We start from the raw sequence: 72,089 nt of genomic DNA on the forward strand, positions 1-72,089 counted from the left end.
CTCAACCTTGGAGTTTTTTTGAGCAGCTTGTTCCGAGTGTTATTTGGTTCCAAACCCAATACTATTTTCAACTGCTTATTAGTTTACAAGTCCTGCAATGGAGGGCTCACCTTTTATTTGCCAAGGACACCAAGTGAGGCCAGATGGCTTGCCTGCTGGGACAATGGTTCTCAACCTGGCTGCCTATCAGAATTGCCTTGGTGCTTTAAAAATACGCATGCTCAGGCTTTACCACCTGGAGATCCTTTTTCTGCAGCTTTAGAGTAAATAGAACTTGATAATCTGGTGTGTGTGTGGGTAGGTGGGTGTGATATTTTTCTAAAATTCATTGTCATTTGAGATTTTCCTAAAATTTGTGTTGTACCACAGGCCTTAGATTTTAATTTTTTAAACAGTTTTATTTTGTTTTAACTGAGTTACTCTATTTGTACAGAATTGGCCCAACCAGATTGTAACTCCAGCTACAAAGACCAGGTAAAACTGCTTTAAAAATGCAAACAACGTATTTTACTATCTTAAATTAGGAATAAGTTTGCAGATTACTGACTTCTGTAGGTAATTATCACCAGAAAATAGGATTGCAGACATATTCATTATTCTAAAATATAATTATTCTTCTTTGGAGATTTTTTCTTCTGTTTCACAAATAACTATACCATATAACCCATCTATACATTTAGTTATCTAGCCATACAATGTATTTGGGAGGATAAATACAGAATTAGCATTGCTCATTGTGAACCTTTCATTTTATATGTATACTTAACTAAGAGTTTACAGTGGTTTGGCCAAGGTGACCATGTTTATAACTGCCTTAGAACATTTTAAACCAAAGCTATTTTTATGATGTTACATGATTGAAACAGTAGTACCTTGACTGTAAATTTATTGATACCCTGAATAAGATCCAGAACTCTTTTCTGCAGAAAAGCTCAGCCTTGCTAAGGAGTCCTTATTTAAGGGAGGAGGTAGGATGGCCTTCTACCTAGCCATGTTCTCCTGACAGTAATAGTCCTTAGCTTCAACAAAAGAACATTAATCCTATCCTTAGGATTGATAACTAAGACATAAGGCTTCTTAGACAACAAACTATATAAAGGGACTTCAAAAAGTTCATGGAAAAATGGAATTAAAAGATAAAGATAAAAATATAAATTTTATTTCTCAAAATAAGCTCCATGAAGGTCAAGATACTTTTGTAAGCAATGATGCCAGCCAGTTAGTCCACCCTTAGAGATCTGAGGATCCTTGAAATTTAAACACATCAATGCAGTCTTTTTTATATTATTAGCTGAAACAAAAATGGGTGCCCTTTAGAGATTTTTTAAGATGAGAAAACAAAAAGAAGGAAGAAGGAGCCAAATTAGTACCATAAGGTGGATGCCTATTAATCTCCCATGGAAATGCTCACAAAATTGCCTTTGTTTGGTGAGGGGAAAGAGTAGGAGCATTTTTGTGGTACAGAAGCACTCCAGTGAAGCTTTCCTGGGTGTTTTTCTGCTAAAGCTTTGGCTAACTTTCTCCAAACACTCTCAAAATAAGCAGATGTTATCATTATTTGACCCTCCAGAAAGTAAACTAGAAAATGCCTTGAGCATCCCAAAAAACTTTACATGACCTTTGCTCTTGACCAGTCTGCTTTTACTTTGGACCATTTCCCTCTCTTGGTAGCCATTGCTTTGATTGTACTTTGTCTTCAAGATCATCCTGGTAAAGCCATGCTTCATCTTCTGTTACAGTCCTTTAAATAAATACTTCAGGATCTTGATTCCACTTGTTTAAAATTTCCATTGAAAGCTCTGCTCTTGTCTTCAGGTTATCTAGGCACAATAGTTTTGACACCTATCAAATGGAAAGTTTGCTCAATTTTAATTTTTTAGTCAGAATTGTGGAAACAGAACCAGTTGAGATGTCTGTGGTGTTAGCTATTGTTTCTGCCGTTAACCATTGTTTTCAATGAGGGTACGGAAAAGATTAATTTTTTCCTCACAAATTGATATGTTTTGCCACTGCAGACTTCATCTTCAACGTTGTCTCATCCCTTCTTAAAATGAATTATTCGTTGGTAAACTACTGATTTCTCTGGGACATTGTACCCATAAACTTTTTGTTAAGCATCAGTGATTTACTATTCTTCCACCCAAGCTTCACCATAAATTTTATGTTTGTTCTTGCTTCAATTTTAGCAGAATTCATGTTGTTCTGATGGGGTTCTTTTCAAACTGATGTCTTATATGTCTTAATCCTTCAAACTAGGTCCTGTTCAGACATGTTATAACAAGTTAGGACACGTTTATTTTGGTGCAAAAAAGTCTGAAATCCATACATAGTTTTTTATAATAATATGCATTTTCCATAAACTTTTTAAAGATCCCTCCTATATAGACTGAGATGCGCTGCAGGGAGCTGTCACGAAATACAATCTCCAGTTCACTGCAATTCAATCTTTTATCCAAAATTTCAGTTAGAGAAACAATATTGGATGAAATGGATTAAATGTTCACACATCTAGACAGCCAAAAGTAGATCCCTGGATCAAGACAGACATCTAGAGACATAAATCTTCTCAGAATTCTTTGTGTTAAATCATGACTTAAGGGAATACCAATAGTTTGTTGAGGATTTCTAGAATGAACAACCTTGAAAATGTGTTTCTGTGCCTATTATATGGACATTGCTTATCAAATCAGCAAGACCGTTTTCCTCAAAATACTTTTGTTTTAATAGCATAATCTAGTAATAAAGACAACACATGCTCATTGAGTAAAATTCAAACAATATAAACTATAAAAATAAAATAAAAACACACCTAAATCCCCCCTTCAAAAAAAAAGACTACTAGTGCTGCTGCTACAATTACCACTTAGAGATAATTATTGTTAATATTTGGACAAAAATCCTGAGACATAAACGTGATCTTTATTTCACATGTTATTTTCAGTCTGATTTTTTTCACTTAAAATATCTTAATGAATATTTTGCACATTAACCTTCTCAGTGACTACGCATTACTCTATTGTATGAATGTGCCAACATTTATTTTTAACTTTATTGAGGTATAATTGACAAATAAAAATTGTACATAGGGTACAATATGGTGTTTTGATATATGTATACACTGTCAAATGATTACCACAGTCAAGCTAATGAATATATCCATCACCTCATACAGTCATGAGCTCTACTACGTGCTCTACCATTTGTACCAAAATTTATTAAGCAAATATCCTATCAATGTACTACTAGTTGATTATAATTTTTCACATTAATATAAATGGTGCTATGTTAAACACATTTGTACAAACATCTTTGTACAATTATATAATTATATCCTTATCACAAATTTCTAAAAGTAGTATTCCTGAACCAAAGAATATATACCTATCAATACATATGGCTAAACTGACTCAAAAACATTATCCCAATGTACCCTTTTCTACTAAAAGTCCTGAGAGTGACCATTCTCTCTACCTACTCCCACCAGTTAGTCAAGTTTTTTTTACCTCTTTCATACTAATAAGTGAATACATTTTCAAATGTAGACTGGCCTTTCACATTTCTTCTTATATTAATTGCCTTTTCATGTCCTTAGTCCATTTTTCTACAGAGGAATTTATCCTTCTCTTCATTATTTATAAAACTATCTACATAGTAGAGCTCATAACATTTTGAGTGCCACAAAAATTGCAAGGGTTTTTGTTATCCTTGTTGTTGTTGCTGTTGTTTGTTTGTTGTATTTAATAGCTTGTTATTTGCTAATTGGAAAAGAAGATGGAAAGCATAATGTGCCACTGACTCTGTAAATTTCCACCTTATCTCTCAAGACCCACTTCAATCCCACATCTTTTCCTAAAGCCTTACCTCCTTTGCCATCCTAATGTGATTTCTCCCTCTACCTACCTTTCAACTCATTATACAATTTATTTGGCAATTTATCCCATAGTGCCTGATGACATACCTAAGAATTGTCAGTTACATGCAAGTCCCATCTGTCCACACCAGCAACCAACTCCTTAACAGGAGTGTACCTTTAACTTTTGTATTCACTCCATTCCTTCAAATAGGTGTTCAATAAACAATAAATAAAGGCTTATTTTTAAAATGAATAGAAGGGAAGGTAAGTGACAAAGGTCATCTCAGATTTTCCAGGCTGGAAATATGCTTGGCAGAAGCATTCGGCCAGGCAGGTTCTGGAACTCCATTTTACTGCTTGCCTCAGCATTCTGATCCTAGATAAAACTTATTCCAATGATGTCAAGTCTATTTTATTTATCAAAAGGGCATCCATATATTCCAGTTTACTCAAAGCAGGCTCAGTTTAAGCTTGCCATAATAATTACCATAACTGTGTAATTATTAAAAGTGCCGCCTTTCACTCTCAAAAGTTTCAGATGATAAATTATATTCTCATCCTATTTATTACTGGCTCTGGTTCCTTATTTATTTCCTAGGCCTAAAATTTACCACAGAATTTAACAGACTTGGTAGATGAAGATCAAACTTTCTAAGTATGATATGAGTTTGGGGTTGTTAATTATGCATTGTTAATTAAACCTCTTTTCTTGGTTTAATTAATCAAATTTTTATGATAGCCTAACCTCAAAGAATTAAGGGAAACATTCAATACACAGATAAAGACATTTGCCATTTATGTGATTTTTTAGAAGTAGGTCATGAAGTTTATTGTTATTGTACACATTTTCTTCAACTAGATTGAGAACTTTTTGCAGTACCATTAGTCTTACTTTTGTATCCCTTCCTCATCTCACTTAAAACAGTACTCTGTACTCAGTGAGCATGCAACAAATTCTGCTGTGAAACCACTGGGGGCATGGAGATTTTAATTTGCTTTTTGATTAAGGGTGTCCTTCCCCTTGACTCCTACCATGTCATCACAGACATGTGAGGGGATAATACCGATTAGAGTGCTAAATGGGAAGTGGTATCATGAAAACCCAGTTGAATTTTAAGATTCACTTTTATGTCTTCGGCTCACTTGTCCATGGATACAGCTCATCTAAATTAGATGTGTCTGAAAATTCAATTACCCCAATGGAAACATCTGGATCCTTTTTTCTTCCTTTAATCCTTTGTCCTAGTGACTCTGCCAGACAGTCCATATCCCTTGTTGGTTTGGCAGAAAACCTATAAGGGCATAGTTAGAAGTGGGAGTTGCTGATGGAAATGTTGCCTTGTCTATTTTTTCAGTAGATTTGGTCACTTTCCTTCTCTATATATTAGAATCACAGATTTTTATCAAAATATAGACCTTAGAAGAAAAGTTACTGTAACTTCATATTTTATAGAGGGAGTAATTTGAAGCCCAGCAAAATGAAATGAGCTGTTCACAGATACATATGTGATGATAGCAGGTCTGCACTACAACCCTTTTCTCCTGATCCCCAATCTGGAGCACTTTTCAGTATATCAGATTCTAGATACTGTTCGAATATTAGCTATTGCCCCATTTCAATTTGTAATACTGGTGCTTAGCTGATTTTATCAATAAAAATCTGTTCGTTTAAAATAAATTTCAATGTTATGAGAAACAAGAAAGTTTTTTTGTAAAGTATGATATTTTTAGTAGATACCAAAGGATAAAATTAACTTCCTTTTTGAGTAAAATATTCCAGCCAAACTCAGACAGACATGTTTATGTGTGTTTATAAACTAGGAGAGGATCAGAGAAAATAGAATCTGATAGGGGAGATCAGAGCCTAAATCATAAACCATCATGTGCATCTCATCTCTGCCCCAGAATCCTTTTCACAAAAAAAGAAAAGCTCTGGGAACAAAGAATAAAGGAGAAATAGACATATATTTGACCTGTGATTTTAGTTTTAACTTAGGAAAAGCAGATAATGAAATCTTATTATAATTATATCTGTAGGGGACAGAGACAGCCCATTTAGATAAGGCTGAATACCTAGTTTTCTAAACTGAAAAGAAAGGTTTTGATTCTTTGGGCAAGCTGTGACCTCATGTGGTGGAGAGGCTACAAAATACTACTGACCAAGAGGAGCAATTTTTATATAAGCTACCACATGTCTGAGAATACTGAAGAGACATTTAAAAGTCTGTTTAATCCTATTTTGGACATAATTCTTATCTTTTCTTCTCTCAAAAAATGTTCAAAATGGCCCTTTCTGTTTCTAGAACACTTTAGAAAATTATATGAAAATACATCTCGTTCATGTACAATATTTTTAAGTCTTTATTGATATAACTACTCTTAGGTGTAAGTTGATCTTCTTCCCATCTGCATCTGCCTTAAGGCTGAGATATCATCTTGAGATTGTGAAGGAGGAATATATGATATAAAGAACATAAAACTAGAGTGAAAAGGTGCAGGAAACAAAAGTCCCATCCATCCAGTCAGAGGGAGAGGGCAGGGAGAGTGACTGGTGGCAGGGGCAGTTAGGAGGAGAAAGTCAGGAGAGGAAAAAGGAGGGGGGACACATGAGTCATAGTGTCCTTTCTCCAGCATTTGATCTAGAGGATGGTAGAGAGGGAATATTAGATGAGTGGACGGGAAGGCTGAAAGCAGAGGTGCACCTGCTCTGCTTCCTGTTTTGTTCCCTGGGAGGAATCCACTGAGCAGGGTGCTCTATGACAACATGGGGCAGGCCTAGCCATGTAAAGAGGCCACACAAGTCTGGCCAAAGGAGAGAGCCACCTCTCTAGCTCTCAGGTGGGCAACCCAGAGAAGATTCCACATTCTCCTAGGGAGGGAGGGGTGGGGAGGAGGGCAAATGGATGAGCTGAGATCCAGAAAGGCTGGATAGGGCCTTACCATGGGAAGAGGTGAAGGGAACCTGCAAAGAGCTTTCAGGGCGAACTACCAAGGCCCAGGAACTAGACGGAGGATATGGACACTCAGTAATCTTCACAAAGAACAAAAGTGGGGACAAGGCAGCAGAGAACAGCCACTTGACCCTGCCCAAGCTGGGAAATAAGAAGAAAGGAGCATGTGTGTGTTCATAAGACACAGATTTCCTAGTGGACACATGAAAAACCCTCATGATATTTGCATCTGAGAGCAGAGTAAGTTTAATTTTATAATCACTCAACATATAGTTATTCAGTATTTGGCAGCATAAAATTTACCATCTTAAAAAAATGAAGCTAGTCTAAAAGTCCTACCTGTGGAAAAGTTGCAAGGCCATCATCTACTGGTAATTTGCTCAAATTTCAATGAATATGATTCTTAAAGTCTGCTGACAATTTAAGAAGAAAGCACGAACCACAATTCATACACTGTGACAAATACCATTACAACTTCTCAATATTTACTTGAAATTCCTGTTGGTGTTCAGCTGTAAATTGAGAGTTTCCTAGGAAGTATACAGAAATATAAAACAAAGATTTTACTTCTAATTTTTTTTGTGTTGCACAAATTTCTTCATCTTGGAGATCAGTGAGGTCAGTGGTTGTGAAAACACATGTATAGGGAAGGTTATGCAAATATTTTGAGATTAAAAACTGCAAAGACTTTTTAACATCTATGAATTTTAAGGAAAAATATAACTAAAGAAGTCATATAGTCCAACCTAACATATCCAACAGAAATATAATACAAGTTACATATGTAATTTAAAATTTTCTAGTGTCTACATGTAAAAACAGGTGAAATTTATTTTAATAATATATTTTATTTAACACCATATATTCAAAATATTTATATTCCAACATGTAATCAGTATAAAAATTATTTTCTCATACCAAGTCTTCAAAATCCATGTGTGTTTTACATTTATAGTATATCTCAATGTGGATGCTAAATTTTCAATGGTCATAGTAAAATGTATTCCTACCAAAACGATAAATTTGTCTTAATAGAAAAATGTTACACTACTTCTGTTTCTAAATTTAAAACAATTAGAACTTCAGTTCCTTAGTCATATTAGCCACATTTGAAGTCCACAGTTGCCACACGTGGCCGGTGGCTAGACCGCACAGGTCCCACCTGATACGTAGCAAGGTGCCCAATTAATGTTTATTGAAATGAATGATTGCATAATCTGCCCAAATTCCACAGATTACTGGCTGCCACTTTCATACTTTTCCTTAAATAATTACTTGAGAGGAATTGAATATGGGAGAGGAAAATGAAAAGAGGAGCCAAAGGGTTTGGGAGAATTAAGGCACCCTTGATAGAATCAGTGACACTGGGAAAAAAAAAAACAAAACAAACAAACAAAAAAAAACTTGGTTCAGGAGGAAGAGGAAGATAAAGAACATCAGAGCTCTGAAAGTTCCCTCCCTTGAGGAACAAAGCTCCCTGTGATAATTAATAGCAGCTACAGAATTTTCCATCAGAACAGCTTGTATCTTTTGGCCCACACCATTCAATGGCTGCCCATAAACCTGTCCTATCTGTTCAAAAATCAGAGTCAAACCTCAGCTGTGCTGTGCTGTGCTGTGGTTCTGTTTGCCTGAGCTGTGAATCTTAAGATGTTGGTCTGAACTTTACACACACCTGTTCTCTCATAGCTTCTCTGAACCCTAAGTTTTAACTTGTGTGTACTCTACTTTTACTAGTGCCCTCCTGCCACCCTTGGCCGTGAGCTCTCTCTCTGACCCTGCTCCAGTGTATGCCTCAGAGCCTTGTAATATCCAGCCTAGTCCATCTACTTGGACTTCAGATCACACCTGTATCACTAGTTCTCCTGGATACCTTAGCATCTGAGGTAGGCAGCCTCTAAGATGGCCCCAATGAACTGCCTCCTAGGATCTATACCCTGTGTAATCCTTCCCCTTGAGTGTCAGCTGGAATCTAGCAGCTCACTTCTAACCAACTGAATACAGCAAACATGATAGGACTTAATTTCTGACGTTAGATTACTAAGTGCTGTGGCTTTTATCTCGGGCACCTTTTCTCACTCTCTCACCCACTTATTCTGAGGGAGGCTAGCTGAAATGTTGCTGTCTACCCTATGGAGATGCTCACATGGCAAAAAACTGAGGGAAGTCTCAGCCCAACAATCCCCGAGGATCTGACTTCCACCAACAACCACATGAGTGAATATGGAAGCAATCATGTGCTCTCCTCCAGTCAAGCCTTCAGATGAGACTTCAGCTCTGCTCAACACATTGATTGCAGCCTTGTGAGTGAACTCCCTTGAGGAAGAGGCATCTACATAAGCTGCATCCAGATTCCAAACTGACAGGAGCTGAGTGTTTTAAGCTACTGAGTTTGGGGGGTAAATTTTTCAGCTGCAATAAATAAAACTAATACAGCACGAGACATTAATTTTCTTATAGAAAACTCATGTAAATGATCCCATGAATGATGAATTGAATTTTGGACATTTAAAAATGATTACAAGATATTCAAAACAGAATGTCCACATGATATTTGGTAATAGCAGACCTGGAACCTAGGGAAGAGAGAACGATAAATCCTCAGCATCAAGGTTATAAAGAAAGTCATGACAATATGTCAACTGTCTTGGAAGACTTTGAATGTAAATAATAAGCATTTGTCAAGTAGATGAAGGGAATAATTTATTTCTTCCCTCTTAAGTCTCACTTGGTGAAGAGCAGGGAGCTCACACGAAACACTTGACCTGTGGCTTAACCTTCCCCCCTTTAGCCCACACTGTGATTTGCCTGTGTAATGCTTTGCCCTTTTTTCTATTGGAATTTTCTGTTGTTGTTGTTGTTGTTTGTTTTAATCTCTTTGCTATATTATGGGTATTAACCCCTTTTATAAATATATTTTCCGGCTTATCTCTTGACTTTCATCTTTATTTATGGCCTCTTTTTCCATTTGTATGTTTTTAATAAGTCATTCCTTTTATATATTCAGGCCTTGGCAACATGCTAAGGAAAATGATCCTTGCTTCAAGATTGTAAAAATGTTCTCTCTTTTTCCTTCTGCAATTTACATGATATGGATGTCTAAATCCTTAAACTACTTAGAATTTATTTTTTACTACAGTGGTAGTTACCTAACCTATTTTTCCCTAAACTGTTATCCAATTGTAACGGTGATATTTGTTATTTAAACTTCTCGTTAATTTCATATGCCATCTGTTATCTTATACTATATGCCCCTATATATGTGTAGTTTCTAGGTCTTTTATTCCACTCATTGATCTATTTGTCTATTTCTAGGCAATACTACAATTTTAATTACAGTATATTTAGGGTATGTGCTTATGATTTTTAATGCAATTCTCCTATTATTCTTTTTTCCTCCATAGTTTTTGGGCATTCTTTTACATTTATTTTTCAAGATAAACAATTTGATCAGATTTTCAAGATAAAAAACAACTGGTTGGGAACATTGCTAAAATTTTATTAAACTTACGGTTTTACTTGTAGAGAATCTTTATAACTCTGCATCTTCCTATTCAGGAACATATCATTAGAAAATAAGATGAGATATTGGTGGAAAAGAATTGAATTCTGCCTTGGCAGAATCAACCCTTTTTTCCCAAAGAAGGCAAAGTAAGGAAAAATAATACTTTATTATTAGCTGACACTTTGGCCCTGCACCATATTCAGACTTCTGGTAAGCTCATCTGGGCAAAGTGGGGATATCCTCTTTAAAGCTACATCAGTGTGAATGGCCTAGCATCAAAGAAGAATCTGCTCTGCTCATGCCACACGTCACCAGTCCTCTTGCTCTTTGTTGCACCACCCTTCCCACCACCAACTGATAATAAATCCCAAATATTAATACCAAACCTTGCTATGCCAGTGGGATGATATGTCACTCCCATCAGCACTACGGAAAGAGGATCTGGAGAGATACATGGAAAGAGAAAACACATTTTCCAGTCGTTAAAAGTAATATCTGAAGTAAAACCAGCTAAGATAGAAGAGAGAGACCCAGTGAAAGAAAGAGAAGCAGCCAAGCTTGATGGAAAAAAACAGAATTGGGGCCACTTATGTTCTCACTGCACGTGCAGACAAATATAAAATTTCCAGTTCTTTCAAAGCTCCACCCTCAGAAAAAGTGACCTAATCAGTTATGTGAGTCGCACCAACTGGATCAGCATTCCTCTCCATTAGGTATGAGGCACAGATGTAATGAAGGGGTTCAGAGAGGACTCCTATTAGAAGTGGACAAGTATTTTTTTACGTACATTCAGAACTTTAAACCCTTTAGTGAACCCTTATGGTGTTTTTCATATAAATGTCACACATCCTTTGTCAGGTTTATTCCTGGGAATATTAATGATTACATTGTTATCAGGGATTAAATTTTTTAAAGGTATTTTCTAAACAGGTTATTTATTAGTAAATAAAAGTAATTATGTTTTGCATGTCTATTTTTATCCAACCCCATTGAACTCTCAGTATTTTAATTCTCTGGAATCTTCCAAGAATACAATCACTCTCTAGAAAATAAAATAGTAACTTGATCACTTTCTTTCTTTTCATTTATTTCAAAATACATTATACCCACACAAAAGCACATTATAACACACCTGTACATTTTAAATAATAATAATAATTTAAAAATAAAATAAATTCTATGTACTCCCCAAGCAAATAGCACACCACCAATTCATTTGTAGCTCTTGTGTGTCCCTTCCAGAAGTAACTACTGCCTTGAATTTTGTAGTAATACTAATATCCTTGCATTTTAATGCATGTGTGTGTGTAATTTTGTTTTGTCTGATTTGCAACTTTATGTAAATTGAATTATACTGTATATATTGTATGTCTTGCTTTTTAAAACATTTTTAAATAACAAATAATTGTGTATGTTTATAGGGTACAATGTAATGTTTTAATCTATATATTCATTATGGGAAGATTCAATCAGGCTAATTAACATATCTACCACCTCACCAATGTATCATTTTTTGTAATGAGAACATGAAAAATCTATTGTAGCAATTTTGAAATATACATTATTATTAACTGTAGTCACCATGCAGTTCAATAGATCACTAAAACTTATTCCTCCAGTCTAACTGAATCTCTGTACCCTTTAATCAACATCTTCTCATTCCTTATCCTTTCCCCTCCCCCCAGCTTCTGGTAACCAGCTTTCTACTCTCTGTTTCTATGAAATTGACTTTAGATTCCACATGTAAGTGAAACACAGCATTTGTCTTTCTGTGCGTGGCTTATTTCAGTTAACATAATGCCCTCCAGTTCCATCCATATTGTTGCAAATGACAGATTGTCCTTCTTTTTTAAGGCTGTATCATAATCCTTTGTGTGTATATACCACATTTTCTTTATACATTCATGTATTGATAGGCACTTAGGTTGCTTCCATATCTTGGCTACTGTGAATTATGCTGAAATAAACATGGGAATGCAGATACCTGTTTGGCAATGAGAAAAAGATATGAACAGATATTTCTCAAAGAAAATATATCAATGGCCAACAGATATATGAAAAAAAGGTCAACATCTCTAATCATCAGAGAAATGCAAATTAAAACCACAATGAGATATCACCTTGTGCCTGTTAGAATGGTTATTATCAAAAAGACAAATGACAAATATTAGTGAGGATGTGGAGAAAAGGGAACCCTTGTACATTATTGGTGGGAATGTAAATTAGTACAGCCATTTTGGAAAATAGTATGGAGGTTACTCAAAAAACTAAAAATAGAACTACTATATGTCAGCAATCCTACTTCTGTGTATATATCCAAAGGAATGGAAATCATTATGTGATGTGCTTATTTATTCCCATCACTATACTTTTGAGATTTACCCATTTTGTAGGAAGTAGTTGTATTTTGGCCATTTTCTCCACTGTACTATATTCTTTTGTAACAATACATTACAATTTATGTATTCAACATACTCTTTGTAGATATCTAGATTTATTTTCTTTTTGTTTTTTTTTTTCCTGTTACAAATAAGGCTAGCTTGAACATTCTTGTGTACATATCCAGATAAACATGTTCAGGAGTTCCTCTGGAATACATACACATGAGAGTGGAATTGCTATAAGTAGGGTATATGCACTTGTTCAACTTGTCCAGGTAGAATCAAATGTTTTCCAAAATGATTTTACTAAAGCACACAACCACCAGAAATGTGTTTATGTTCCCATTGCTGCACATTCTTGCCAAAATGTAATATTGCCCAATGTTTTCCTTTCTTAAATTTTAAAATATTTAATTAACAAATAAAGATTATATACATTGAAGATCTAGAACATGAAAATTTAAATATGTATACATTGTGTAATAATATCACAATCAGATTAATTATTTTTTAATGTTTGCCATCTGATGCTGTAAAATGATGTCTCTAATTGGCATTTTCCTGATTATTAGTGATGTTTAGCATATCTTCACAATTATTGGCCATGTGTGCTTTCTCTTAAAAAATTGCCTCTTTCTGTCTTTTGCATTTTTCTTTTTTGTTGTCTTTTATCATTGAAATCTTTCTGATTTGTAGAAATTTTTCATATATTCTGAATAGTAATGCTTTTTGATTATGTCTTACAAAAACATCTCTCAGTTTATAGCTGTCTTTTTTTTTGGAGTATTTTTTGAGAAAAAAGAAGTATGTCATTTTAAGGTGGTCAAATTTATATATCTTCTCCAAAAAATGGGTTACATTCTGAGTCTTATTTAGGAAATTATTCCCTATTCTGAGGTCATGCAATTTTTTCCTTGTATTTTAAGTTTTTGCCTTTTCCATTTAAGACCTTGATTCATTTAAAATTTATTTATGTATAGAAAATGAGGTAGGAGTCCATTTTCACTTTGGTCCATGTGAATAACATATTGGCTTGGTACTAGAGTTGCCAGATTTAGCAAATAAAAACACAGGACACCCAGTTTAATTTGAATTTCAGATAAAAATGAATATTTTAGTATAAGTACGTCCTTTGCAATATTTTTTATTTTTATTCTTTATTTTTTTATTTTTTTGAGACGGCGTTTCACTCTGTCCCCCAGGCTGGAGGGCAGTGGCATGATCTCGGCTCACTGCAATCTCCGCCTCCTGGATTCACGCCATTCTCCTGCCTCAGCCTCCCGAGTAGAGTAGCTGGGACTACAGGGCCCGCCACCACGCCCGGCTAATTTTTTTTTTATTTTTAGTAGTGACGGGGTTTCACCGTGTTAGCCAGGATGGTCTCCATCTCCTGACCTCGTGATCCGCCCTCCTCGGCCTCCCAAAGTGCTGGGATTACAGGCGTGAGCCACCGCACCCAGCCACCTTTGCAATATTTTGAACGCACTTATGCCAAAAAATTATTTGTTGTTTATCTGCAAATCAAATTTAACTGACATCCTGCATTTGGTCTGGCAACCAGACCAGGTACCATTTATTAAATAATCCATTCTTTGTTGATCTGTAATGTGACTTTTGTCATTTTTCAGATTTCCATGTATCTGTGGATGCTTCTGTATTCTCTATTCCGTTCCAATGTCTATATCTTTCCTAATTATAATAGCTTTATATAGGACTTGCCATCAGGCTGCTCAAGTCCCCCAACCTGATTTTTCATATTTGTTTATTGATACCCCCTGTCCTATGTTAGATACTAATAGTAAAACTGGACATTTTCAACTTGTTCATCACTTTATTGCGACTGCTTCTAGTTCTCCTTCATTAGTCATATGGCAGGTTTGTTGGTTGAGATATATAAATATATATCATAATAGGGAAATATCCATCTATCTATTCCTATTTAAGAGGTTTTTAAAATAAAAAAAGGAAAATTAAAATTATTGCATTCACTTTCAGCATCTTTGGAGATTATTACAAGAGTACAAAAAATTATACTATATTAATAAATTATAATTAGGTAATTTTTTAATTTTTATATTTAAATTGATCATAGTATATTAGTCTTTAAATATGCTCCTGGGTTTTGTTTGTTAATTTATTTAGGATTTTTAAAAATGCTATTTATAACAGTTTGGTTTTAATTTTTCCTTTTGGGTGCATATGTATGTGTATGTGAACTCAAGTGAAAGAGTGGAAAGGGGGAAGAATGGATACAAAAGGGTAATTCAGCATGTATAACTTTGAAAAGATTAAGTATTGCATACAAATACAGTACAGCAGAAATCAGCCTTCTCTCTCTCTCTGTCTCATACACACACACACACACACATACACACACACACACACATACACACACACACACACACACACACACATACACACACACACACACACACACACACACATATGCCATGCCCCCTCCCAGAAACCCCTAAGAAAGAGCTTCAGAGCAGATGGAAAACATTTGATTTTATTCCAAATCCTCGTTTTGCAAACAAAGAAGCTGAGTCTTAGAAAGATTAAGTGTTTGTCCAAGTTCACTTACCTGGTCTTTCTGAACAGCATCTAAAAATTGAAAGGGAATAGGTCCTTGAGGGAAAGCTAGAGGAACTTTTAAGTTAGAGAAAAGGGGCTGACTGGACATTTCATTACTGTCTTCAAAATGATGAAGGGGGTTTAAACAAGTAATGACAAGCTGTCCTTTTCAATGCTTGTTCTGGGCAAGAGAAGTAAAATGGCTTTAATTAATTCAAGAGGGATTTAGGTCAATACTAAGAACTCCCTGAATGAATGAATTCCAAGACAATAGAAGGGGCTGCCAAAGGAAGTTGTGGAAGAGCTTTTCCTGAAGCTGGTAAGAAAAGTATAGATCGTTGCTTTTCTGCAATTATTTCAGTACTGTTAGGTTGAACCAGATGAAATTCTTTTTTTTACTCAGTTCAAATAGGTTATCTCTCTCCCTCATTTTTGGGTCAGACCCCATCAGAAGAGTAGTTATACAGAAACTTTTCCCATGGTCAGTGGCTTTGGGCCAGCGTTTATATAAATTATTGCTAAGCTTTGACATCACTATATGAACTTTTCTAGTCCAGGGAACTGCATTGCTCAACTCTATGGGGATTTTTCTATGTAACCATCCTCTTATCACTTTCCATTTCCAAGAAATGTTCGATTCCTGAAAACAATGGAAACCGTTAAAACAATCAGTCTAATCATACTAAAGAACTGGGATTTTCTTTCAAACGAAATGGCACAATTAAGTATTTGCCAAGAACATGTGCAAGTAAAAAGAACCAAGAATAAATCCTCTGGTTTTGCTTACTCATCTTGACGGGATATAACAAATTTGAAAGGGGTTAAACACTATACAGCCCTAATACATAATCCAGAGACTCCATCTTTGCCTTTTGCAATATCCCTGAGGTTCTCAGCATGGTACCATACGTCCTATCAGACTTCCCAAATACTGCCATCCACTCTGTTTTTACCCTTCTGGGAGTCTTCACCATCTATTGTTATAACCATATAGCTTAGCATTTAATCCTATTAGGTCATATGTTTGTGTGTGCATCTTAATCTCTCCCACACCATAAACTCCTCAGTTCAGTGACCTTCACTTCTACAACTTTACGAGTATAGGGATCTTTGTCGTAGAGAGTCTAAGTCTCTGTGCACCTTATTGCTTCATCTGTAAATGAGATTTGAAATTCCTATTCATATTGTTGTCAGGAGAACTAAATAAGTAAGGTGTTTGAAAAAGTACCTTGAATAGATTAGATTCTTAATGATTGGTTGCTTTCCTGACCTTTTATATCAAATACAGTTTCTAGCACTGTGCTGGGCACATCAATGCTAAAGTCATTATCCTCCCCCACGCCCCCCCACACACTCCTGACCGGTGTTCTCCATCCAGGCACTCAAGGTAGAAACCTCACTTCAACCTTGGTTTCTTTTTCTTCCTCGCCTGTCACATATGGCAGTCACTGAAGTCTGCCAATTTTACCTTTTACTTTTACATTTCTTGAGTGTATCTGCTCCTGGCCACCTTTAGTATCATTACCCCAGTTAAAGGTGGGTATACTGCAATCTCCTTCAAGATGGCTACAATTCGCTCTGTTAATTACAAATTGGTCAAGGTCACTCTCCTGCTTAAAACCATGCAGTGCCTTCCCACAGCATGCAAGCTCCTGATACGTCCCACCAAGACCCACTGAGACCTGTCTGTGGCCCACCCTCCAACTCATTTCCCACCACTCCCTGCGTCACAGGCTATAATTCAACAAAACCTCTCTCTCTCTCCCTCTCTCTCTCTCTCCCTCTCTCTCTCTCTCTCTCTCACACACACACACACACACACACACACACACACAGAGAGAGAAGAGAGAGAGAGACAGAGAGACAGAGAGAGAGGGAGAGAGAGAGAGAGCCCTTCCCAGGTGCCCCCTCTTCCTGGATATTTTCAAAGTCATATTTCTAGATCATGTGAGTCCTCTGTAGAAACTGCTTCAATGACTTCCCCATATGGAAGGTATGTGGCCTCCCAGGCCCTCCATGCTCTGGCCACTCCCACCTCTCCAGCCTCAGCTTCTTATATCTCACCTTCACTCACCAAGCGCCAGCCACACTTACCCTCTTTAGGATTATCAATCTAGACAAGCTCATTCCTGGCCCAGGGCCTTCAAGACAAACAAGCTACTCCCTCTGCCCAGATTATTGGTTCCTTTACTCTTTGTCTAACACCCATTCATCAGACCTCAGCTGAAATATTTTCTCAGAGAAGCTTTTCTTGTCCCTAATCTCACTTATATCCTCCTAAACTCACTCATAGCACCAGCCATGTTCATTCATAAAAATGATCAGTTCTTAATTACATTTATTTACAAAATATACACTCTAAACTATATGAGAAGCAGAATCAGGCCAGGGTTTTGTTTGATTTCTAGCCTGTGTATAACTAGCACCTACAATAGGCAACATATAACAAATGAGTGAATAAATTAATTGCATTTACCATATTATTTTTTAATTATCTGTATTAGTGCCTATTTCTTCCACTAGTTGGTATTCCTTAATTGCAGCATTGAATGTCACATAAAGATGTTCAATATATTTTATTGAATAAATGCCCAACAAACAGGTGTTGAATAACTGATTAAGAGCTGATTTTTGCAACTGGTATTTATTCAAGATATTTCAATATTTAAAAAATAACATTATTTATAATTTTAAGTAACTTAATATTTTTCAAATTGGCCTTTAATAATAGCTTTAATTCAGAGTTATAAGAGGGATGAAGACAGACATATTTCCAGGAAAGTCATCCCAATATATATGGGAAATTTCTAATTACGTTGCATAAGGATTTGCTATATAGTCAATTCATCGAAGCTATTAGTCCATTCATTTAAAGCTTCTAAAAGGGCTTTACTAATATTAAGTGAATTGCCATTCTGGTATTCTCAAAGCCTTCTGCCAAAAAATTTTTGTATTAAATAAATTTTTCTACCGGTGGTCTCTTCTGAACTACTAGTGTCATAAGTTTACAAAATTGTTTATTGTACATTTTCAACTTTATAGATAAGATTATTTATAATATCTTTTTGAAGTTCCAAAGTGGTATATTTAGATCTAGATACTATTCCAGGGATTAAAGTTCAAATATTGGGGAAAAGGTATTCTCTCTAGAGGTTTTTATTTTGAAAAAGGAAGAAAAATGATATATGCTCTATCAACAAGAGATTCTTGAAGTAATACACACAATTAAAGCCTTTAAATTAAATATGCAAACAAATTAGAAGTTACCAGGATGAAATGAAGAGTCTTTATCTAGTTAAGTGTCTTCCAGCAACTGGAGTCATAGCTCCCAATGGATACATTTGTCTGGAGCTGTATTGTAACCTGCTTTCCAACGAAGCATCTGATTAATTCCTATTTCCCTTCCAGTTCCATAATTATTCTCCTTGGCCTCCATTTGGGAAAATATCTAACGGTTGTGTGAACCCTTGAACATTTCATTGCCTTTGAAAAATCTGATTCCACCCTAAAAATGCTTCTGTGTTTATTTGCGGTGCACACATCTTTAAAAAAATTTTTTTTCAATAGAAATTGTCAGTTCCAAAGGCTCAGGAACAAAGGATTTTATGCTTTTTTTTCCTCTTTCTTTAGACCTCTTGCTTCAATTGAAAATAGAATCATTTTGAAAACCAATAATATTTAAGATTTCAGAATTACTGCCTGAGTGGGATTTTCTAATTTCTAATTCCAATTTTCCATTTCTAATTTTCCCTAAATATTCATCTTAGTAAAATAAATTGGTATTAGCTAAGAAGGGTGATTGTAATAGATAATAGGGGCAGATCTAGAGAAAAATTTTCTAAAACCGTGAAGTTGTGATATCCAACATTATCAACTACTTGGTGTTTTGTTTTAAGTTTAAAAATCAGTGCATTTACTAATAGGGTGTGTCCTACACATATAAAGCAGAAATAATTTTTCATTGAGATAACCAAAGGATTGGATTTATTATAACATAATTGTCATTTTGGTTCAGAATACAAGTATATCTATAATTAAGTAAGCACAAATAATAAAAATCTGTTTTGTTATCTTAAAAGTGTTTACATCTTTATTATATAAATTACTAAGGAAAAAACTAGGGCCCTCAAGAGATAAATGGATAAAAGGATAAAGTACATGGAATGAACAATTTACAAATAACCAAGAATGGACCCAATTATTATGTGCAAAGATGCTCTCCAATGTGTTGATTATAAGTTTACATTAACCTACCATATATTTCAAAATAGCTAGAAGAAAATAATTTGAATGTTTCTAGCATAAAGAAAAGACAAAGTTCCCAGTTACACTGATTTGATCTTCACAAATATATGAATGTATTAAATTATCACACGTACCCCACAAATGTGTAGATCTATTATGTCTCAGAAAATAATAAAAATGATAAATGATATAAATAAAAATTATAAATGTGAGAAATGGCTGAGATATTTCCGTATTTTATAGGTATAGAAATGTACATGATATTCTATGGAGTATTATATGGACATTTAAAATCACATATAGGATAAATTATTAATAATCTGGGGAAAGGGTTTTGTTATGTAAAAAAAGAATAAAATGTATATAATATGTAATTATATACAATGAGATCACAACTCTGTCACAAATAGACACAAAACAAATGCATATTTTAAAAGAGAGATTATTAAACCTTTTTCTCTATCGTGTTAGTTTAGTAACAGTACATGTAATTCAGCCAATCCAGTTTACTACATCCAGATTAGTTTATGGACAATAATGTTTTATATAAAATATTATTTCATTAATAAATGCATATTATACACAAACTGATTCTATGTGAAATAAATGTGAGATGTCATTGTAAATGCAGTTTGTAAATCTAAAGAGAGGACTTGAAGGAAATATATCTAAATTGTCATCAAAACTGAATGTTGGGATTGTAAGATTATATTTAATTCTTTATGCTTTTCCATATTTTTCTCTGTTTGTTTGTTTGTTTTTTGAGACAGGGTCTTGCTCTGTTGCCCAGGGTGGAGTGCAGCAGCAAGATCATGGCTCACTGCAGCCTCTACCCTCCAGGCTCAAGCGATCCTCCCTCAGCCTCCTGGGTAGCTGAGACTACAGGCGCATGCCACCACACCTGGCTAATTTTTGCATTTTTTGTAGAGACGGGGTTTTGCCGTGTCTTCCAGGCTGGTCTCAAACTACTGAGCTCAAGCGATCCGCCCACCTCAGCCTCCCAAAGCGCTGGGATTACAGGCGTGAGCCACCGTGCCTAACCCACTTTTCTATATTTTCTAACTTTTCTGCAACTAACATGTATTATTATTTTACCAGTCAGGAAAAAAACATTTCTAAGAATACTGTAACAAATGCAGAAATTCTGAGTAGTATAAAATGATGCTAAATGAGAGATAAAAAAATTAGGTCATTTCCATAACTTGTCTATATAAATTATATCTCACCAGCTGAACATTTGGCATCCTGTTAATAAATCATCAGCTAATTTTTATATGATGTATTAGTTTCCTGTGGCTTCTGTAACAAATCATCACAAACTTGGAAGCTTAAAACAACAGAAATGTATTCCCTCACAGTTCTAAAGGCCAGAAGTCTGAAATCAGTATCTCTGGGCCAAAATCAAGGTGCTACACTCCCTTAGCATGCTCTAAGGGAGAATCCACTCCTTGTCTCTTCCAATTTCTGATGGCTCTGGGCATTCCTTGGTTTCGGTCTGCATCACTGTCACTCTACTCTCTGTCTCCCTGCTCATATTGTCTTCTCTTCTGCTGAAATCTCCCTCTGCTTCCCTCTTCTAAGGATTCCTGTGAATGCATTTAGGCCCCACCCAGATAATCCAGAAAAATCTCCCCATCTCAAGATCTACAGAATCCTTCTTTGCCATCGTAAGGTAACATTCATAGGTTCTGGGGACTAGGATGTGAATATCTTTTGGAAGCTACTATCAACCAAATGTATTTGTCCCTCAAAATTCATATCAACAGATGAATGAACAAACAAAATGTAGTATATATACACAACAGTATTATTCAGCCTTGAATAGAAAATTTGAACACAGGCCGGGCTTGGTGGCTCACGCCTGTAATCTCAGCGCTTTGGGAGGCCGAGGCGGGCGGATCTCCAGGTCAGGAGATCCAGACCATCCTGGCTAACACGGTGAAACCCCGTCTCTACTAAAAATACAAAAAAATTAGCCGGGCGTGGTAGCAGGCGCCTGTAGTCCTAGCTACTCGGGAGGCTGAGGCAGGAGAATGGCGTGAACCCGGAAGGCGGAGCTTGCAGTGAGCTGAGATCGGGCCACTGCACTCCAGCCTGGGCGACAGAACAAGACTCCGTCTCAAAAAAAAAAAAGAAAATTCCAACACAGGCTACAACATAGATGACTCTTACAGACATTATGCTAACTGAAATAAGCTAGTAACAAAAGGACAAATAGTGTATAATTCCACCTCTATGAGGCACCTAGAGTAGTCAAATTTATAGATACAGAAATTGAGTGGTGGTTGCCAAAGGCTGGGGGAAGGGTTGAAACGGGGATTTAGTGTTTGATGAGCACAGAGTTTCGGTTTAGGAAGATGAAAAAGTTCTGGGAATGGATAGTGGTGATGGTTACAGAACAATATGAATGTACTTAATGCCACTGAAATGTACACTTAAATTTGTTTACGTGGTAAATTGTATTATGAATATTTTACCATAGTTTTAAAAAAAGTACTGAGTTGAATTTCCACATAACCTGTGACTATTGGGTTTGGAGCAAAAGTAATTGCGTTTTTTCCCATCACTTTCAATGGCAAAAACTGCAATTACTTTTGAACCAACCGGATAGCTTATTCTAACATTACATTACCATCTTACATAACCGTTGTGCAACTATCAAAACTAGAAAAGAACATTAGTACAACATTGTTAACCAGACTACAGACTTTATTTAGGTCTCATCAATAGTTCCACTAATGTCTTTTTTTTCCCCCCATTCTAGGATTTGGCACTTAAAACATTTTTGTAATAAAAAAATGTAAATCCTTTATAAAAGAATTTGCTATATGGTTTCTTTAAAGTGTAACCCCTATTATTATATTTAAAATATCTTCAAACTTACCAAAAAAAGTTCAGGAACTTCTCTGTTGTATAAAAAAAAGATGCTTTATACAACAGAATTGCGGTTTATAACAGAATACAGATTATTGGCTCAGGGGACCATATTAGTTCAAATTAGATTCTAACTAGAATTAAAAGCCAAAAGAAAACTTAAACAATATAGTTGTTTATTCCTCCCTCAGATGGGATTCAAGAGGCGAGCAGTCCAGAGGTTGGTTATATGGAAGCTCCATGGTGTCAAAATGTAAAGCTTCTTCTATCTTGTTCTGTATGCACAGCTTCCATTCCCAAGAACATGGTCCTTGATAGGCCTGGGAGCTCCAGCCATTACATCCACACTCCAGGCAGCAGGGTGTAAGAAAGCAGAGAAGAACGGCTTTCCCCTTTCCATAAAGGACAGTATCCTATATGCAAAAGTTGCACTTCCACATACACTCCATTGCCCAGAACCGAGTTGTGTAGCCACATCTAACTGTAAGGGAGGCTGGGGAGTATAATACATATTCTAGGTTGGCATGAGCCCTGGGGAAAAAAATCAGAAGGAAGCTGAATTACTAAAGAAGGCAGATGTAAAAAATAGATATTGGAGGTCAAGTAGTAGTGTGTCCAGAATTGGTGGGTTTTTGGGTCTCACTGACTTCAAGAATGAAGCCGCGGACCCTCACGGTGAGGGTTACAGCTCCTAAGGTGGCGCGTCTGGAGTTCGTTCCTTCTGATGTTCAGATGTGTTCGGAGTTTCTTCCTTCTGGTGGGTTCGTGGTCTCGCTGGCTCAGGAGTGAAGCTGCAGACCTTCACGGTGAGTGTTACAGCTCTTAAGGTAGCGCGTCTGGAGTTGTTCGTTCCTCCCGGTGGGCTCGTGGTCTCGCTGGCTTCAGGAGTGAAGCTGCAGATCTTCACAGTGAGTGTTACAGCTCATAAAAGCAGTGTGGACCCAAAGACTGAGCAGAAGCAAGATTTATTGCAAAGAGCGAAGGAACAAAGCTTCCACAGTGCGGAAGGGGACCCCAGTGGGTTGCCACTGCTGGTTCAGGCAGCCTGCTTTTATTCTCTTATCTGGCCCCACCCACATCCTGCTGATTGGTAGAGCCCAGTGGTCTGTTTTGACAGGGCCCTGATTGGTGCGTTTACAATCCCTGAGCTAGATACAAAGGTTCTCCACGTCCCCACCAGACTCAGGAGCCCAGCTGGCTTCACCTAGTGGATCCCGCACCAGAGCTGCAGGTGGAGCTGCCTGCCAGTCCTGGTGCCGTGCGCCTGCACTCCTCAGCCCTTGGGTGGTCGATGGGACTGGGCGCCGTGGAGCAGGGGGTGGCGGTCGTCGGGAACCTCCGGCCGCACAGGAGCCCATGGAGCGGGTGGGAGGCTCAGGCTTGGCGGGCTGCAGGTCCCCAGCCCTGCCCCGCGGGAAGGCAGCTAAGGCCCGGTGAGAAATCGAGCACAGCGCCGGTGGGCTGGCACTGCTGGGGGAACCAGTACACCCTCCGCAGCCGCTGGCCCGGGTGCTAAGCCCCTCATTGCCCAGGGCCTGCAGGGCTGGCCGGCTGCTCCGAGTGCGGGGCCCGCCAAGCCCACGCCCACCCGGAACTCCAGCTGGCCCGCAAGCGCCGTGCGCAGCCCCGGTTCCCGCTGGCGCCTCTCCCTCCACACCTCCCTGCAAGCTGAGGGAGCCGGCTCTGGCCTTGGCCAGCCCAGAAAGGGGCTCCCACAGTGCAGCGGTGGGCTGAAGGGCTCCTCAAGTGCCGCCAAAGTGGGAGCCCAGGCAGAGGAGGTGCCGAGAGCGAGCGACAGCTGTGAGGACTGCCAGCACACTGTCACCTCTCAGTAGTCTCTGCAACAAGAGGCATCCTTGATTCTGGACTCACACAAAAACCAGTCTGGAGAAAACAAGGAACAAAAAAATTTTCTCTGCCTTGATCATCAGCAAACATAAATTTTTATTACAGAGACGTTAAAGCAAAATATTATACTGTCCTTAATCCAGTGTATAGGCGCCTCGCTGGTGCCCACAGGAACTGCTGAATTAGAGCCAGTGAGTCTCTATCTTTAGATAATACAGCAGTCAATTTAAAATACATATATTGAGACAACTACAATGTTACTGAGGACATACTCAGAGCTAAGCTGGGTACTCTGAGGAATAGAACAAGAAGTCATTTTTTAATAAAAGGAAACACAGACTCTATGCTCTCTGGAGACTTACAGTTCTATTAAGGAGTTGAGATTTTCAAATGAATGACAAATGATAAATTTACAAAGGTAAACTCAGGGTTGGATTTGCCCAAGTCCCTTCCAATATCCATCACCTTCAAAAATCAGGATGCAGTTTTTGTGACTATTTAATAGCAATCCAATAGGTTGAAACCTATTGATAAGTTCAAATGCCTTACCCGATCAATCTTTAATAATTTTCATTCCCCTCTTGGCTTCTCTCATTAGGGAGAAAGTCCAGCTTGCACCCAGTTTTTGGTTCTTTATTTCAGAAATCTTCCCCCACCCACCCATATCCAACCTGACCTCACCATCTTGGCCCCCCTCACCACACAGGTCTCTTGAGAAATGAAAAATAGTCCCTCTTCACACACAAAACAAGCTGGTGCAGGTCTGGTTTCAATAAATCAGATTTTCTAAAATAATTTGAGCTCTTCAAGAAAACAAAATGCAAACGGACCGTAAATGTGTTTTAACTATTAAAAGAGGTAGGCGGATGTTCATTCTCTTTATCTGAATGAAAAATTTCCCTTCCTGACATTGAGTCATGTTCACTTTTCCCAAGAGGGAATAAAATGTTCCCTGTAAAAGCACAACCTTTTCTTTCCCATTGCTCTGGACGCATGCCAACATAACAGAAACAGCCAAATAAAGGGCTGTGATAAGCTCCTCAGGTACCAGGGGAATGTTATCAGAGGAAATCATCTTCCTCCCTGTGACAAGACGCATGGATCCTCAGCAAACTCACACAAAAAATGGGGCCCCCAAGGAGTAGAAATTCATCAAATACTCAGTGGGGAATTGTGCACAAAACAGCAATGGAAACCAGTGGGAATACAATTTTATTAACTCCAAAAAGTTGTACCAATTGGGTTCTTAGGAACAGTACCCAGATTGATGTTCTGGAGACAAAGGACTTTTAGTGACAAATACGATAAAATGTGTGAGAAAGACTTTGTTTGCTTAAGATTCCAGTATTAAATTTGGGGTCTATAAAATACAGTGTTTATATTATCTGCTGGGCCACAGCAGGGAATCACATATAACAAGGATACAAACTTAATACATACTACAACTTAGATGTGCAAAATTTTATAAATACAACCTCTTTTATTTTGTTTATAACTAAATGGGTCTTTGCCACATGCTGAATGGCAGAAAAGAAAAATAAATACATATCCAATCTGGTTGATATGGTACGAGTCTCTCCAGGAAGGAACGCTCAGTCTCAGATTTTTCAATCTTTCAGTTCTTTGCTTTCACTCAAGATGGTCAAGGATGGGGAAAAGGGCCTTTGCTGGAGTTGCCAGCTAGAGGCATTCTCAGGTAGCTAGGTGTAGTGTATTTTGGTGCCTCTGGTCTCTGGGGCAATGTCTTTTGTCCTCCAACTGGTATGTATGGATACTGTGATTCCAGGTCTGTTTTTTGACTTAAGAACTGCTCCCAGATTTCCAAATGGAAGTTTTCACACTATGACCTAGAAATGAATAGATATACATTCTGTCTTGGGTTTCCTAAGCCAGTCTCCTATAAAACAAAAATTTCATCCCAGGAACTCTTCCATCTAAGGGAACATATATGTTTTGAAAATAATTCATCCATTTCTTTGCTCCCATAAATACCTTTTGCCCAGGATTTATTCAAGAAAAAAGAAAGATTGCTACTTAATGTTTCTATTCCATTGGAGTGAGTGATTTATTCATTGGAGGTCTAAGTGATGATCATAGAAAGAAACATAGAGTACTAGAACTGGAAGGAACTAATCTCTATTTTATAGGACTGAAGAAACCAAGGCCAGGTTAACTGAAATGACTTAACTCAAGGCCACCTATTTAGTTATTGGCAGAGCTAGAATTTGAATCTGAGACCCCTGACTCTTAATTATACTACAAAAGTTTAAAAGGTAATTTTTAATTTATCTAAATTGTTACTGATTTCCCACAAACTAAATTGAAGTCTTTATTTTACTTAGCAGTAATTAAAATGTTAATGTGCATATTGTTATTCCCCTCTTTAGGTAACTAAATTGGGATATGACTGGCCTTTATTAATATTAATTAACTAAAAAGTCTTTAGCATTCATACAAATAGCTGTTTTAAAATCTAAACAGTTCTGAATCAGACTGTGAGAAACAGACACTGGTATTTTCTCCTGAGTCTTGGTATTATGTCTTTGGAATGCTTTATTCCAAGCAAGAGTTTTCAATGATACTAAATAAACTATTTTTACTCTTAGAAATTAGAGGAAAGAGAAAAAAATGCCCAAAGAAAGTATTTGGACCAATTGGTAATTGACTAATTCCAAAGAACATTTACACTTTATTTTATGCTTTCATATCGGTCCAAGAACAGAACTACCTATCTTCAACATTAAAATCCTCTTGAGAAACTCTCCAGCAGAGCTTGTCTCCAAGCCATGTCCATACAATTGGCTCTGTGTATAGTACATTTTTACCACTCACAATAGAAGGTATTGTTCTTTATAGCTAGTGAAATTAATTATTTGAGCACCCCAGGATGTACAACATGAAAGAACAGCTATATAGATTTTCAGGGTAGTATATAATATGCCATGGTGAATTATTGACTCTAATGAGAACATCTTTAAAAGGCTGAACTCTCAAGGGTGCTGGCTGAAGGATTGGGAGGAGGGGCTCATACATCAAATCAATAATTAGGAAGACAGAAGGAAGAGAGACAGATTGGGCAAGAGATTTCTGAAAATTGAACACTTGTCATCTGTGTAGCTCCCTTGCTGATGATTCATTAAATGAAGATTAACTTCAGTAACTTATTGACCAACATGCCAATAATTCCTGACCTCTATTGCTTGCAATGCATGAAATAGGCAGGTCTAGATACATTGCCAAAGGAGTTGACTAAGTGTGAGATGATTTAGAGAAATTCATGAGCATATTTACATAGTATGTTAGTTATGTGGGTTTCTCATTTATATTTACCAGTTGTAACTGAATGTGAACATTTACCATGTTGAATATTGTGTTACATTGATAGGAGATATAAAAGAAGCAAATAGCATTCTTAAAGGAGTTTATAGTTTATCTAGAGATGCTAAATATGCAAATATGTTGTTACACAAGATAATTTACTCATGTTTCCAAAAAGACCACTGTGATTATTTACAACATGGAGTTATGTCCTTTACTTCATCTCTGGCTCTGACTCATGATCACATCTTACCTAAGTAAACTTTCTTAAAAAACAGATTGTTTCGCCTGTAATCCCAGCACTTTGGGAGGCCGAGGCGGGCGGATCACGAGGTCAGGAGATCGAGACCATCCTGGCTAACACGGTGAAACCCCGTCTCTACTAAAAATACAAAAAATTAGCCGGGCGAGGTGGCGGGCGCCTGTAGTCCCAGCTACTCGGGAGGCTGAGGCAGAAGAATGGCGTGAACCCCAGGGGGCGGAGCCTGCAGTGAGCCGAGATTGCGCCACTGCACTCCAGCCTGGGCGACAGCGAGACTCTGTCTCAAAAAAAAAAAAAAAAAAAAAAACAGATTGTTTCAGCTCTTGCCATACATTCTGGCAAAGGACAAAGAGTATAAGTTTCATGAAACATGACTAAAATAAGGAAAAGTGTAATTATGGACTGCAATGAAATTGTCAGAAGTACTCCTGGTCTCCTGGGATCACTTATGTGTATTATATTAAAGGCTCTTCTGACTGCATGAGCCAAATGTGGTAGAATAATGTTTCAGGACACCTCGCAAAGAGATCCATTCATTTAAGGTCCTGGAACATAGGAACTTATAATATTCAGCTCCTAATACTACGAGAGAAATAAACCTATATATGTTTTGCACTACTCAGAAAACTTTTAAGGATAACTAGCATTTTCAAATCTTAGGGAAATAAGGAAGAAGATGTTATGAAGTCCTTCATTCTGCAGTTTTTACAGCAGTGCTGTGAGGGTTGGGGATGGGTCTCCAAATGTTCAGGACTTGCTGGTTTCCCTCCCACTGCAACCTCCCTTTCATCTGCCCATGAAGGAGCTTGGTTCAGCTCTACCCAGCCTACCCACAGCTCTCACTAAGGACAGGAAGCATATAAAGAATCCACTCCCATTAACACTTCCTCAGACGAGATTAGCATCAGTATCAAGGTCTGTGTTGCTCCTAGGCCTGTGTTGCTTCTATCCATTGCCAAGGCTTCTAGAACCTGAGTTGTGCTTCCTTTGACCCACTTTCTAGTACCTTCATGACTGGGTCTTCTAGCCCAATCACTGAATCCCTGTTGTCCAGACTCTTGGTCTCTCACTGCTAATGTCCACCTTGACAACCCATTCACTTATTCTGAGCTTAAGTTGCTATTGCAGATGAAGCCCAAATACACATTCACATACACACACAGATGCATACACACACACACACACACACACACCCCACGGTTTTCTCATTCTGGAATTTTATGAGAGAACAATGGTAACTGTGGCAACCCTTGTTATTTCCCTGTGAAGTTTTTTGAGAGATCGATGTTTTGTATTGTTTTTTCATCTAAGAAAACACTGGCCTCAAAAGGCAAAAGTCACCAGCAAGAGAAATGTTCCTAGAAGGCCCTAACATACTCTTTTTTATGACAGTTAGCAAAATATCTTCTGTCACTTCTGGGGCTCTTATTCCCCCTCTGTGCAGCATTCATAGTGTTCAAGTATATTAAGCATTCGCATCATTTGTATGTGGCCCGGCCTCTGTTCTAATCCTATGTATTAGTACAGCTAACTGCAGCTCACTCGGTGCTGCTGTTTGCACAGCTGGACATGTCGGATAGAATGAGTTCATCCCTTCAAAGATGAGCTTAAAGCCGCCATCTAGTAGTGTCTTTCTTTTTAACACCTACCACCAGTCCTCATTGTTCTCACAAGCACAGTGAGTTTTAATGAAGTCATGTCTTTTAGTGTAACGCTGCAGGTGCACAAATGCTGATAAACCTCCTTAACTCGCTGTCAGATCAGCATGTTTATCTGCAAGCTGCAGAATGTATTTAGTTATGAGATATGAAAAGGTCCTTCAGATTTGTTCTCTAGGCCCAAAAGCTAATGACTCACTGGTGAAGCGCTGTATCTCCCCAAAGGTTATAATGACTAGTTGCTGATGGTCTGAAGAAATTCATGGTAGCATCTGGACTGCAAAGTATAGAAATTTCTTTTAAAAACATAAAAAGAGAAATAGTTTCTAAGGGCCCAGGAAATTTTACCAAATACGGAGTAAACAAAATTAAATGTGTGTGTGTGCACACTTGTGTGTTTTTGTGTGTGTGTGTGTGGAGACACAGAGAGAGGGAGAGAGAAATGCCAACATGGTAACATGTAGCCAGCTTTCAGAACATTGCTAAAGGAATTCACTCTTAAAATCTTAATATGCAAATACCCTGAGGATGTTATTAGCATCTTAGTGTAAATTAAATTTAATCACATTGCTTTCTTCACAAGACTAAATGTCTGAGGGAATCAGAGTTTGACCTGGAAATTAGAAGGGAAATGCATGAGGAGAAAATGGGTGGTCAAAGAGGAAAGAGCAGGATTTTCAAGTGCAGAATCCTCCCCAGTAAGACAGGGCTGAGAAGGAAGGTCCTTTTAAAGAGAGAATACCAAGCACTCAGAGAGCTCCAGGCTCCTAAGGAGGAGGAAAGAGGAAAACTAAGGATGTGGGAGAAAGGCTTAAGCTCTAAGTATCAACCCACAGGGCAAGAACAGGGAGAACTCAGGGGAGAGGAGACCCAGTTCTCAAGATAAGCAGGTTTGGTGGAAAGTGCCTTTAATTGATTGACAAATCACTTAACCTCTAAGTATGTTGTCATCTGATACTGGTGCCTACCTGCCTATCTCACCTCATAGCTATTAGTGCAATGTAAGATCATGTCTTATGAGCAACTTACTGGAAAGCGTATTAAAACATAAAGCAAAAACAAAAACAAATATATATAAACCCCCATCGTAATGTGAATTACCATAATGATAACTTCTATTAAGCAGTTAGTAGTTATTGAACACTGACCACTTGCATTGTATACAGTAAACACAATTAAATCCCTTCACTTAAGTTTCTCTGAGTTCAGTGGAGAAGACAGGTGAGTAAATAAATAACCAAAACACAGGATGCCAAATACATACTTAGCATAAAGTACCACAGGGGTAAGGAAGAAGAGAGACCTCCTCTGTCTGGGGAAATGAAGAAAGGCTTCTCCGAGGCAGAGATGGTTGAGCTGAGTCCTGCTTGCTGAGTTTGCCAGAGGAGGCAATGGCAAGTCAGGAAGAGTAGCAGAGGCAGAGGCAGCCAGCATGTGCTGCCAGTCTATGCTGCTCGGCACTGCTTGGCCCAAAGAATAAAAAGCAAGGGAATGCCAAATCTCATCCCTAACTCCCCTGGCCTGATTCCATGCTCACCAAGCCACCTTCTGATGATAATTTGGCTTCCCACTTACATTTGCCTGCAGGGAAAGCACATGCTGGACAAGAAACTGGAGTACCCAGTCCACTCAATGATTACATTTCTCATTGTAAATTAATAAATCAGCATTCTGGCTGATGCCATTTTTAAAGTTCAGACATGAAACTATCACTTATAAGGCAGATGCAAAGGAAATTAGGTGAAAATTCACCAGGAAATCAGCCTTCAGGCTGCCAAGGAGTACAATGACAGAACAGCTGTGCAAACACCACAGGTAACATCCGGAAATGGGCTCCTGACAAAGTCATATTACACAGCATGGCTCTCCCCACATGAAGTGCTCCCTCTCACATTTTTCTCCATTGTTAAATTCCCCTCAAATAGCCCAGCAAAAAGTCAGCATCAAATGTCAGTCATCCCAGACTCCTGGAAACCCAGGTCTGGAGAGAAGGAAATATCTATTTTACTGAATCCTTTACCCTTCCTGTTATGGACTGAATTGTGTCCCCCCAAATTTGTGTGTGGAAGCCCTAATCTCCACTACCTCAGAATGTGACTGTATTTGGAGACAGTGTCTTTAAAAATGTAATTAATATATCAAAGAGAGATCTGCACTTCCATGTTTATTGCAGCACTATTCGCAATAGCCAAGGTTGGAAGCAACCTAAGTGTCCATCAACAGATGAGTGGATAAAGAAAATGTGGTACGTATATACAAAGGAATACTATTCATCCATAAAAACATGAGATCCTGTCATTAGCAACAACGTGGATGGAACTGGAGATCATTATGTTAAGTGAAATAAGCCAGGCACAGAAAGACAAACTTCACATGTTCTCACTTATTTATTGGAGCAAAAATCAAAACAATTGAACTCATGGGGATAGAGAGTAGAAGGATGGTTACCACAGGCTGGGAAGGGTAGTCGGGGAGGAAAGTGGAGACGGTTAATGGGCACAAAAAAATGGTTAATAGTTAAAATAAATGAGGTCTAGTATTTGATAGCACAACAGAGTGACTACAGTCAACAATAATTTATGGTACATTTAAAAATAACTAAAAGAGTATAATTGTGTCATTTGCAACACAAAGAAAGGATGGATGCTTGAGGTGATGGATACGCCATTTTCCCTGATGTGATTATTACACATTGCATGAGATACCAAAATATCTCACATACCCCCAAAATATGTACACCTACTATGTACCCACAATTAAAATTAAAAAAAATTAAAGCCTGTAAGGTAAACATAGTACTCAATAAATATTTGTCGAATAATAAATATTGAACCTAAAAAAACAACAAAAACAAAGAGAACAACATAATTAAGATTACAAGAGGTCATTAGTGTGGGCCTTAGTTGAACATAACTGGTGTCCCCGTGAGAACAGATGGATTAGGACACAGACACACACAGAGGAAAGAAATGTGAGGGCACATTGAAAAGATGGCCATCTACCAGCCAAAGAGAGAGGCCTCAGACGAAATCAACCTTGCCGACACCTTGATCTCAGACTTCTAGCCTCCAGGTCTGTGAGGAAATAAATTGCTGTTGTTTAAGCGCCCCCAGTCTGTGGTACTTTGTTATGGCAGCCCTAGCAAATAAATACACTTCCATTGAGATTCTTTCCTCCAACCATTCCAAACAGAAGATGTCTACCTGGGACCTTTAACAACATGGAAAACTGTCTACCACTGTCATCAAGAATGCATTTTAGTCTATCATGCTTATCTCCACTCCAGTTACTCAGGTGGGTGGCTTTGGAGCCCTATATGTGATAAACGTTGTCTAATCTTGCTAAAGTAACCACAGCCATGGTGTCTGAGGCATAAGCGCTTGAAAGTATAATGCTTTTACAACCTGCACAAAGTCTTTGACACAGACAAGATGAAGGACTCATATAATGAAAGCACAAAAACTTATGATTATCCTAATGTTGTCTTGATATTTTACAAAATTTCTGTAAAAATCAATACCCTGTTGGATAGGTGAGCCAAGGAGAGTCAGACCACTGTCCAGCTAATTCCTGAAGATATAAACCATGGAACAATAACAATTCATTTGAAAAACTCCTAAACCTCTCTTATTTAACAACTTATTTCTGAATGGGTGGAGTCTCTCTGTTACAGACTTACAGTTTCAAGATTTGCTTGCACACATGGGTGAGTTTTTTTTGCAAGCTGTCTCAATGAAAACCGGTTTGAGAAACTGGAAGCCTTTCAGTTTGCAACCGGAACTGGAGTCAAATAAGTTTTACCACTGCTTCACTTGCTTTTTGTTTGTTTGTTTTGTTTTGACCATTTATTATTTTGTGAGAAGCAACACTAACTGAAATATACCACATTTGAGGAGTAAAATTTCTTCTTTTTTTTTTTTTTTTTTTGAGATGGAGTCTCGCTGTTTCGCCCAGGCAGGAGTGCAGTGGCGCTATCTCGGCTCACTGCAAGCTCCGCCTCCTGGGTTCACGCCATTCTCCTGCCTCAGCCTCCCAAGTAGCTGGGACTACAGGTACCCGCCACCGCGCCCAGCTAATTTTTTGTATTTTTAGTAGAGACGGGGTTTCACCGTGTTAGCCAGGATGGTCTCGATCCGTAATGTTCTTAATTCCCAACACTCAAAGTCTGTTGCAATTCAGTCTCCCATTAAAAATGTTCCTGTTCCATCAACAGTTATAAGTCATGTGGATAATATGGACCGTTGAAATGACATGATGGAAATGGCGCTTTACCTATATGGTCTTCCTCAGAAAAACAAGTAACTCCAGTCTAATAATGAGAAAAGTGTGAGACAAATCCTGTGTCACAACGTGAGGGAAATTTGACTAAATGCCTGACCAATAATTCTCAAAGTTGTGAAGGTCATCAAAAACAAGGAGGGTTTGGAAAACTGTCACAGACCGGAGGATACTAAGGAGATAATGGAATTTGAATCAAATCCTGGAATGGAAAAAGAACATTAGATAAAAATGAAGGAAATCTGAATAACATATGAACTTTAGTTCATAATAATTTATCAATACTGATTTACTAATTGTAACAAATATACATGGTCTATTAATTGTAACAAATAGTCATTATGATGTTACCAATAAGGGAAACTGGGTGTGGGGTGTACGGGAAGTCTATGTACTATCTTCACTATTTTTCTGTAAATCTAAAACTGTTCTAAAATAAAAGGTTTATTTTTAAAGCATACCCTGTTTAACTCTTCCCAATGGCCATGGTTGTCTGTAAGCGGCTCTAATACATAGCCAGACAGTCTTCTCCAAGATTCTAATATGTGGCTCCCCTCCTCTTCTGATCCCTCTCCCAGTGCAACTTCTGCACGTATTTCATGTAAGCACTTTATTTTTCAGTAATAAGAGCTTCTTTTAACTCTCAACAGTCATTTGAAGGTTGCTGCTCCCTCCTCTTTAAAACATACTTTAGTGGAGGCTTCATATCATCATCTCATCCACTGCACAGCACATGACTCTTGTCTTGATGTTTTCTCCACTGGGATGTCTACAACTTCAATTCCTGGGGCATCTTTCTCACAGTATAAGCCCCAAGTTTTCATTAAATAAAGCCCTTTGGGGCCAAAACTCAGCTGCTAGAAGCAATAGAGAGACGCCAAGAGGCCCCACACTAAATCAGTGTGAGGGAAATCAATACCAGGAAGAGCTGGGTATAAATGTTTTCAGCCCTTAGCATTCAAGTCCCGCAATGCTAAAAGCATCCAGATGCATGCCACCTGGGATCCAAAGTCCCTAAAGAGTATTCTTTTCCTGTTGAATCACTTGGGGTTCAGGTTATTTTTTGTTGCTTTTATGTGGTTGGTTTTTAATCAAAAAGCAGTGTGTGTTTGCAGAAAAAGCCTCTTGGCCTCAATATTCAACTCACAGTCCAGTTGACTTGCTGTATTCAGAGTCGAACAGACCTTGATCTTCATTTATTATTCAATAAGAAGAATACAATTAGCCTGGAGTTGGTTTTTAGACCCAAACACAAAGAAAGGCCCACATATCCGAGGAGGAATAATTCCACTTCCCCTATAACTGATGTGATGATGGAGCAAGTAGCAGGCAGCAAATCGATATTCCACCATCCTCCTGAACGCCAGGATTAGAGGGAGTCTTTGCCTCTGCTCGGAAAGCAGGGGAAGACAGACCTGCCTTGCAAATATTTACTGAAGGGAGCCCTTTTTACTTTGCAAATCATTGATTTACAAAGTGTATGAGTGCTAAGAGAAAGAAAGCTTATGAAATTCCAATGATTTATGCTTAGCACAGAAGCAAAGCTAATGCTGGGAAGAACTGAGTTTCCAGTTCTGGAAAGAAGAAAGCTTAAGCCTCCAGCAAGCCAGGTAGAATCTATGGAAGCCCTCTAAGAAAAAAAAAAAGTAAAATAAGCTAGGCAGAGAAAGACAAAATCGCTTTTTTCACTCATATGTGGGAGCTTAAAAAGTGCATCTCATGGAGGTTGAGAGTAGAATGATCCATTCCAGAGGCTGGGAAGAGAAGTGGGGAGGAATGATGAAGAGAAGTTGATTAATGTTTACAAAATAGTTTGACAGAAGGAGTATGTTCTTGTATTTGACAGTATAGTAGGAAAATTATGGTTAACAATAATTTATTGTGTATTTCAAAATAGCTAGAAGAGAAAAATTTGTAATGTTCTCAACACAATGAAAAGATCAATGTTTGAGGTGATGGGTATCTCAGTTACCCTGATTTGATCGTGGCACATTGTATACATGCATCAAAATATTATATATATATATTCCAAAATATCTACAACTATGATATATCAATTAAAAATATGAAAAAAGAAAAGAAAACTGATCCCATAGGAGAATTGTTATGATTCACATTTGTATGTGTGTGTATGTGTATGTATATATATATATATATATATATATATATATATATATATATATATACACACATATATACACAAAGACATATATATTCCAGTGACCTTTATGGAAATAAGATGTTTCAATTTATATCAAATAATCATTATTACCAATAAAATTCATAGATACATAAGTGCATCATATGATTAGATCAGTGCACAATAATTTTATGCCCTGAATAACAGCTTCCATTTGTTGTGCCAGGCAGTATGAAAAGGACTTTCACTCACGAGCTCAGTCAAACCTCACAAGAACCCCATGAAGTAGATATCACCATTATTGTCTCCATTTTATGGCTGAAGATACTGCTCCCAGTGGGATCAGAAAAAAGTAAATAATTCCCTTAAGGTCTCACCACTGGTTAGAAAGAGAACTAGGATTTCTTTGTGTTGGGTGTCTCTGGAGCCCAAAGCCACCGTGCTAAGCCTTCTCTGTCTCTCTAACCCATACCTGAATTTCCTTTAATATGTAAGCCCTCCCACCATCTCCAAGCAGCTATTAGGAACACTTCAACTCAAGCATCCCATGCAGCAGGTGCTGCAACAAATTTTTTTCCCACTGGAAGAAAACTGGCAAGAGTAGGGAATACCTACGTGGCCCACAAATTGATGCTACTGTCACCTCCAAATATTGTTGGGAATTCTGCAGAAGTAATTTGTGATTTTATAAAAGCAAAAACAAAAAACAAACTCTCAAAGTTTGGCATGCTTCAGAATCATCAGGAGGGTTTGTCGAAGCCACAGGTTATTAGACCCCATCCCCTAGAGATTCTGTTTCCATACTTTGAGGTAGAGCCCCCAAATCTGCATTTCTAATAAGTTTTCCAGGGATGCTTATGCTGCTAGTCCAGGCCCAGGGTTGGAGGATCGCTGCATTAGACTATCAGATTAGCATAAACATTATTTAGTTTTTCATATAGACCAAGCAAAAGCAAGAGTAAATAAATTCTCAAAACACAAAGATAGCAAGCAATGTCCAGAGTCAGGGCCCGCTTCATGAGCGTGACCACTGCAGTTACACAGTGCCCTGCGCTCAGAAGAGCCCTGCCCTGGGGGTTTAATACTCTGATTTCATCTTTGAATTTGTGTTTTGTAAGTGAAATTCAACAGGACAATGGAGCATGGTTGGTGGGCTTGAAGCCTTGGTGTAGGCCTGCTTCCTACTACCTCTCCACCCCACAAGGATGGTTCTCAGTCCCCACTGTTCCCTGTCTCCTGGTGCCCCAGACAATCTGACTTTACTCTCCGCAAACTTGCCCCACAGCCACTTCCACCACATTCCACTCACCCCCAAAGGGGCCTGGGCACTGATGCAGGAAGGGTCAGGGTTGGGTGCAAGTCTCAATGGCTTCTCTAGGTGGGGTAAGGTATCTATGATCATCCCTAGTCTGGGCTGACAGTGCCACAGTCCATTCTGCTGGCAACTCAAACTTAGGACTATGCCACTCAGAGACAGATGTTGGTGGGAAAGACCTGTCCTTCTTCTAAATTTTAAAATATTCAAGTGGTTGAGTTATAGACTCCTAAAGGAGAAACAATTTGAGTTGAATAACACCTCTAAAATGAAAAGATTCTCCAGACTTTTGCAAATGAGCTTTGAATGAGGTATTTCAGGGACTTTTTCAGCTATTCAAGTGATCACAAAGAAAAGGGACATTTGAAAGTCTTCAATGAAGCTTTTATTGGGAACTTTATACTCTCTCCGTCTTCTCTCCCACCATAGCCAATTCATCTACAAGTGTGCCTAATTGGTTATGTGCATCTTCATGGTTTGAAGACTACTCTAGACTCGTGTTTCTCAAACAATTAAAGTGCATATAAACCACTTGGAAGTGTAGATTCTGATTCAGTAGGCCTGGAGTAGAACCCAGGAATCTGCATTTCTAATAAGCTTCCAGGTGATGGTGATGATGCTGGTCTATTCTAGATCCTTGTCCGCCAAATATGGTCTATGAGCCAGTAGCATCAGCAATCCCTAGAAGTTTGTTAGAAATTTAGAATTTCTGGCCCCAACCCAGACCTACAAAAAAGAATCTGCATTTTAATAAGATATCTGGGAGATTCAAAAGCACACTGAAGTGTGAGAAGCATTACCCTAAGCCTTCTGAATCATCTTTCTCCTCCCATTTCTTCTGCTTTCCAAAGCCACAAGATGGAGATCTGTCACTGAGACTACTGGTGACTGTCCCAAATTTATAATCTGGTAGGTTTTAGGAAAGACACATTCAATGTTGTTTTATTCTTTATCCTGACTCTCCCACCATGTCCCAGGATAGTAGAACTTCTGGCAATGACCTAAGACTCATCTGTAGCTTCCATTTTTATAAAATACTAGCAGGACCAACATTCTCATTATATAGAGGAGGCTCAATCTGGACAGGAGGTATCTACAGGGAATCATAGAGTGCACTTACCCATTGGGCTGTGAATAGTTGCAAGTTATTCATAGGCTGAGAGAATAAGAAAATTCAACAGGAGAGGTCTACAGTTTCTGCAATACAGTATTAAGTGGATATATTTATGCTACTTGCTCTGAGAAGTTGTATGGCAGAGTGGTTAGGAACACACAGAGGCTCCAGAGATAGACTGCCTGGATTCAGATTGTACTCATGTCCTCTACGAGCTGTGTGACCCTGGACCAACTACTTAAACTCCCTGTGCCTGTTTCCTCCTTTAAAACAGATGTGATAACAGCACCTACTTCATAAGGTATTATGAGTATCAAAGCCATAAGATCCTTGGAATCATGGCTTGCATAAAGTAGTAAGCTTTGCAAAGATGTCTTAATGCAAACTTGGAAAGACAGCTAAATCTTAAACTTTCATTTGCAGGGCTTCAACATTTCTATAACTTTGCTTAATTGAAACTGTTGCATTATAATTGGGGACACATTTTGCATTCCATAAGAGAGAAGAGATCCTATCTCAAGTATCAGGAACATCCCTATAGTTACTATAGCAATTAACACATTTAACAAGACACTTGAAAGAGGATCTGCTGGCCCCAAGGACCCTTGAAAGGGGGACTGTTGGCCCCAAGACCCTGAAGGTGTGGCCCTGAGTCTATCTCTGTATTTCATTGTCACCCACCTGGCAGAGGAGGAAAATTCAAAGTACACCTCCAAATTCCCACATAAGCAGAAAGGCTCACCACTTTAAAAACCAATTTATTTTACTTTAATATTCAGAGATTGTTATTTTCTGAACAAACATCTATCAAAAGCTGCCAAGGTACTGCAGAAAATGAACTTTAAAATTGGGTGTTTAGCAATTAAATCTCACTCCGTAAATTGGCTAGGATCCATGTAATAAATTAGAATATACAAACACTGCTTTTCCATTGAAATAAAAACCTAAGGGGAAACCCCATGTAACAGAGACCGTCAGATTTCAACACCCCTTCTCCACCCAAGATATTGAAGATAGGATCAAATATATTGCAAGATGTCTGCCACACTCACAGGCTGTTCCGATGCCTGCCTGACACAGCCGCCAGTTTTTCCTATGCTCCATCAATTATTTCTTTGTTTTGCCTGGATGGTGCTTGTAAACTCCTCAAGGTGTGCTCCTGGGCAGTTACGTGCATTTGAGATTTTTCCCTTCTGATCCCTACTTGGCTGTCTGTGGACCAAAACTGATTTGCAGGCAAGGGAAGACTGCTGAAAATTTCATGACATTTAGATTTTTATAAAGCATATGGTGGTGGCTCAATAAGTTTGCTTACCTTGGATTAAAACCTATTAACGTTCCAGCATTTTCCTCTCCGTGAGATTCATTTCTGACTCGCTTGTGGTGACTTGCAGAGCCCTTCATTACAGCTCAGGGGCACAACTGATGCCGCACAAGCCATTAAAAATGAGTTTGCGAGAGTACAAAAAAGAAACCTTTGTAGACGAGGGCCAATTTGTTTCGAAGGCGATGCACTGTAAGAGCATTCACAAAGCGGCAAGCATTATCTCAGATTCAAGCTATGCCGTTTTCTCTCCTATTTTTAAATACCAAATAGAGAAATGGGAGAGTCCTTTCTTTGTGACAGCAGCTTTGGTTCCTGCCCTTATTTTCTGCCATTGTAGCTCCAGTTAAGCTGTGAGAACAGCCCTGTGGGTTTTTTTTTTTTTCCGTTGGTTAAAATCGATGTTTGTCTGGGGTCCTTATGAGAGTAATCTTATTCTCTATGCCTCAGTTTCTTTATATGCAAGGTATCTCCAATACCAAACTCACAGGTTGTTGGGAAGGGTGGGAGATCTAATGAGTATAATTTTTATAAGTGAAAATGAGTACTCAATAAAGCACAAATAATTATTTTTGTTGTTATTAAAGCAGGCACATTTTACTATGTGCCATCTCAAGATTCTCCCATTGTTTTTCCTAAGTGATTGCAATTTAATTTGTTTTTAATTAGCCTTCATTATTTACATATTCACCCTAGTTGAAAGCTCCAAGACAAATACGTTTGGATCAGGGCTTCTCAACCTCAGAAATATTGACATCTTGAGCTGGACAATTCTTTCAGGGTGGGGACTGTCCTGTGCATTATAGGACTTTTCACGAAATCCTTGACCTCTACCTGTTAGGTGTCAGCATCCCTCCCCACTCCCCACAGTTGTAACAACCAAAAGTGTGTCCAGCCTTTGCCAAATGTCCCCTGGGGGACAAAATAACCCAGTAGAGTACCACTGCTTCAGAGTTTATCTAGCTGGTGTTGTCTTTGGTTGCATTTACTGTACATGTAGAACAGCAAGAGCACTTGAACTGGTGAAAGCTATAGAAACCAGTGACGCACCCTAAGAACATATTACAATTTGTATGACAGAGATATTAACCAGGCCTGAAAGCTAATAGCGGCCACTAAAGTCAAGAATGAGACTGAGGCCATCGACAGGAATTTTTGAGTAAGATTAGGGGAGAAAGGAAAGTAGCTCAGAATGAGTCCGTAGAACTGCATGGGTACATCCACCTAATAGTGAAGAATACTTCCAAACTCCAGGGGCCAGAAGAGAAGAAAGAGAGAAAAGTACCCAGGATAGAGCTGGCCAAAGGGAAGAGGCGACAGGGAAGGGAAACAGCTTTCATGTTCAAGCAGAGGGCAGCTGAAGAGGAAAGAGCACAGGGAAATATGATATACTGCAAACAAAACAGCAAGAAAAATGGAGAAAAGATGAGAGAAGGAAGGACAGAAAAGAAGCAAAATTCACAGTGAACATAGAGGAAAGAAATGAGGGTAAAGCCTAAAGGTGTAAAGATATGCCTGACTTCCGAGCTTATCTGGGACAAGTGTTAGCCCACGGGAAGTTCCACACCGGCCTCCCCACCCCGTAACTGCCTTCTTTCTACCACCGGTGTGGACTCGATGAACTGGATCTGCCTTCTCACAGGCTGCCCTGACCATTGAGTCGTGCAGTCAGGGGCCAGCTGGTCAAGAGGGACAGCATCTATTGCTCTGCCCATGCCTCAACCCAGATTCTGTCCTTTCCCCAGTCAAATCTAGTAAACTCAATGGCTCCTGGTTCCCAATGATAGCCATGTAGCAATACCATATTAGGCTCATTTGAAGCACAGAATGGATGTGCTGATGGTATCCAGCCCTTAGTCTGACCTTCAAAGGCCTCCAGACTCTGCCTTTGCCTTCTTCTCCAACCTTGTCCATTCTCATTCTGATATTTTCCAACTGTACTTTTTGAAATTTGGAGTGCATATTTCTTTTTTTTTTACAAGCATGAAAAGTTTGATTTTCATAAGTTAATCAGAAAGTGATTTTTTTATTATACTTTAAGTTCTGGGATACATGTGCAGAATATGCAGAATGTTACATACGTATACATGTGCCACGGTGGTTTGCTGCACCCATCAACCCGTCATCTACATTAGGTATTTCTTCTAATGCTATCCCTCCACTAGCCCCCTACCCCCCAGCAGGCCCCAGTGTGTGATGTTCTCCTCCCTGGGTCCATGTATTCTCCTTGTTCAACTCCCACTTATGAGTGAAAACATGCAGTGTTTGGTTTTCTGTTCTTGTGATAGTTTGCTGAGAGTGATAGTTTCCAGCTTCATCCATGTCCCGAACTCATCCTTTTTTATGGCTGCATAGTATTCCATGGAAAGTAACCTCTGATTATTTCATTTTTCAAGTGGGAAACCTGGCCTTCTTTATTACTTGGCTTCCAGGAATGGTGAAAACTGAGAACTATTTGTGATTTTCCAAAGAATATCTATATCTATTTTCTCAGAATTCATAATTTCCTAGTTTTTCTATCTACTTCACTGATACTAAGCTAAGAAAGTGACTTACTATCCAATTGTCCACCCACACAATAATTGTGTGGTCTAATAATTCTAGGCCATATTTTCTCAATTTAATGAAAGTATGTCTTAGTTAAAGTCTTGTTTGTAGTAAGGCTAGTCCACAGCAAATAAAACCCATTGTCATCTAAGTCTAGTCATGGCATGTCTTTTTTATAGGTGGTTCCACATAAGTGACTTTTCCAGGTAACCGAAGCTTATAATTCAGATGCCCAAATGATTTTCATTTTAATTACATTGATTAGAAATTATTTAAAATAATAACTCCCTTTTTTTTGCTTTCTTAAGCATAGTATCTCAAACACAAGATTACCTTTTATTGATAATTTATTAATGTACAACTTAATTAAATAAGCTTTTATTTAGTACTGTACCACATACTAAACGCTGGGGACCCAAACCTAAAGATTTGAGTTCCACCTGCTATGCAGTGCTTTTATTATTGTGGGAGTGACTCTGGGAGATATTGAGCTATATAGAGGTTACTTTCCTGCCCAAGTATTCAGTATCAAGGAAACCATAAATATGAATGACAACATATCTTAACCATCAACTATACCTCTTAAATTATTTAAAACACTGGGCTGATTCTTTAAGCCTGAGGGGAAAAAAATAAGTTGAAATATACTGTTTGCCATAAACAAGAAAATTCTGTAGCCCAAAACAACAGTATGGAAGAGCTCAGTGGATCAATAAATATTTGTGTGTAAGGCATTATGCTTGGTACTGAAAGAAATTCAAAGATGATTCCTACCCTCAAGGAGTAGACAGTCTGGTCAGGGACATAGACACTTACATAATTAACTACTATAATACAATGTAGGAAGGGTTTAATACCAGAAGGGAGGATGACAATAACAGCCAGCATTACTACACTTTCTATGTGCTTGATACTGTTCGAATTGCCTTACCTGAGTGAATTTATTTAATAAATAAGCTTGCGAGGTGGATACTAATACTAGCTCCTTTTTACAGATGACAAAATGGAAAGAGAGAGTGGTTAGGTCACACAACTCGTACATGACAGTGAGCCACTGAGCAAATTACTTTTGACTGCTGCAGGATGCAAGAGGGCCTCCTGGGAAAGTTGGCATTTGTGCTGGATCTAGAAGAATAGGTAGCTCTTGAATTTGTAGAAGGTTGAGGGAGAGCATTCCAAGTAGAGGAAAAAAACACAAAGTCTGGGAGATGGGGACTTGTGAAGCACATGGCAAATGTATTACCCAAAATCCTTTCACTGATTTTAATTCAGAGAGTGGAGTGTATTTTAAAGAAAACCCTTCACAAAAGAAAGCAGGAAAGATCAAAAATTGACATCCTAACATCACAATTAAAAGAACTAGAGAAGCAAGAACTAGAAAAGAACTAGAAAAGCAAGAGCAAACACATTCAAAAGCTAGCAGAAAGCAAGAAATAACTAAGATCAGAGCAAAACTGAAGGAAATAGAGACATAAAAAATCCTTCAAAAAATCAATGAATCCAGGAGCTGGTTTTTTGAAAAGATCAACAAAATTGATAGACGTCTAGCAAGACGAATAAAGAAGAAAAGAGAGAAGAATCAAATAGAAGCAATAAAAAATGATAAAGGGGATATCACCACCGATCCCACAGAAATACAAACTACCATCAGAGAATACTATAAACACCTCTATGCAAATAAACTAGAAAATCTGGAAGAAATGGATAAATTCCTCGACCCATACACTCTCCCAAGAATAAGCCAGGAAGAAGTTGAATCTCTGAATAGACCAATAACAGGCTCTGAAATTGAGGCAATAATTAATAGCTTACCAACCAAAAAAAGTCCAGCACCAGACGGATTCACAGCCGAATTCTACCAGAGGTACAAGGAGAAGCTGGTACCATTTCTTCTGAAAATATTCCAATCAATAGAAAAAGAGGGAATCCTCCCTAACTCATTTTATGAGGCCAGCATCATCCTGATACCAAAGCCTGGCAGAGACACAACAAAAAAACAGAATTTTAGAACAATATCCCTGATGAACATCGACGCAAAAATCCTGAATAAAATACTGGCAAACCGAACCCAGCAGAACATCAAAAAGCTTATCCACCATGATCAAGTGGGCTTCATCCCTGGGATGCAAGGCTGGTTCAATATACACAAATCAATAAATGTAACCCAGCATATAAACAAAACCAACGACAACAACCACATGATTGTCTCAATACATACAGAAAAGGCCTTTGACAAAATTTAACAGCCCTTCATGCTAAAAACTCTCAATAAATTAGGTATTAATGGGACATATCTCAAAATAATAAGAGATATTTATGACAAACCCACAGCCAATATCATACCAAATGGGCAAAAACTGGAAGCATTCCCTTTGAAAACTGGCACAAGACAGGGATGCCCTCTCTCACCACTCCTATTCAAGATAGTGTTGGAAGTTCTGGCCAGGGCAATCAGGCAGGAGAAAGAAATAAAGGGTATTCAATTAGGAAAAGAGGAACTCAAATTGTCCCTGTTTGCAGATGACATGATTGTATATCTAGAAAACCCCATCGTCTCAGCCCAAAATCTCCTCAAGCTGATAAGCAACTTCAGCAAAGTCTCAGGATACAAAATCAATGTGCAAAAATCACAAGCATTCTTATACAGTAATAACAGACAAACAGAGAGCCAAATCATGAGTGAACTCCCATTCACAATTGCTTCAAAGAGAATAAAATACCTAGGAATCCAACTTACAAGGGATGTGAAGGACCTCTTCAAGGAGAACTACAAACCACTGCTCAATGAAGTTAAAGAGGATACAAACAAATGGAAGAACATTCCATGCTCATGGATAGGAAGAATCAATATTGTGAAAATGGCCATACTGCCCAAGGTAATTTATAGATTCAATGCCATCCCCATCAAGCTACCAATGACTTTCTTCACAGCATTGGAAAAAACTACTTTAAACTTCATCTGGAACAAAAAAAAGAGCCCACATTGCCAAGTCAATCCTAAGCCAAAAGAACAAAGCTGGAGGCATCACACTACCTGACTTCAAACTATACTACAAGGCTACAGTAACCAAAACAGCATGGTACTGGTACCAAAACAGAGATATAGACCAATCGAACAGAACAGAGCCCTCAGAAATAATGCCACATATCTACAACTATCTGATCTTTGACAAACCTGACAAAAACAAGCAATGGGGAAAGGATTCCCTATTTAATAAATGGTGCTGGGAAAACTGGCTAGCCATATGTAGAAAGCTGAAACTGGATCCCTTTCTTATACCTTATACTAAAATTAATTCAAGATGGATTAAAGACTTAAATGTCAGACCTAAAACCATAAAAACCCTAGAAGAAAACCTAGGCATTACCATTCAGGACATAGGCATGGACAAGGACTTCATGTCTAAAACACCAAAAGCAATGGCAACAAAAGCCAAAAGGGATCTAATTAAACTAAACAGCTTCTGCACAGCAAAAGAAACTACCATCAGAGTGAACAGGCATCCTTCAGAATGGGAGAAAATTTTTGCAATCTACTCATCTGACAAAGGGCTAATATCCAGAATCTACAATGAACTCAAATTTACAAGAGAAAAACAAACAACCCCATCAAAAAGTGGGTGAAGGATATGAACAGACACTTCTCAAAAGAAGACATTTATGCAGCCAAAAGACACATGAAAAAATGCTCATCATCACTGGCCATCAGAGAAATGCAAATCAAAGCCACAATGAGATACCATCTCACACCAGTTAGAATGGCGATCATTAAAAAGTCAGGAAACAACAGGTGCTGGAGAGGATGTGGAGAAGTAGGAACACTTTTACACTGTTGGTGGGACTGTAAACTAGTTCAACCATTGTGGAAGTCAGTGTGGCTATTCTTCAGGGATCTAGAACTAGAAATACTGTTTGACCCAGCCATCCCATTACTGGGTATATACCAAAAGGATTATAAATCATGCTGCTATAAAGACACATGCACAAGTATGTTTATTGCGGCACTATTCACAATAGCAAAGACTTGGAACGAACCCAAATGTCCAACAATGATAGACTGGATTAAGAAAATGTGGCATATATACACCATGGAATACTATGCAGCCATAAAAAAGGATGAGTTCATGTCCTTTGTAGGGACATGGATAAAGCTGGAAACCATCATTCTCAGCAAACTGTCACAAGGACAAAAAACCAAACACCGCATGTTCTCACTCATAGGTGGGAATTGAACAATGAGAACACATGGACGCAGGAAGGGGAACATCACACACTGGGGCCTGTTGTGGAGTGGGGGGAGGGGGGGAGGGATAGCATTAGGAGCTATACCTAATGTTAAATGACGAGTTAATGGGTGCAGCACACCAACATGGCAAATGTAGACATATGTAACAAATCTGCACGTTGTGCACATGTACCCTAAAACTTAAAGTGTCATAAAGAAAGAAAGAAAGCCCTTCAAACCTTAACTTGTCTTTTATCCTTTACATTGGTGATTGCCATATTCATCTGCCTAGCTCCTAAGGGAGAATTCAGAATATAATCCAACACCCCATCTTCATTCCTAACCCACACCATCACCACTCCCCACATACCCAGATCATCGTCCTCCTCTCCATTCTCACAACCACTGCCTCAGTTTAACCACTGCCCTTGTGACGTCCCACCTATACCATGTGGTAGCCTCCAGCCTTGAGTCTCTAAACAATCGAATCTAGTCTCCACATCAATGCTGAGTATCTTTCTAAAATGCCATCTGGTCAAAGTGCTCCCCCACCTACAGGATTAATTCAAATTTGTTATTGAGGCATAAAAATCCACTTGTGATCTATCCCCTGCCTACCTTTCCAATCGCATCTTCTGACATTTTCCCAAAGGTATCCTTTATTCCAGCCACAGTAAAATACTTGTTCTCTGACAATAACATGTTCTCTATAGACAGCTTTCTACCCTGAAAACCTGTCCCCACCTTATCCCCTACCCTTTCAGCCCTTAATTCTACTCTGAAAATTCCTGTTCAGGTGATTTAGCCTGCATTATTTTTGTGGAAGTCTTTGATGACAACCCAATGCAAGTTAGGGGATTTTTTTCCCCCTGGGCTCCCATAGCATATTATTTGAGTCCCTATTTTACGATTTCCCACATTACACTGTATTGTTTCTTCATGTCTCATTACTCTCCAGATTGTAAACTCTTTACAGGGAGGTGCCTTGAGACTCTCTTTACCTGTATTTCCCACTGCTCACTCCATGTTTGATAAATGCATTAGTCATTGGATTCTGAATGCTGGGACTATGGACATAGCCAGCTCTAGCCTATCTTACCTACTCTCTCCTTTAAAGGAAACCTTATTACTTTCTCTGCTGGACCTGTTTCTAAATCAAATTAAGATAGCAAGATAATTATATATTATTGTCAATACTACACATAACTTTGTATTATCATTTTTAAAGCTGCAAGACAGAGAAGCTAGCTTAAAGTGTTCAAAATCTGGTTATTCCCGACTGAAGAAGGAGATTTATACATTTAATTTAAATCCAAAGTGTGCTGAACCCTCAAAGACTGGCAATGATATCTTCATTTCAAAGGGAAGGTTATAGTTAGACCATAAAATTGTTTGGTATTTGGATTCTCTTCATAATCCTGCCATATAAATTTACAGACTGATTTGTTTTTACATATCTTTGTCATCCTAGTTATTTTTATTTTTCCAATGGCATCTGCTTTTTGTTTGCTTCTCTCCATCCCTAACTTAAATCCAATTTACTGACACCATTGGCTGAACAGCTGCAGGATGCCTTTGCCCTCTCTGCTTTTGTTCTTAGGATTGCTCTTTCTTCTCTGCTGCAATCCCCAGACCTTACTGGGATGACTCCAACCCTCCAGCACTCAGGTCCTACTTCTTATATTGCCCCAAAGCTGATTAATGGTGGTTTCTTCTTCTGGATTGGCAACTGTGGTTTAGTATGAATGGAACTACTTAATAATAACAGTGGTGGTAGTAGTAATATTTATTGAACATTTGCTATGTGCCAGATACTCTGCTAAACAACTATCATATAGATTGTCATAATTCACTTTCATAGCACTCCTATGAGAGCTAGTGAGTGAAAGATCTCAAATTCAAACCCACACCCATCTGATTACAGGATAAAGCAGCAGCTCCTTAGCAGGGCTTGTGAAGAAAAAAGGTGAGAAATTCTATCTCTGTTCCTCTACCTGATTACAGGTTCCCCTCCCTGTCTTCTCACCTCACCACCTGCCTCCCTGATGGACCACTGATTGAAAGGACTGTTAATGAGATTTTTGCTCTCTCTCCTCTGCATCTTTACCTTTTCACAGCCAAGCAGGCAGTGGTTCTTCCCTGCATTGTTATGGCTGGACTGCCCAGTACACAGTAGTGTCATAAAACACACGCATACACACACACAGAGGGAGAGAGAGAGAGTGCAAATATGCACCACCAAGATTTTAAAAACAGCTCTGAAGAGATACTTTTCCTGCACAATCAACATCTCACTTCTGCTTAACTCCTGTGGTCTTTTCTGTTGACCCCCCTTGGTTCCTGATCCCGGGTACACCTCTGCCAAATAAATGCATTAAAACAACAATAACCTCTCATTGCTATCATTTTGCAAAAGAAACAATATTTTAAACACCAAACTAGACATAGTCTCAGATTGAGATATCTCTTAAGCAAAATAAATTTACCTTTATGAAAAAATATATGCTAGACTCATCTCCCAATACTAAAGCCATGTAGCCTACCACGATCTCAATCTTTAGATTGAGAAACAAACCTGGAACAACTCACAGACTCTCCAGTGCCAACCATTCTGCGAGAGTGATGTCTGCACTTCCACGCTCCAGATTCAGGAGAGATTTGAAGTAGCTCCTCTTCACAAAAAGGTAGGCATCCTTGGCTTGCATCACCTCCCTATTCTTTTTACTCATTCGTTGTTCAGAGAGTTAACCGACCCTTTTCTGAGCTACTCCAGGACATTGTACAGACTTCTGTTCTTATTATAGTATTTTTGGGTTACGGTTTGTCTGCCTCCTCCACTGTATTTTGAGCTCCTAAGGGCAAGGGTTTTGTCTATCTCATTTTGGCTTCCTCAGTGCCTAGCGCACTTTAGGCACTCAATCTGTTGAACAGAACTGACCCCTCACAGAAAAAAAACAAGCTCACTAAATTAATGGGAGGAACAGAGCTCAATGAAGTGTTTGGCAGAATAATTTTGTTAATGATTTTTAAAATTTTGTCAGTAATTTAAGACTGTAATCATTTTCAAACAGTTATTTAATTTTTGAGTCTTATTTTCAGTGAATGTAGGTTATATAAATTCCATTTCTAGATCTTTCCTTTTCCCACTGATGTCCCAAAGCAAAGGAATAAAGCTAGAGACCAGAGGATCCTAATAGGGTCATTATTCTCATTTGAGAACAATAACCTTGGAATCTCACCAATCACAATACCAGCTAGAGATCTGTTAGTCATTAATGATAAAGTTCATGCAAAGTTAAAACTATGTCTTAATCTCTTTGGGAGGCCCCATTACTTAGTATGTAATCAAATAATATATACTAAGTGAGTGAATAGATTAATTATTTTGGCAGAAAACTTAGTGTTCTAGTTTCTAAGAATAGAACAGTAATCCTCAGTATTTTTGTTCAGGGAAGTTGGGGGCAGGAGAGAGGAAGAGATGGGATAAGAATGAGCTGACAGATATATTTCATGCTCAGTGGTCTCACTTGAAATAAAGACATCACTTCCATGTTGTCTTGTCCTTTGATGCGAGTTTCTCAAAGACATCCAGACTGATCAGAGATTGTCTACACTCAGCAGTCCAGTCTTGATACTTTCTTAATCCATAGTCAAGAAACATGAAAGATATGCAAATTGTAAATTGTCTCTCTTCCATCTTCTCTCTCCTCCCTGAGTTCTATCTTTCTGCTTACCATAATGACTTAATAAATTGATTCTTAATTCAAGTTATAGAATTAAATATTATGTCTGAAATACCACTGGATGCATTTTGAACTTCCCACCATGTACTAGGCACTACTCTAGGCATTGGGTATATTGTGATGAAGAAAACGAAGGTCATCCCTAATTTCATGGAGTTTTATTCTGATAAGAAAGACAGATAGTGACCAGGAAACAAACATGTACACAGTTTCACAGAATGATAAATGAAGACAGTAAAGTGGAGAAATGGAATAAAGATCACTGAGGAAGTAGGATACAGCCACCTTACAAATATAGTGACCAGGAAAAATATTTTTGAGGAGGTCTCAGTGCTAAAAAGAGGAATAATTCCTCCCTACTCAAGCCAACTTGCTCAACGACATTTATCAATCAGAGTCATTTTCAGTTATAGCCTCCTTCAAAGAAGGGTTTATGTCAAAGTTCAGTGACTTATAAGAGATGTTCTATAAGTGGCCATTACCTGATTAATCTTCCTTGCATATGCACTTAGAATCCCGTTAACTGGAAAAATCATTGGGTTGCTCCAATGAGCCTCTGACAGTTACACAAGAAACTTATTCCTCATCAAAGATTTACCCAAACTACCAGAGACCACCTGACGATGTGTTTTACTTTCTTTCACCCTAAATGCTCTTCACCCACTGGGATATTATCTGTTGACATGCAACATCTGTTGTTCATTTTCGAACACTAATCCCTGCGGTGTGTCCTTTGGGTGATCAAGCTTGCTCTAAAGCTTGCTATAAAATATTCAAGAAGATTTGGACTCTCCTATTTTTCCACTGACATTTTTACCCCTCCTTTGATTTCAACTTGATTTTATTTTTCCTTTGCTTCCCTTCCCACTATTTTACTTCTTTCTTTAAGTAGGGCTTTTCTGTTCTTCTATGTGTACACACTGCTTTGAGCACATGCTCTTAAACTTACAAAGCTCACACAATTCAAGCAAGTTATACTTTTAGAAAAAAATCCCTTACACTAGCATTATTTTATTAGAAAATAAAACTTTTTAAAAGGTCAAACCTATTCTTCTGGGAAAAACATGTTTTTCATATTTAGGGTCAATCAAAATTTATACTTCAGAGACCTGTCATAAACTCCTAGGTGTTAGGAACCCCTCCTTCATCACTGACTTTGAAGTTAGGAGTTTAAACCAAAGATAATAAAAAGAATCACACTTATATTTATACTTGTCCAATACCTTCATTCCAAGACATAATAACAACCTTCAAGTAAATTAAACTCTCAATCACTTTTTTCACAGATAAATATTATGATGAATAAGTAGTAGTATGTTAATCTGCCAGACACACAATAAAAACTGTGCTAAAACTAAAATAACAGGTCTCCATGAATTATTTCTATTATATTTTCTCCTCCTTCTGCTTCCAAGAGTCCTCCCTTGCCCTATCTTTCAATTTGCTCTGAAGTGGCTAATTTTGATATGAAAGACTTCTGTCTTCCAATCATTTCAATGACAATGCACTGAAATTGTTAAACAGTATGTTACTCGATATTAAAACTACGACAGAATGGGTTCATTGGGAAGTATAATTTGTTTGACATTTTCATCTTTCCAGATGTTACAGAAGTTTCCTTTATTCACCAAGCCAAAGAACTGGGATACATAAATAGCTTTGAAATTGACAGGTAATTTCAAAATAGTTTACAAAAATCAAATTTTTTCCCTGATTCCTTCTCCACGCCTTCTCTGAAAATTTCAGGAGCAACATTTCCTATGAGCAAAGTGCTCAAAAGGTAACATGTTCTTCACTTCTGGTACATTTTTAAAATTCCATAAAGTATGTCATAAGACTCTTCCTAAATCTTCAAAATTCCTGGTCCTATGACCAATAAATTAATCAAAAGCCATATGTTATCTAGTGAGTCTCCCCAGGACATGATAGATGTCCATGTGGCCTACAATCTAAATACTGGGCAGCTCAGGAATTCTGTGGAGGGAGAGAGGATGGAATGAGAAGCAGAGACCTATTCACATCCCAGCTCCATTCATATCCATCCTGGTAACTCTGGGCAAGGCAAGCCTCCTCTACAGGCCTCAGGTTCAGGCAGAGATGGAGTAAAATAAGGACTTTTGACTCTAATTTCCTTTCTTGCTTTAAAAGTATAACTTATTCATTTGTTGAAAGTCACCACTGGAAAGCAACAGGCAAAGTAATCGAGAATAAATAAGCCACACTGTGTGCTCTCCAGCCCCATTTTCACTTTAAACTGTCCCACCAGTACTCCTCACACAAATCAAGACAGCTGGGTTAACTCGAACCTTGTGGGGAAAGCATTTATATCACCACAGGAAGGGGATTCAGAGTACTCAGCCTCTACTAGATTCATTAAAATGGGTACATAGACCAGAGAGCACATCAAGTTAAGATTTTTCTAACACAGAGATCCAGCTCTTTCAAACATTAGAGAATGCTTCCAATTGGAGGAAGACTTAGGTGGCATTTCTCCCCTAGTAGAGGAGCTGTTCCAGAAGCACTTTGATATGCCAAGAGAATTAATTCAGGTGACCAGAGCAAGGGGTTTCCACATGTGCAGGTGGTGAAGCCTATTCATGAAACACTTCCCAGCAGCCCAACCCATAAGGAAGTGCTGCCTCCAGATCTGTTTGAGCACTGCTGCAGTCTGGTTTCCTCCTTAATGTGGAAAACCTATGTTTCTGATTATTTTCCCAAAACTGGCATGAACTAGCAGTGAGTAACACATTGCAAAAGAGCTCTGTGCTGGGCAGCCACACAAGCTACGGCCCTTCAGATCCAGTGTGGCAACACTAGGAAAGGGTCGGGCCTTCTGGCTCCCACCACAGCCCCTCTGCCGAACAGCGCCGTGGGGCCACCTCACACAGGCCTTTCCACCTGCCCACCCCACACTGGCTTTTCTAAGCTGCCTCTTGCTTTGCAAGGTCTCCCAGCTTCATTCACACTGCAAATTTCATTCCATTACCATGTCGAAGCCTCCTCCCAGATTATTAATCAAGATGTGAAATAAGATAAAACCTAATCCGCAGTCCCTCAGCTACGAATGCTCAAAGCCAGGCTCATTAAACATATCTGTCAACAATGGATTACACCAGCCTTAGGCCCCAAATTGATTGGAAGTCAGGAGGAGGCAGTGGGGTGGGTTTGGGGGGAAGCATTTGGTTGCACAATATATTCAAAAGAAGGAATTCCTTTTAAGGTGTGGCCAATTAAATCTGTTCAGAGATAAGTATAGGCTATACAGTTTTATAGATTCTTTTCTCCAGTTGTTAATGGCAGCCGAAGTGATGGGAACACAGAACTGGTAATTCATGTACCATGTGTGTGAAAAGCTGAAAATCATTATGAATGGAAGTAAAGCAATATGCCATCTTGGAAGCAAACCCAGTGAATTCTTGCATGGATTCAAATGCTATTTCCTTGTGTCAAAAAAAAAAAGAGAGAAAAAAATATTGAATTCTGTTTAAGTGTTTAAAGTCACATTTCACTAAGGTTCTTATCTATCATCCTGTCATTAGCATCCTCACCACCATCCCCATCCTGAGATACTTTGTATTTATATTGGGCTTTTCAAGTTCAAAGCACAAAGCAGACATACCAGGCAATTAATCACTTTGAGGAATGTGAGTTGGGTGGAATGCCTTCCCAGCAAATGTATTCCTAACGTGTCACTGGAGGATCCAGTCAATGGGAGTGTTCCTGGCCCACAATTTGATGTCGTAAGTTGGCAGTTTGTCAGATTTCAAATATACTTTTTCACCTACCAAACTGACAGCCCTATTTACTGAATCAAAGGAAAAGTGATTTTACCAATCTTTTAACATTAAGAATTACTCTTCTCCATTTGGGTGTTTTGGGTAGTAGCCACATTTTATACACATCAGAAGGAACAAAAAGCATGGGAGAAGTAAAATTAAATAAATATATTAGTTGTTTTACAATGAGAAAGTGAGCAATAGGGAAAAAAATCAAATCTGAAGAGATTTATAATGGGAAACAGATGTGGACATGAAAGTGATTTGAAGTAACCAACAGGCTCCAGACATCTTCCAAGAATATGTTTCATATACATAAACATTTAACAGCACAATAACTAGGCCAAAATTGCCCAATTTCAAAACTTCACCTGCGTTCCTAAGTTTGCTTTTTGTTCCTTGAGATTAAATAGGACAAGCAGAGTTTCCCATATTTGAGCTGTTTATTAACAATTATTTATGATGGACAATGAAATGAGGCATATCTGTTTTGCTTTTCTGTCCTGGTAGGTTTTATATTCTGCTTCCAATTCCCATACCCCCGTGCTGTTCTATTTGAATTTCCAATGCAGCAGAGGAAATGGCTTCTAAAATATTAAAATCCTGTTTTCATTGACTTTCTTTACGCTTTGTGACCACATTTCTATTCAGATCAGGTTGCACAGCTTTTAACTTCTCCAAGTCTAAACTTAAAGTTAGAGCAACTTCATGGTACTCCTTAAGTGGATATCTCTTATAACAAGGGAGAACGCAGTCTGGAAACTTCAGAGCATCCAGGCCAATGGGATGACTCTTAAAAAAAAAAAAAAAAGAGATTTTTATTCCAGTTTTCTGATTTTTTGAAATGGTCTTGAACTACAACTGCATTTTGAAACAGGGGCTCCTTTGGAGCAAGACACCAATCTGGTAAAGTTTCCAAGAGAACAAACTTGCCTGGGTTCACATGGCTGAAAAAGAAAGTCTCAGCCATGTCCCCAGTACTCACCCTATGATTTCTCTCCTGACCTCCAATCTTGCATTCTCTAAATCTCAATTTTCTACACAGGAATTCTTCTTATTGTTCTCATATTATCCCTTTTGCATATTGCTTGGCCTCCCTGAAGGCCAAGAAATGCAGTCAAGGAAAATGAAGCTGGCCATTCTCTATGAGACAATCAGGTTCTAAAGCCTCAGCTCAGTCTCCAAAGAAAAATTATCTGTGAAGTTGAACTTGGGGCCTCCAGAGTCTGCCCCCAGGAATCCTGATTGCCTTTCCCTAAGTAACAACCCTCACTGTAATATTACAGTTCTAATAATTAATGCCTCTATGCTGTTTTATAGTTCACAAAGCATTTTCATATCTTCACAAGAGTTCTGTGACAGAAGGTGGCAGGTTTTGTGTTAGCTATAGTTTACAGATGAGGAAACTTTCATTCAGAGAGGTTCTATGAATTGTCTAAGATCACAAAGATAATTAGTAGAGAAGCTAGGGCTCTACATCAGGACTTCTAATTTCCAATCCTATTTTCCTTCCTACATACTGCTTGTGTTCCTATCATTTCATTTCCTGAAAGCAGGGTCATTCTCAGAAGTTTTTGTTTTCCTGGCGCCTCCCTTTCCTCTCAAGTACAAGTAGTTGACAGAAGGTTTGGGAAATCCATTCAGACTACGGTCAAACACCCTGTGGGCGGATGTGGTCTGTCTAAACTCCATCCCAATTCATTTCACTTGGATCTAAAGTAAGTCTCGGTCATGTTACAGATGGTTTTTAATTTAACAATTACTTATGAAGCACCTTCTTTTCAGGCACTAAGCTCTGAGGAGATAACAATCGATAAGACTGACCCCTCGCCAGCCATTGAGGAGCTCACAGTCTAAATTAGACATATAATTACAGTCAAATAGAACAAGTCATACAAAAGAGGGCACTCAGGGCACTGAACAGAAATGATCATGGAAGGCTTCCTGGAAAAGGTGGCATCTAAATTAAGGCCTGAAAGATGAGGTAGCCAAGTGAAGAGATGGGGAAAACTATTTCAGTTAAAATATATATGTATATTTCACAGGCGAGTTGTTGTTTTATGGATATAGAGTTGCAGTTTGACAAGATGAAAAAGTTCTTGAGATCAGTTGCACAACAATGTGGAGACATATAACATTACTGAACTATATGTATTTTAACTCAATTAGAAATAAAATGTATGCATTTTTTTTGGCATGTAAAATGAGGCTAAGACCAGTCCCACTTAATGTAAATCCCGGGCCACCATTCCTGAACCTTTTACTGATTTTACATCATTCCCTGGTGAGAAATTTCAGTCCCGTTATTGATTAACTCTGATAAGAGACAATCCTAAGTAAAAGGAGTATTAATTCTGGTTTTTCCGAACTTCAGCCTCCTGAAGAGCTTACCTCCTTTATAGACCTCCAGAGCTCCTCCAGACCTGCCCAGATCAACCATGTTAAAGCACAAGCAAGGGAACTTTTCTTTCAGCTGAGGCCAGGCTAAGGCAAGGGAGAGAGGATCCAGGCATGATGATTTAAAATGGTGCCAATCAAACAAACTCATGTAAATAAATTATCTTGTGGTAAGAAATCCATGCCTTGCAGGTTCATCTATTCCTAGGATTTTGTGGGTTTTAAAAAATTGGTTTAAATAATGTTCCTTCTGAGCATCCCTAGTTTGAATTGGCAAGGGGAATAGGATATTCCATTTGTAGTGGTAGCAGCTTCTGAATCTCTGGAGGGCTGGGAAACCCCGACAGAGTAGAAGCAGTGAGGAAGGGGGCCCTGGGCCTAGTGTGATTGCTGCTGCTTCCCACACAGGGTCAAATCATACTAGTCCAGCACACCAGGCATATTCCCATTTTCTCAGAACACTAGGAAGAACTGTCAGCATTGGGACTTTCAAAGCTGGAAATTCTGTGAGGAAAATGTGAGCAACAGGAGGAAAAGGGTTACCCAAGAGCCATCTCACCTGGTTTCTCCCTGTGTCCCTCCTTCCCTACCCTTCCCCATTTACTTACTCCAGAAAATTGTACACTCCTCATAGGCCAATGAGTGACCGACTTGTCCATTTTCTATTGCTATAATGGAATATCACAGAATGGGTAATTTATAAAGAAAAGGAGTTTATTTAGCTCATGATTCTGTAAGCTGGGAAGTCCAACAGCATGATACTGGCATCTTGCAAGGGTGTTCATGCTGTGTCATAACATAACAGAAAGTGAAAGGGCAAGCAAGTGAGTGCCAAAGAGAGCACAAGAGAGAGCCAATCTCACTTTTATAACAACTCACTCCTTCAAGAACTAACTCCCATGATAAAAGCATTAATCCATTCATGAGAGCTCTGCCCTCATGACTCAATCACCTCCTATAGGCCACACCTCTTAATACTGTTATATTAGCAATCATGTTTCCAACACATGAACTTTTGGAGGACACATTCAAACTACAGCAGTAATCATATAGGTTCTGAGGTACACCAAGCCTGAAACTGCAAGGTAAGCAATACTAAAAACCTACCTGAGATTCTTTTGTTTTTTCAACCCATTACTTCAAATACTTATCATGTACTCCTTCTGTCTACCTGAAAACTGTACCCTCTGACCAACATCTCCTCATTCCCTCCACCCAGTCTCTGGTAAGCACCAATCTGCTCTCTGCTTCTGTAAGTTCTATTGTTTTAGATTCAAAATATAAGTTAGAACATGTGGTATTTGTCTTTCTGTATATGGCTTATTGTACTTAACATAATGTCCTCTAAGTTCATTTATGTTGTTGTGAATGACAGAAGTTCCCACTTTTTTAAAGGATAAATAGCACTCCCTTGTGTTATATGCCAAATTTTCTTTATCCGTTCATCTGATGATGGACATTTAGGTTGATTTCACAACTTAGCTATTGTGAATAATGTTACAGTGAACACAGGCATATAGATACCTCTTTGACATACTGATTTCAAATCCTTTGAATATATACACAGAAGTGAAATGGCTGAATAATATGTTAATTCTAGTTTTAGTTTTTTGAGAAACCTCCATACAGTTTTTCCATGTCTAACTTATATTCACACTCACAATGTACAAGGGTTCTCTTTTTTCCATATCCTTGCCAACACTTGTTATATTTCACTTCTTGATAATAGCGATCCTGAAAGGTGTGAGGTGATATCTTATTGTGGTTTTAATTTGCATTTCTCCAATGATTAATGATGTTGAGAATTTTTTCATATATCTGTCGGCCATTTGTATGACATCTTTTAAGAAATGCTTATTCAGCGCTTTTGTTTTTTTTTAAATCGGGTTATTTGTTTTATTGCTATTGAGTTGTTTGAGCTCCTTATATATTTTGGATATTAACCCCTTATCAGCTGTATGGTTTGCAAGTATTTTCTCCAAGTCCATAGGTTGCCTCTTCACTCTATTAATTGTTTCCTTTGCTGTGCAGAAGCTTTTTAGTTTGATGTAATTCTATTTGTCTATTTTTGTTTTTCTTGCCTGAGCTTTTGTGGTCAAACCCAAAAAATCATTGCCTAGACCAATGTTGTATATATTTTCCTTTATGCTTTCTTCCAGTATTTTTACAGTTTCAAGTCTGATGTTTAACTCTTTAATATATTTTGAGTTGATTTTTGTATATGGTATGAGGTAAGGGTCTAATTTCATTTCTCTGCCTGTAGATATCCAGTTTTCCCAGCACCCTTTATTGAAGTGACTGTCCTTTTCTCGTAGTTTATTCTTGATACCATTGGCAAAAATAAGTTAACCATAAATGCATGGGTTCATTTTGGGCTCTCTCTTCTGTTACATTGGTCAGTGTGTCTATTTTCATGCCTATATCTTGCTTTTTAAATTACTATACCTTTGTAATATAGTTTGAAGTCAGGTAGTCTACTGCCTCCAGCTTTGTTCTTTTTGCTCAAGATTGCCTTAGCTCTTTGGGAGCTTTCATAGTTCCATATGAATTTTAGGATTGTTTTTTCTATATCTGTGAAAAGTAGCATTGGAATTTTGATAGGGATTTCATTGAATCTGTAGATCACTTTGGCTAGTATGGATATTTTTAAACATTAATTCTTTCAATCCATGGACACAAAATATCTTTCCATTTATTTGTGTCATCTTCAATTTTTTTAATCAAAGTTTTATATTTTTCAGTTTACAGATCTTTCATCTCCTTGGTTGAATTTATTCCTAAGTATCTTTTGCAGCTATTGCTTTCTTCATTTCTTTTTTGGATAGTTTGTTGTTAGTGCATAGAAATGCTACTGATTTTTGCTTTATTTTATATGCTGCAACTTTATTCATTTATTAGTTCTAACTTTTTTGTGGAGTTGTTAGGATTTCCTATATATAAGATCATGTCATCAGCAAATTGCAATTATTTCAATTATTCCTTTCCAATTTGGGTGCCTTTTTTTCCTTGCCTAATTGTTCTGGCAAGGACTTCCAATATTATGTTGAATAGATGTGATAAGAATGGGTGTCGTCTTGTTCCTGATCTTAGAAGAAAAACTTTAAACTTTTCACCCTTAAGTATGATGTTAGCCGTGTACTTGTCACATATGACCTTTATTATATTTAGATATATTCCTTCAATACCTAATTGTTGAGGTTTTTATCATGAAAGAATGTTGAATTTGTCAAATGCATTTTTTCCATTTAATGAGATGATCATATGGTTGGTTTTTTTCCTTCATTCTATCATTGTGGTGTATCACATTTCTAGATGTGTATATGGTGAACCATCCTTGCATCTCTGGGGAAAATCATGGTGAATGATTGTTTTAATATGTGGTTGGATTTGGTTTGCTAGTATTTTGTTGAGGACTATCTGAGATTCTTAAGTTCTATAAAATACTTATCTCAGAAAAAAGTCATAGTCAGCTGTGAACTCCAGCAAACACATCAGAATCTTTCAAAGGGTCCCCAAAGGTTTCAGGATGATGATCCAACCATCATAACATGGCACTGTTAAATATGCTGCTATAACAAAAAAGCCAAAATACTGTGATTCATAGCAGACAGATGTTTTTCACCTAACATTACAGAAGGAAATTGGCAACCGACATCACTTTTGCTCATATCTCATAAGCCATAACTAGTCTTAAAACTAGACTGGAAACTGTAATCTCTAGCTGGATATCCCTACGTTCAGCTAAAACTTGGAGAGTTTAGTTCCAAAATGAAAGAGGGGAAAACAGGTGTTGAGAGACAACTCAGGGTCTACGTTTTCTCCCACCTCTGTCTGTACATGCTATACTCAGAATGCCTCTGGCTTGGATAATTCCCTATATCCTTAGGACATAGTTCCAGCATCACCTTCTCTGGGACACAAGCCCCTACTCTGCACTCTCAGAGGATCTGTGCTTCTTTGTCTACCCCACCACTTATCTCACTCTTATTGTAATTGTCTATCTGTCAGCTTTCCTACCAGACCAGGGTTCACAAGAATGGGCACCATATATGTTCTTTATTTTTATATTCACAGAGCCCAGGCTAGCTCATGGTTTCTAATGGGTGTATAATAATGACTGTAGAATGAAGGAAAAAAATACAAGAGCAGAAATGATCTGAAAATCCTAATTAGGCTTCTGTTTCAGATAATCCAAGAATTGTCTATATTATTTCTTAAAAGTAAGAATTTTAATTTTTTACCAGCCTAAATATGACTGGTTCCTAGTCTTGTCCATATTTCATATTAATTCTAATGCTCCTGCAAAGGCAGAGATTTTTTCTCAAAAATACTATTAAAATAACGCAGGCAACAAAGTGTGGCCATTAAATTAAGGAGGAAGTGGGTTACTTAGAATTTGGAAAAGCAGATTCGCTATAAAAATATCTTATGCATGCTAGTTTACCACCAAAAAAAAACCCTATTTTATATATATAATAAAATAAAATCAATCTCTGCTATTCAAATTGGAATCTCCTATTGCACTGCAGTGTAGCATTCAATGCAACAGTGGGGAAAACACCAATGTTTGTAGAGCAGATGAAATCCTCTAGTTGGGCATTATTGTAACAGGAAGACATGAGTGGATGGAGAGCTCCACCTTGGGTAACTCAAATCCCCCACAGAGCCATGGAGAAAGAACACCTGGTCTGCTTCTTCTCACCCCATCTGCCCTGCACCTGAGCACTCAGCTATTGTTACTTCTCTGTTTCACCAACAGAAGCAAGGATAACTTGTCCCATCAATAAACAAGCTAACAACTCAACAGGCTTTTTTTTCTAAACTACTAACTTCACTGTAAACTAAACTAAAGAACTACGGAACAAGAAGAGTTGTCAGACTTCAGGAAAACCACTTCCCAGGGGTGAATTTTCGTTGAAAGAGTCACGTGGCCTGAAAACTGTTGGGAAATTCAATCCTGATCAAACGAAGCTCCTTCCCCAAATCTAAACCCAGGAGTGTCTCAACTAGAACAGGAAACTTACAACAGGAGTAATATTAAATACTGAAATTTCTATCACATGGGTAGCAATGCAGGAATTTCACATTGAAACCTAATATCCAAATACACAAAATCTCATTTACAATAGCATCGAAATGACTAAAATACTTAGGATCACATTTAACCAATAAGATTTGCACACTGAAAGCTATAAAACATTGATGAAAGAAATTGAACACACAAATAAAGTTATCCTATTTTCATTGATTGGAAAAATTAAAATTGATAAAATGTCCACACTACCCAAAGTGATCTACAGATTCATGCAATCTCTACCAAAATTCCAATGGCATTTTTCATAGATGTAGAAAAAAATCCCAAAATTTTCATGGAACCACAAAAGACCTCAAATAGCCAAAACAATCTTGAATTTAAAAACAAAGCTGGTGGCATCACATTTCCTGATTCAAATTGTATTACAAATCTATAGTAATCAAAACAGATAAATAGATCAATGTGTCTCTTTTCAATAGAATAGAGAGCCCAAAAATAAATCCATGCATTTATGGTCAACTAATCTTTGACAAGGGCACTAAGGATATATAATGGAGAAAGGATAGGTTTTTAAATAGATGGTACTGGGGAAACTGTATATCCAAACACAAAAAAAATGAAACTGGACTCTTATTTTATACCATATACAAAAATTAAATCCAAATGGATTTTGATTAAAAAACTTAAATGTAAGACCTGAAACCATAAAATTCCTAGAAAAAAACATGGAGAAAAGCTCTTTGACGTTGGTCTGGGCAATGATCTTTTGAATATGACCCAAAAAAGCACTGGCAACAAAAGCAAAAACAACAAGTGAGACTACATCAAACTAAAAAGCTTCTGCACAGAAAAGGGGAAAAAAATCAACAAAATGAAAAGGCAACCTATAAAATGTGAGAAAATATTTGCAAACCATATATCTAATCAGGAGTTAATATCCAAAATATATAAGGAACTCATACAATTCATTAGCAAAAAATATAACCCAATTAAAAAGTGGGAAAATAACCCGAATAGACATTTTTCCAAAGAAGACACAGAAATGTTCAATAAGTATATGAAAAGGTACTCAACATCACTAACTATCAGGGAAATACAAATCAAAACCACAATGAGATAACCACCACGAGATATCATTTCATACCGAATAGGATAGTTATTATCAAAGAGACAAAATATAACAAGTGTTGGTGAGGGTTTGGAGGAAAGGGAATTCTAGTACACTGCTGGTGGGAATATAAATTGGTATAGCCATTATGGAAAATATTATGGAGGTTCCTTAAAAAATTAAAAACTGAGCTACCATATGATCCAGCAATCCCAGTTCTGGGAATATATCCAAAGGAAATGAAATCAGTATCTCAAAGAGATCTCTGCATTCCCATGTTCACTGCAGCATTATTCACAAAGCTAAGATACTGAAACAATCTAAGTGTCTGTCAATCGATGAATGGATAAAGAAAATGTGGTGTGTGTGTGTGTGTGTGTAAATACACAATAGAATATTATTCAGCCATTAAAAAGGAAATCTTGCCATTTTCAACAACATAGATAAACCTGCAGAACATTATGTTAAGTAAAATAAGCCAGACACAGACAAACACTGTATGATCTGACTTACATGTGGAATCTAAAAAAGTTGAACTCATAGAAGCAGAATAGAACAGAATAGAATGGTAGTTGCCAGAGAGTAGGGGTTGAGGTAGAATGGAGGGATGTTCATCAAAGGGTACAAATTTTTAGCTGTAAGATGAATAAGTTCTGGGGATCTAATGTACAGTATGTTGACTATTGTTAATAATATTTATTGTATACTTTAAATTTGTTAAGACAGTAGATCTTAAGTGTTCTCACCACACACACACACACACACACACACACACACACAATGTAAGGTGATAGATGTATTAATTAGTTTATGACAACATTTCCATGATTTATATGGATATCAAATCATCAGTTACCCCATAAATATGTATAATTCTTATCTGTCAATTATACCTCAGTGAAGCATGAGGGAAAAAAAAGAAATATTGCCAAGTAGCTTCTCAAAAGGTCATGCAAATTTGCATTTCTATTGGCAGTGTGTGACAGTAGCCATCTCATCATTTCTTTGTCAATGCTGCATTTTTAACAAAGCTTCCAGGTACTTCAAAACATTTTTGGAAATGAGCAGGAATATTTCCATATTAATAAAAATCAACTCTCCTATCTCCCACTTTCAAATTTCTAGTCATACAGCAAAGTTGCATTCATACCCTAAAGCTGATAATGCAGCTATAGAAAATTTTGATGACTAACAAATCTTATATAATAATAGATGTTTTCCCAAATTCCTGTTCTTAATAAAGATCTTTTCCCTTTGGTGATACCACTTATATTTGATACCTCTAGCATGTTAAATAATTTAATAGAATTTTTTAAATGTGCTGGTAGTTGGAATTGCAATGTTTGGGGGATGATTTTTCTCTAAGATTGAATTTTGGAGGCAAGCTCTAAACAATTATGTAAGCAACTGGAGAGCATTCTCAATGATTTTATAAGCTATCATATTGGCTCAGATATGATAATTTACAAAGCGGCCTGAGACCATTTTTGTCTTTAGCTACAAAGGGGTTTCTCTAATATCCTGATTGAGCTTTCCTTTGATACTTCACAATTGTCTATAGCTTCACTCCACCACCCCAACAGACCTCCAGAACTCTTTATCAAAACAATAACCTACCTATGGGGGGCAGAGAGAGAAATTATTAATGATATTTTAAGTTGGACTCACATCAAACAAATTTACCGGCAGAAGAAACAAATACAAGATAATGACTCATCCTACCTCAACCTTTTTTTTTTTTTGAGTTTTTACTTATTTATTTTTTGTGCAGCATTTCCACTTTTCCAGTAAGAATGAAATATATATGCAAGTACACGTTATGAAATATAGTATACTGCACTCCATTGAATGGTTATAGAATAAAAGATTCAAGTTAAAAGAAGCCTCACAAATTTCTAGCCCAATCTTCTTATTTTGCAAATAAAATCCGTAAAAAGGAAATGATATGACCTGTCTGTGGTCCCAGAGTAACACATGGAAGAGAAAAAATATCAACCAAGGGCTTTTGCTCCACAGTCAGATTTAGTCACCATGCATCAATTTTGACTTCTCAGCAAGCTCTTAAAAGGATAGTCTACCTATAAAGGCAAATAGTAAATAACAGTTGGTATCATTTACTTTATTAAACACTTTCAATGTGCCAGGCTCTTTGCATAGGTTTTCCCACTTTATCTTTACAACTTCCTCATAGCATGTGGCAACAGAGGAAAGCAATCATTAGGTGATTTGCTCAAGGTCACACAGTTAGGAAACAATATACACAAGGACTGGGACCTAGAGTGTGCTACTCAAAGTGTGGTCCATAGACTATCTGATTAGAAATCCCAAATTTCAGGCCCCATCCCAGACCTAATGTTCATAGTCTTCCCTTTAAAAAGATCCCCCAGTGATTCACACACACATTCAAATTTGAGCAGCACTGGAAAATCCAAAGCCTGTTTTTTTTAACCATTTCACAGTACTGCCTCTAACCTCTGGAAAAGTCAAAGATACTATTAAAAACTACCGTGTGGACATCACATAAGTAAGAATTAAATACAGCCCACTGCCTTAAGAACTTTTAAAGATCAACATTCAACTCTAGGAGGAAAACTACAAACAACCAATATCCGAAAACTGCAGAATAGTCCATGTTTAGATCTACCAAAGGTCATGTTTACATCAATTCCAACAAGAGCAAAATTTTAATCCACAAACACATAAAGATTCTGATATTGTTATTAATGGGAATCTCACAAATATGTGAAAACCAGGAAAACTAGCAAGTTCTTGTGAGATACTTCCATTCTCTCTATCTTGTGAGATACTTCATTCTCTCTATCTCTTCCATCCTCTCTATCTCAATTTCGTCTCTCCAGATTGGAGGAAGGCAAGGAGTCACACATATTTGAAAAAGAATTTTAAAACCATAATGTTACTTCCAAGAAAAATTATCACAAATATAATATATTGAGATAGTGTTCTCATTAGGTAATAAAGACTAAAAAAAAAATAAAACTGACAGCAAGTTGGATACAGAAGTCCCAACCACTGCCCATAGGAACACACCCCAGTTAGTCTTCTTGCCATAATTTCTCCAAAAAAACAACTTGACATTTTTGAATCCATAAATAACACATGGAATCTGTAAAGTACAACATAAATAATAGGCCAAAATTATTTACCAGAACTTACAGTGAAAACGCTACAGAGAGGGAAAGAAAAGGCACTAAACTGTACAATTAATGTTACAAAGTTACATTAGCACATAAATAATTTCAGTGGCAAGTCATAGGATTCACATGCATATTTTATTACACTGTAAGAAATAATTTTTCAATTTGACCCTGATCCTTCTGTGTACTTTGAAGTCTGCAAATCAGCAGTATAGCCTGTAAGTTTAAAGAAATTTAGAAAGAATTGTGAAGTTAAAAGGTACTTTTGATGTTTGTTCTTTTTCTCCCATCACAACGGCATTTGATACAACCAAAGAAAAGTGGAAAATGTTAATGCCCAAGAAATTTCCATTGCAGGCATATTCATTTAACCCTTTATGACCACGGCCTGTCATAGGTCAAAGGTTAACACAAGTTCTCAGTGTTCTTAGTTCCCAGGCCCTGTCACCCTCCTCCTCTTTTTAATAACTCTCAATACTATCACTGAACCTCCTTCCTGCATACTGTTGCAATCAGCTCCCAACTTCTCTTCCTGTCTTTTCCCCCCTCATTTTACACAGTGTTTCAGGCTGAATCTTCTGAAGCACAGCTCAGATCACAGTACTCCCCTGCTCAAAAACCTTCAGTGGCTCCCCTTTATCTGCCAAAGGAAATTCACGCAACCTAACTCTCAGGGCCTTTTATAATATGGTCCCAACTACCTTTCCAATTTATTTCCCATGGTTCCTACATACAAACCTTAATTGCAGGTCATACTGAATCTTTGCTATTTGCCACCTCACAACTTTTTCCTTTCTTGACTTTGCTTATAGCAAGGTTGATATAGAGCACAGACCTGAGAGCTAGACTGGCATGTTTGAATCCCAGATTGACCTCTTGGTAGCTGTGTGGCTTTGGGCAAGTCATTTAGACTCTCTGTGCATCAATTTTCTCATATGCAAAATGGTGACAGTACCCATCTTACAGGAGTGTTAGGAGGAACACTTGAGTTAATAAAGTATAGGCTGAGTGTAAACATATGAGGTTTGCTGTCATTGCTACTATTACTGTTTTCCTCCTAAATTCTCAACTGCTTACCCTCACTCCCCGTTCTCTCTCAAATGTGAATGTTTTTCTCCTCCTATCTCTGTGTTCAAATCCACCCTTCAAGATCCAGCTCAAATGAGACCTTTTCCATGAATTCATCTCAATTGCTCTTAAGGAATGCCTGGCATTTTAATAGGCAATGAAAATGATTTGTTAAAGAATATGATTTAGCACTGACCATTCTGTATGGTAAATGCCAGATTACAGGTCTTTCTCCTCGACTGAACTCAGCCGAGGTCAGCCACAGCTGTACCTCCAGCGCTGGCCCAATAAGCATCAGTCCCTAGCATCCCTAAATAAATGCCCATTCATGAATAAATAAATAAAGTTGAATTCCTCTAGCATCATATTTGCACTTACTTCATGTCCATTTTCTCTTATTATATTAATTAGGGTATATATACATATAGAGAGAGAGCGAGAAATTACTAACATATTATATTAATCGGTAAGATCCATATTTGACTTACCTTTATATTTCTGGTGACCAGCACTAACTCATATATAGTAGATGCTTAATTTAAAAGAAAGGTGGCAAGGCCGGGCACGGTGGCTCACGTCTATAATCCCAGCACTTTGGGAGGCCGAGGCAGGTGGATCACGAGGTCAGGAGATGGAGACCATCCTGGCTAACACGGTGAAACCCTGCCTCTATTAAAAAATACAAAAAATTAGCCGGGTGTGGTGGCAGCCGCCTGTGGTCCCAGCTACTCGGGAGGCTGAGGCAGGAGAATGGCGTGAACCCAGGAGCGGAGCTTGCAGTGAGCCGAGATCGCGCCACTGCACTCCAGCCTGGGCGACAGAGCAAGACTCCGTCTAAAAAAAAAAAAAGGAAAAAGAAAAAAAAGAAAAAAAGAAAAAAGAAAGGTGGCAGAGAGAAATGAAGTAGAGAAAGGAAGGGAGGAGGGACTATGTCAAACACTATTGCTAATGTATTGCGTGAAGAATTCCCCTTTTGCTGATTCCCACTGTCAGAATGCCTCTATCCAGACCAACAGAAAATTCATTATGCCATAAAAATTAACTTTATTATGCAAGATTTCTCCAGATTCCAAAGCATATGCCAGCCACATTGCCAAGGATTTTTTTACAAGCCTCCATCCCAACTTATTATCTCCTTATAAAAAGAAACAAGGGGTAGAGAGTATGTCTCCACAAAATGGAAAAACCCTCAAAGAGGTGTTTTTTTTTCTGTTCCTTTACCTTGTGGGCAATTCTTATGGTGTGTAACTGTCCCATGGCTCAAGGTTAGAGCAGGGATTTCTCTTTCTCCCATCCCTACTATGTAATTCAAACATTCTGCATACTCCTTCATCTGGAATGCTTCTGGCAGCCAGCTAAACAAGATTGTTCTGGGATTTCCAAGGCTCAGAGAAAACTATGCCAGCCAGCAAGGTGAAGGATGTGGGAGAGAAGGCTCCTCAATTCTACTCCATTCAGAATACCTCTCTCCAGCAGGGATGACCCTGAGATGCTGCTACCCCTTCCAGACACTATTACAAAGTCAGAAGGCAGAGGCTGAGAATATACCCAAGACCTTTCAACAGAGTTCTCATCACAGCCTCCTCAGGGACTCCAAGAACAAACTCCAGTTGGTACTGCCAAATACAGGACAGTCAAGAGGACTTTCAAGGAAGACAAGAAGAAAACATGCTGCTTGTTTCAACATTAGCACCTGACATGTAGCCAAAGCATCATAAAGAAAAGTAGTAGAAGACTTCAAGAATATGTCTACAATGAAAATTGGTAGACAGAGAGTACTATAGTGATAATGAACATAGAATATGGTGCCAGGCCTACCTGGTCATAATCCACTCTGCCTCTTACTTACAATATAACTGTGGCATTTACCTAAACTCTGTGAGCCTCTGTGAGTTATTATGATTTCATAAAATAATGTTTATAGTATGCTATGCATAGAGCAAACACCAAATAAGTGATAGCTACCAATAAGAAGACCAATATAAAACAATGATTCTTAGAAGACAGCTATCTTGTTCACAGCCATAAAATGTTATCCTTGCGAAATCAAGATTTGTTATCATTTATTCTGCCCAATCTGCCAAAATAGGATATTTTTATTCACTGATCAAGCATTTATTCAAGCAAATTAATCAAACATAAAAAAATTTTGAATAATAAAACATAATATGTAGATTCAAAATAAAATCTGATACTTAAATGAGTATTTCTAAAGACTATGCAGGTGAATCTTTTTAAATTTTTCATAAAGTTATCTCTAAAATTATTTTCTTACTAACTTACCATTGCTTTTTATCATAAATGTCAGGGGATAGGAGAAACAATATGCCAGTCTGGGCCAGGCATGGTAGCTCATGCTTGTAATCCCAGCACTTTGGGAGGCTAAGGCAGGAGAACTGCTTGAGGCCAGGAGTTGAAGACCAGCCTGGGCAACAGAATAAGACCCATCTCTACAAAAAATTTAAAGATTAGCTGGGTATGGTGGTGAATGCCTGCAGTCCTAAGCTACTTGGGCAGCTGGGGCTGGAGGATCTAAGAGTTTCAGGCTACAGTGAGTTATGATTGTGCCACTGCACTCCAGCCTGGGTGACAGAGCAAGACCTTGTCTCTAAAGAATGAACAAATGAATGAATATTTTTAAATGCGAGTCTGAACATTTTTTATCTAAGTCAATTAAAATACTAGTCATTGAAATCAAACAATTGAACACTAACTGATGATATAGCATCTCTTAACAGTTCACATTTTCCGTGTAGCAGCAACCAAGGAACTTTTCTCTGCTATTGGCTACCCTAGTTTTCTTCTACCCTTCTTGAGCCATGGAATTTTTCCCGTAGTCCCCAACTTTACCCCCACTGCTTCTATCTTTGTGGCTTTGCCCTCTTTTATCGCCTAATAAGGCTGGATAGCACTTTGATTCCTCACCGTCTAACACACGGCACTTTAATTTTGAGGATAGAGAATGGCTAACATCAAGTATTCCTATAATTTATTAGGCTTACTGTATTGTATGCTGTGGTCACTTAAAAAGAGGACTACAATACTATATATAACACACTCAGAAATGTTGTATAAAGACCCTTTTTGAATTCATAAATCTTTTCTTATACAGCCAGATTATCATAAAATGTATGTGTGGGTCGAGCGCAGTGGCTCACGCCTGTAATCCCAGCACTTCGGGAGGCCAAGGCAGGTGGATCACCAGGTCAGGAGATCGAGACCATCCTGGCTAACACAGTGAAACCCCGTCTCTACTAAAAAATACAAAAAAATTTGCCAGGCGTGGTGGCGGGCGCCTGTAATCCCAGCTACTGAGGAGGCTGAGGCAGGAGAATGGCGTGAACCCGGGAGGCAGAGCTTGCAGTGAGCCGAGATTGCGCCACTGCACTCCAGCCTGAGGGACAGAGCAAGACTCCATCTCAAAAAAAAAAAAAAATGTATTTGTGATGTGCAAATGAAAGAGCATTTCCTGTGTCTAGTCAGTGGTATTCCCAATCTCTGCCTGCCCTTAAAAAAAGTCTGCACTGAAAACAATCAACAAAAATAAATGTTCCTCATTAGCAAATAATTCTTTGTTTTTCAGTGAGCAATGCTACCAAAATGACAAGTTAAGATTCTTGAATTGTTCAGTCCTTACATTTCAGTAAATGCATCAAATAGATGGTTTAACTTAGAGGGTTATTCCAGCAATTAGCCTGAGTTCCTCAAAATAATAAAAAATTATGAAAATTCAATTATTTTTATATACTTGCTAAAATAGAGGGAAAGGGCCATGCTCACCCTGAAACTAAGTTCTCCCTTTTAAGGGGAGGATGATAACATTAGTCACCAGCTTACAAAACTTATCAGAAGATTTGAAATGATCTAAAGGGGTCCTCCAAGACCATCCAGAAAAGGGACACTATTTATTTGAACAATTACTCAGTCACATTTTACTGTAAAAGTTACATCACAGGCTCTATATATTGGCCTGCACAGGATTCCCTTGTATGCCCAATGAAACAAAAACAACCCAGCTTCTGCTGCTGCTATTATAATTGGCTCTTTAGTCTTCCCTCCCAGTTAGCACATCTTCCCATGAAAGATATTGAACCTACTTGAAGTTGTCTAAAATCCTTTAGAAAAATACGGATTTTGGTGGAAGCAACCTGCCAATAATATTGAGCAAGCTAAATAAAGAAAAAGAGCTAAGCAAGGTTGGCCCGTATCCAAGCATTGAATGCACTGTCGATGTGGCAAGGCATCATCAAGTTCAAAAGATCATCTCCTCAGTCGCAGAAAAGCTAGGTTCAAAGTGAATGTTCCAAGGAAGCTAATTTCATGTTTGCATTTAATCTCCATATTAAAGAAACATCAGACAAGTGGTATTTAGAGGAACTCTACAGCTAAATCCAAGTTCTGGGACTCAAACTATGTTTACCTTTTGGGAGAATAGCCATTCGGGAGAATGAACAATAAATACAGATATATTTTTACAAAGGATATTACATTTCTCTACACTTTGCACTCCCAGAAGAAGAAAATAAGAGGATTCTGTTTCCTGACATACCATACTAGCCAAATTCATCAGTCATTGGAGATTATTCTATTCGATACATATTTCTTTAGGGACTGCCTGGCTCTCTTTCCCTTCTGGAATTCCAAATGTGCCAGACTGCAGCATCTTCTTCTCATCAAAGTATAAAACATTCCCGGACAGGTAAAATAGTCCCTGTCACATGACTTTTACCTTAGATATTTGTATTTCCTATGTAATTTTAATGTACCTATAAATCAAAAGCATCTACTAGAAGCGAAAAGTGGACCTGGGTTTTGCTGATATTTTGTGGTGCTAGATTTGGGGACTGTTACTGCATGTCTAAACATTTTACATCTTCAAGGTGGCTTGTATGTCGTCTGAATCTTACTAAACTGACAATGGCCACCATAGGACTAGATTTTTATGCAGAAAATTTTGACACTAACAGCAAAATGACTTTTATTGAAACAGGCATTCACACTGAAAAATGGGGATTGCACCAGGAAAAATTCTTGAGCAAAGCTTTCTAATACATACAGTTACTTGAGTCAATTAAGCCTACCCAATATTCTGCTTTCCAGTCTCTAGGTTTATCCACCTACCAGGTCTAGCCAACTTCAAAAGCCTGGTCCGATGGCCATTCCCAGGGTGTAAGCCAAGAGTAGGCCTTGCTGGGTATGACTCAGTAGGAAGCCATTACTATAGCAGCATATAATATTTTCACATACAAGCAGAAGAAAAGAGAACAGATTTTGTTTAATGATTTTTCCCAAGTTTTTAGGAAGAGGGAAAAAAGTAAATATAATTTTTATTCAGCCATACAGGAAAGGGAAACATTTACCCTAAAACCAAAGAAAGAAAAACAAAAGGTGGAAC

General features: G+C 38.0%; 1 long non-coding RNA gene across 1 annotated transcript, besides 2 other annotated features; it reads right to left on the reverse strand.

The window, feature by feature from the left end:
* Positions 1 to 22,200: 22,200 nt before the first annotated feature.
* On the reverse strand, positions 22,201 to 31,622 carry LOC124901697 (uncharacterized). The gene is made up of 2 exons (XR_007060430.1): positions 28,818 to 31,622; positions 22,201 to 26,078 (listed from the first exon to the last, which is right to left on the reverse strand). It is a non-coding gene; the product is annotated as an uncharacterized LOC124901697 (long non-coding RNA).
* Positions 52,508 to 53,009: an enhancer, noted in NCBI's record as "H3K4me1 hESC enhancer chr7:91285565-91286066 (GRCh37/hg19 assembly coordinates)". NCBI's record gives its function as "activates a minimal SCP1, AML or CMV promoter by ChIP-STARR-seq in naive H9 embryonic stem cells {active_cell/tissue: H9 hESC(naive)}" and the evidence as "EXISTENCE:reporter gene assay evidence [ECO:0000049][PMID:30033119]".
* Positions 69,526 to 70,027: an enhancer, noted in NCBI's record as "H3K4me1 hESC enhancer chr7:91302583-91303084 (GRCh37/hg19 assembly coordinates)". NCBI's record gives its function as "activates a minimal SCP1, AML or CMV promoter by ChIP-STARR-seq in naive H9 embryonic stem cells {active_cell/tissue: H9 hESC(naive)}" and the evidence as "EXISTENCE:reporter gene assay evidence [ECO:0000049][PMID:30033119]".

This window comes from Homo sapiens, chromosome 7, assembly GCF_000001405.40.
Source record: "Homo sapiens chromosome 7, GRCh38.p14 Primary Assembly".
Lineage (NCBI taxonomy): Eukaryota > Metazoa > Chordata > Mammalia > Primates > Hominidae > Homo > Homo sapiens.